At 40.3% G+C, this 72,089-nt stretch overlaps 1 long non-coding RNA gene and 1 pseudogene across 1 annotated transcript; both read left to right on the top strand.

The window, feature by feature from the left end:
• Positions 1–19,460: 19,460 nt before the first annotated feature.
• On the top strand, positions 19,461–21,203 carry LOC109156255. The gene is made up of 2 exons (XR_002049981.1): positions 19,461–19,618; positions 20,836–21,203. It is a non-coding gene; the product is annotated as an uncharacterized LOC109156255 (long non-coding RNA).
• Positions 21,204–38,436: 17,233 nt separating this feature from the next.
• On the top strand, positions 38,437–56,319 carry LOC109155690 (annotated as a pseudogene).
• The last annotated feature ends 15,770 nt before the right edge of the window (positions 56,320–72,089 follow it).

The raw sequence follows: 72,089 nt of genomic DNA, 5'->3' as shown, positions 1-72,089 counted from the left end.
TTTGAGAAGCCTCAGACTTTGATTTACTATTTGATGAGCTTCATATTATCTGATTGTTAATTAGAGAAGCATGAACATTAATTGTCAAGTTTAGCTAAGAAGAGCATGCCCAAATTGTCTTTTATGATTTATTAAGAATCTTGCCATTTCTAAGTATGAAAGTGTACAGAGCATGCCTATCTTGATTTTGAGTTTACAGTGAATGAGCTTGAGTTGAGTATTTTGAGTTCCAAGTGCATGTTAAATACTTCCTAAGTGTTTATTGAGAAGATTTTTCAAGTATGATTTACACGCATGATTTATTGAATTATTGAGAATCCACAGTGAATAGAAATGGAAGTATGTTTACAGTAAATTACAGTTGAGCATATCATGTTTTTAAAGTGCATAAGTGGCCAACGTGAGCCTAAGTATTATTTTCCAAAAACTCATATCCACTTTGGAGATTCATCATCTTGTCATATTGAGAATGTGTTGAGAAGTTATGTGCACAATTGCATAAGCAAAGTGTTGCATGTTTTGAGTTGCATGAGTTATATCTATATGTATCTATTGTGAGGAAAATCTTGTTTTGGAGGACCATTAGGACTATGTCCTTTTGGAAGAAAAGAGAAAGAAACGGACATTGCGATCCGATGTGAAGTAACTTGGTAGATATTCTCGAGTTACTAGGTTAGAAACTGTCCGCCAGGCTTGGAATCCTGGTCAGGGGGTGTGCACGCTGATAGTTCGATACCTGATTGCACAGAGTTTCAGATTTGGAACCACAAGATTGGTTCTATGGGCGGGGATGAGAGATTGGCCGGCTAGACGCCGAGCCCAATAGGTTCATTCACATCCTGGTGAAGTCCTGTCTCGCCCACGAGTATAAAGAAAGCGAGTCATTGCGACTCTAAGAAAGCGAGTCATTGAGACTCTAAGAGAGGAAGAAGCAAAGCGAGTCATTTTGGCTCTAAGAAACCTCCACAGAAAAAGTATTCTTTTTAAAAAAGAGTGTATATGTATATCTATCTATACTTATTCTATAGCATCATATTATATGGTTATATGCCTTCCACGAGATTGCATGATTAGTAGTTGATAGCATGAGATTGCTTATGAGTTATATGCCTTGCACGAGATTGCATGATTAGTAGTTGATAGCATGAGATTGCTTATAATTATATGTCTTGCACGAGATTGCATGATTAGTAGTTGATAGCATGAGATTGCTTATGAATTATATGCCTTGCACGAGATTGCTTATGAGTTATATGCCTTGCACGAGATTGCATGATTAGTAGTTGATAGCAAGAGATTGCTTATGATTATATGTCTTGCACGAGATTGCATGTTTAGTCGCATGAGATTGATTATGAGTTATTTGATAGTATGAAATTGCCTATGAGTTATTTGATAGCATGTGATTGCTTATTTGGTTATATGAGAAAGCATGAGATTGTTGAGTACTTGAGAAAGCTTTAGATTTGTTTACAAGTTTTGAGACTGTGATGAGTTGTTCGTTGTATAAGCATGCATATTCGTTAATTAGGTTGAGCATCTAGAAGTTATTGCCAAAGTATGGTTTAAGTGATTAAGTTGTTAATCTAAGAATGAGAATCTACTGTTTTCCAAAAGTATATGCTGTATTACTTTACAGGGTTGAGTGGCATTACACTTAGCTCCGTGCTAACGGGTTTGTTTGCTACTTGTTGTTTGTTAACCCCTTTCAGGTGGGCCCAGTGTTTGAGCGCGCACGAGTTAGTTTAGTGCGTAGATTTGGAGAAGTAGATTCTAGAGTAGAATCTTATGAACTTGATGTTTAGATGATACTTATCTTTTGTTGGTGTTGAACACCAGGGCTTTGTTCCCCAAGTTTGGTTGTAGTTCTTTTAAGCTTGACTCTTTTTAGATCCCTTTTGTAGCCTGTGCAGTCACCGTGGGCTGTGACACCTCTTATGTTTATTTAGTTGTTTTAATCCGCTACTTTAGTTTATCTTTAATAGTTTTAGTTTGTTAATTAAGCGTAAGAAAAGTGGGGGTGTTACAATCCTACTCTTTTCTTCGTGTCTTTGGGTGCCTATGTTATCCCTATTTGTGACCACATAATCGCCACAAGATATCCTACAGATCTTCTCCCTGTGTCTTTCTAGGTTATCTTGAGTCATTTCGGGGTTATAGGTGCATGAACTTACAGACTAATAAGATTTATGTGTGCAGACATGTGCGGTTTGATGAGGCTATCTTTCCCTTTGCTACTAAAAATATTTCGCAGACACCACAGACTCCTCAAACCACAGCATGGGCAGAATCGATCCTACGGGACACTGCTACTACTGTGATGACGGCTCCACAGGAGGAACCGGTGGGTGGGGATGTCCCGCCGGTCCCACTCGTGAGATACCCCGTGGGAGACCCTCACGGGTCCATGGACCCCGCGGTGCTTCTCACGGGCACACATAGCCCACGGAACACCCAGCGGGAGACCCTCACCGGTCCATGGACCCCGCGGTTACTTCTCACGGGCGCACACAGCCCGCCGAGCAGCAGGTTACTACGTCATCTTCTGTCGTCACTCGACCCAGGGGGCGGTCGCAAGGAAAATCAGTGAAATCTACCACTCAGACCCACACGATGGAGACTCGCAGTCGATCTCAGGCACCACCCACAGCTTTGAGTGTTCAGGTTTGCCTCCCAGATCGCACTTGTTACAATCAGGTAGTAAAACATCCAGAGCGGCTTGAGGTTATGGACCAGGAATTCAATGCTCTTCTACATAACCGAAGATGGTGTCTTGTACCCCCCTTGGGCAGATATGATTGTTATTGGATGTAAGTGGGTCTTTCGCACAAAACGAAATGCAGATGGTTCTATTGTGAGACACAAGGCGAGATTAGTAGCAAAGGGATTTAATCAAGTACCTGGACAGAATTTCTTTGATACATTCAGCCCAGTGGTAAAATCCACTACTGTTAGGTTGCTTCTTTCCTTGGCTTTATCTTCTGGTTAGGTTATCAGGCAACTTGATGTTCATAATGTTTTCCTAAATGGAAATCTGTCTAAAATTGTTTATATGAAGCAGCCACCTAGTTATATTGATGCTCAATATCCCAATCATGTTTGCTTGCTTAAACGTTCTTTGTATGGCTTAAAACAGGCTCCTAGAGTTTGGTTTAATCGTTACATATGTTTTTACTCTCTGTTGGGTTTCAAGCATAAAAAATGGATGTGTCTCTATTTTACTACTCACAGGACTCTGCTTATGTATATTTTTTTGGTCTATGTTGATGATATACTTGTGATGGGAAGTGATCAGGATCTTGTGACTCATTTGATAAGAGAATTATCTGTTGCATTTAAGATTAGGGATCTTGGTGAACCTAGTTTCTTTCTTGGGATTGAAACAATTAAATATGATGATGGTATTTTACTTTCGCAACAAAGATATATGAATGATGTTTTGAAACGTGCTGGAATTGCAGAATATAAAGCATTATCTACTCCTTTCTGTGTTTAGAAATCTATCCCCTTCAGTTCAGATTTATATGAGGATCCTACGCAGTACAGAAGTCTGGCAACAGCACTACAGTATCTAACTATCACACGCCCAGATCTATCATTCGCAATCAATTAATTCTGTCAACACATGCATGCTCCTACAGTATCACATTGGGAACACCTAAAACGAGTCTTGAGGTATGTTAAGGGAATAGTTAATTTTGGCTTGCGTATAAGAAAGTCAGCATCAATAGAACTCTATGCGTTCTCTTATTCTGACTGGGCTGGATGTCCTTAAGACCGTAAGTCTACGAGTGGTTTTGCTGTGTTTCTTGGGTCCAACCTTGTCTCTTGGGTCTGTAAGAAACAAAGAACTGTTGCTAGATCTTCTACTGAGACATAATACAAAGCTCTAGCAGATGTCTGTGGCGAAGTTACGTGGATAGTCTCCTTGCTACGAGAGATTAAGGGGGGTGTATCCAATCATGAGTTTTGTAGAGTTTAAAGACTTTTAAAATGATAGATTTTAATAAACTTTGATTTACATTCATAGAGTGGTTCAAAACTTTTTAAAACTTTATAAGACTCTATTAAAGTCTATATAAAAAACATTCATAGACTTTTATCAACTTTTTATTTTAAAAAATCTACAAAAGTCATTGAAATTCTAAATTGAACATATTCTTACAAACTTTCAATGATTTTGATTCTTATCAGTTATAACTAGTTTTTTACGCGCATTGCGCGTTTGAGATAATGTCCAATATTTTTTTAAATAAGTATTTTAAAGTATATCAATGCAAGATTATATTGGAATTGTTCATGCATAGATAATTGAATGTTAAATTTGTGTATTTAAATAGGCAATTCTAAGTTTACAAATGCAAGATAATATAGTCAAGATTGATTATAGTTGTCAATAAAATAATTGTATAGGTATGGTTGAAACCAAATACAGGACATAAGGGAGAGAAAATAAAAATTAGGGCATAAATTATTAAATACTCCGTATATACTAATATTGAAGAGCTAACTACTGATTGCCAAACAAGGACATTGCGAGATAGTTTCCCACTTCAATTTGTTGTGTGATTTGAATACTCTTTTTGTCAATACTATATCATACCCTTAGGGCATTTTACATGTTAATCTAAACAACTAATTTTTTCAAATATCTTTTTACCAACTATTGATATAATTCGCTGGTCAAATTCGCTAATATAATCCGCTAACGCTAACCGCTAACTGCTGATTGTCAAACAAGGATATTGCGAAGTTGTTCTCACTTCAATTTGTTGTGTGATTTGAATAGTCTCTTTGTCAACAAATCCTTCAAGTAATTAATATGATTAGCTTTATTAATTATATTTTTTAAATTTTTTTATGGTATTAATAAAATACTTGGTAAATAAATGTATAGTATTATTTTGTATTATAACTTTGATATTTAATTAAAAAAACAGTGCACAAAAAAAGGTAATAGACAATGTGTGAATATAATCAATTGATGAATTTGAATGTAAAGATTTTTTACATTGGAGAAATATAAAGACAATATAACTAATAAAATTATTTCTCTTAATTAATTTATTAATAATGAATTATTTTTTTAATAAAGACATTGTAGGGACAATGTAGCAAATATAATCAATTGATGAATTTGAATATAAATAATTTTTATATTAGAAAAAAATAAATACAATATAACTAATGAAATTATTTCTATTATTTAATTTATTGATAATGAATAATTTTTTTGAATAAAGGCATTGTAGACACATAATTCTAAATTAAAAAATGATATGTATTATTTTTTGTTGTAGCTACTAAATTATTATTTTTAATTAATTTAATAAGAGTAAAATAGAGTACTAATTATGCCAACTTTGATTGGGATGAGGTTCGAACCTAAGACCTTTAAATTCTTATTAAAATCAATGAGTAAGTTAACGGTGAACTAACAGAAATTAACGGAAAAGATAATATTTAACGGAAAAGTTAACGGAAAATCACATTCATTAAGGATAAATTAGGAAATCTTAAGGAAAAATTAAAATCTGATCAATCTGAGCCATTCATTTGATTAAAAAATTTAACCGCCATTTTTTCTACCCATTATAGGCCTAACTCTCTTGGGCTCTTATTAGTATAGTAGATTTTCTTACAAAGCATTTATAATATATCATAAAATTTTCTTATTATGTAGTTCTTCACCACATCAACATTCTCAACATTATTATTTTTATCCATAGTATGTTGAGACTTATATGCTAATTACTTATATATATTATTAATAAACATAAAAAAATCATTTCATTAGAAATTCATAACAATATTGAATAATAAAATTTATAATAAACGAATTGATCAAATAAAATATTTAAAAATATAATTACAAGTTGCATAAAAAAATCTAATATATATATATATATATATATATATATATATATATATATATATATATATATATAATTATACTTGATATATTGCTAAGCATCACGCAAAGATTGTAAAGTTTAGGAGAGAGAAGAATTGGTATTATACTTGATATATTGTTAAGCATCAAGCAATAATGAAGTAAAAATAATTTTATTTCAAATTTTTAGAGGAAGATTGTAAAGTTTAGGAGAGAGAAGAATGGGTAGAGCTTAGGTATGAGAAAAATAGAGGATAATGAAGAAAAAAATAATTTTATTAAATTTAGATAGGTTTATATAGTTTAAATTGGGAGAAAAAAATAGAGAAATTAAATAGAGAGAGAAAACATTCAAAGTTGTTAGAAAGAATATTTTGAAATATGGGGGTTGATGGTTGGATTTCAACTATTTATATTTGAGAAGAAAAAGTCTTAAAATTAACTCTTCAAAGAAAAGTCTTAAAATTAAAAAGTCTACAAAAGTTCATAACTTTTTGAATACCACGTGACTTTTAAAGAATCTCTAAAAGTCTTAATCGAATACCACACGACTTTTAAAGACTCTTTAAAATTCTTGATTGAATACTGTCTGACTTTTAAAGACTCTTTAAAAGTTTGAATTGAATACCCCCAAACTTTTAAAGTTCATAAAAGTCTTTAAAACTCTATGAAAATCATGATTGAATACACACCCCTAAAGTGTCAAGTATATCTATTCCAAAGTTATGGTGTGACAATCTTGGTGCTAGTTATATGTGTGCAAATCCCATCTTCCATGCTCGTAACAAGCACGTGGAAATTGATTATCATTTCATTCGAGATAAAGTTCCTTCTAGAGACATTCAAGTTAATTTTATCTCCACAAAAGATCAACTTGCAGACATATTTACTAAAGCTTTACCTAGTCCTAGATTTTCTTTTCTTAGAGACAAGCTACATGTTACTAGTATACCATGTGCTTGAGGGGAAGTATTGGAACTAGTATTAGGAATCTTTGTATTTGAGTCATATTATGACTCCCTATTCTAGTCATCCTATGATTCTCTCTTGTATATATTTCCTCAACCTGTACAATTATAATTATTGTTCATCTGCCCGCATGGGTAGCTCAACTGGTCATAGAGGTGAAACTTTGGAATAATGACCAGGGATCGAGTCTCACCAGCGGCAGTGTGGGGGGTTCCTTGTGCGCAGTGAGCACCAGTCTAGCCTCTTTAGCCTTTTGGAATAATAATTACTGTTCATCTAATACAGTTTATACAGTTCTCGTCCTGATCAAATACTATACCTACAAATTTTTAAAAACAAAAATTTTAATGGAATAACAATATACTTTTAAAGGGTTTTAAAAATCTAAATAAAATATTATCAGATTTTTAAAGTCTTTAAAAAAGTTTTTTAAAATTTATATAAATCTATATTAAATATGCCCCTTTAATGTTTTTATAATATTTAGGCTGCAACCGACAACCGTAGGCCATACAGCATATCTCATCGGAAGAAGCACACCCTTACGAATTAAGATTCTCAAAAAGATACAAAAACCTTTAAAGTCCCAATTTTGAACTGAAACGAAATTGAAATCAAATATTGTCCTTAACTTTGGATTCTGTCAATAACGATTCGAATTGGTTGACCCCTACATATATGAATTATTATTGAAAGTACTTTGATAAACATGGGGTTGGGGTTTGAGAATTGAGACGCCTCTGGTTTTCAGAGACCATAGCTTATCATGGACCACAATGTTAGCTGAGCATTTTAAGATATTTTTTTTATTTATTTAGAAAAGCAAAATCCATAATGTTTTGATGCTTTTTATATAATGTTTTTATAGTATTCAATACAAACTCAACTTTTCTCATTCACTTTTGAATTGTATCCGATACAGGAGACACCAATACTGATGCAAACATTCTAATTTATTTATAGATTTTTCTAATTTAGAAATCAGAAGATGATAAATGAAAATTTAAAATTGAATGAGGAATTCTATCTCAACTAAAAAATTAAATTGATAGTCGAACATCTAAATACAAATTTCTTCAACTAGGGTACACTATGACAGCAGACATCGAGATTAATTTTATTCGTTTTGAATAGGAGCTCAAATGTGACAAAACACGCCCTCATGAGTTTTAAGGTATAGTTGCATTCCTAGATCCACTCCATCTCATCCACACCCTATGGGTTTGGATTACACATTTATATTTATATACTAGTTTGACACGCGCATTGCGCGACTAATTATTTAATGTCTAATATTTGTATTTAAATAAATAATTCAAAGTATATTAATGCAAGATTATATATGAGAAGTTCATTATAGTTGGCATTAAAATTAATATTTAATTTTTACTTTTCTAAAAATAATTATCTAATCTAAATACATATTATAGTTGGTATGGTATTAGGTAGTAGGTACTACTTTTGGTTGGAATTATTCTAAGTTTTGTTAATTCGCTTTTGGATAGATTTGTCATTGTCTTTGCTTCTTTTTTATTGGTAATGTCTCATGTGCAATTGTATTACTAGTACTTGTTTGTCAGAAAAAAATAAAATAAAAATAAAAATAAAAACCAGATTTGATCTAATTAATTTTGTTACCTTGAGATTGAATAGCTATTTTTTTTTTTTTTAAATTAGCATTAATGGTGGGGGATAGACTTATCCCCGCCACTTACGATTCACGCGTCACGCAACACGCTATTAATGTTGTCTTTCTTTTTCGGAGATCGACTTGTCCCTGGAGAAAAATATTTCTTCCTTTCAATAACTTTCTTTCCCATTTTTCCCTCTCTTCCTCTATGGTTGGAGATGCCCTAATGACCAAATAATTTAGGAGTACCTCATCATACCATCAACAAAGAAAGGTGTCTCAATTCACTTCTTTTGCTTTTGTACATGGGCCTTTAATATGGATGGCATGGAATAAATAAAATATGGGGTGGGGCAGTGGGGCCATGCATGATACAATCCAATGGCTGGAGTCCACCTCCCTACATCATTTTGTGGATAATATTTAAAATAAACACCCATAATGCATTGAATTATGAACTAATTTAGAAGCATGTATGGTCCATTAAGATGTGTGCTCCTTGTTCATTTATTTAATTACTTTCATCCTAAAAGGCATCATATCCCTTATTCTCATATGCAAACCTTATATTTAATTAAAGTGTCAACAAGCAATAAAGTTATAAAGCTGATATCATATATGATAATATCAATTATTGAACACAATGTTTTACTATGATCCAGAGAATCCTAAGAACTGTTGTCACTGTCAGATGTATAGGTGTCAAAGGACTGCTTTATTTTTATTTGCACAGAACAGATTTAAGAAAAAATTTAATTTGAATGATTTTTTTTGACTCATGTAAATTTATAATTAGTTATATTGAATCAATAAACAATATAATAGGTTGAACTGTTGAAGTATACATTATTTAGATAGGTGAAGACATTCCAGCCTACTATACAAACTTAACAATTTATATCAGATTGTTTAAAAAAATGATAAATGTATGATTTTTTTGAGTGAAAGAGTTAAATGGGTTAAAATTTTACCGTGACATTTGGTTCATATAATAAAAATAGAAAGAATACAAATAAAATTTCAAAGTCAATGAAATAATAACAGGGCGTTTGGTTGAAAGAGGGGAATTACGTGAGAAATAAATTGTAATTTCACAGGACGTTTGGTTGAACGGAATTTAAATTCCCTTTCCACTTAATTCCCACCTAATTCCAAAGGTCACAAAATACCCTTGTTTGGTTGAAAGAAATTGCAATTCCATGGAATTGCAATTCCCCCATTTTCATGGATTTAAAATCCCTTGTCCCCCCCTAGGATTTTAATTCTTGGGATTTTAGGAAGAAAAATAGATAGTGATGAGTCAAAATTACCCCTTCCTTTTTTTAACCTAAAATTAATGCTTAACAACAACAATGGACATTTTTGACTTTATACTACTTATTCCCTTTCAATTCCCATGTATACCAAACATTTGAATTGAAATTTCCAGTAATTCTATTCCTGTAAACCAAACACTGGAATTTAAATTCCCACTTTATTCCAAGTAATTCATCTCCCATGGAATTGCAATTCATTTCCCACGTAATTCCCCCTCTCCAACCAAACGCCCTCATGGGAGATGAATTACTGAGAATAAAGTGGAAATTTAAATTTCAGTGTTTGATTTATAGGAATAGAATTACTGAGAATTTCAATTCCAATATTTGGTATACATGGGAATTGAAAGGAAATAAATAGTATAAAGTCCAAAATGTCCATTGTTGTTGTGGTATTAATTTTAGGTTAAAAAAAGCGAAGGGTAATTTTGTCTCATCACTAGCTTTTGTTCTTCCTAAAATCCTAGGAATTAAAATCCCAGGGGGTACATGGGATTTTAATTCCATAAAAATGGGGGAATTGCAATTTCTTCCAACCAAACTAAGGAATTTTATGGCCTTTGGAATTAGGTGGAAATTAAGTGGGAAGGGAATTTAAATTTCATCCAACCAAACACCCCGTAAAGGAATAGAATATGAATGTTATGTTAGACTAAAATATCACATGCATCATATAATATGTGATAACAGGATTGACTAACCTCCAGCCATGGTTCTTGGTACGGTTGAGCGATCCGGACTGCTGCAAAGATAACGAGTATTTTGTCTCTCACTTTACTCAGCTCTCTCTAGATGGTGTATAAGGTATGTATTGTGAGTAGTGAGAGGACTAGTGACCTTATATAACCACTGGTCATCATTGTGGTTGATTGTCTTTAGGTCTCCTAAACCCTAACTAGACTCCTAATCATAATGGTAGTCTAGCTATTAGGTTATTAGTGTTGCACCACATATCAAATACTGAATATTATCATAACTTATCCTAATGTTATAATAATAGTAACGGATAAACGTTACATTCTCCCACTTGGTGCAAGCACTACCACTCAATAACAGAAAAACATTAACCATAATGATATGTTCTCATTAGCACGAGTAGTATCCATTATGATCAAATGCAAACTGCCATTGAGCACTTAATTAGGAAACAAAACCCAACGAAATAAACCCTATGTTTATTCCAAGTCCCTGAAGTACATTTTCTCATCAATATAAAGCAAATGAAGGTGTACACACTTAATTGAGAAAACGTCTGAATGCCAAAGAATTTTATTAAAACTGAATGTATATATATACAAATTAAAAATTGGGCAAAAGTCCCATTTTCTGAATCAGATCCTTGAACTTAAATGGTGGCATGCCTTTAGTCAAGGGATCTGCTAACATCAACTCACTATGAATGTGTTCAATGAATACAACTTTATTTTTGACACGCTCCCTAATTGCTAAGAACTTAATGTCGATGTGCTTAGTTCGACTCCCACTTTTGTCGTTCATAGCTAGGAAGACTGCAGCTGAGTTGTCACAATAGACTTTCAACGGCTTAGATATAGAATCCATAACTCTAAGCCCAGAGATAAAATTCTTTAGCCAAACACCCTTTGAAGTAGCCTCGAAACAGGAAACGAACTCGGCTTCCATGGTAGAAGTAGCTATTAAGGACTGTTTAACACTTCTCCATGAGATAGCCCCACCGGCCATAATGAAGACGCACCCAGAAGTTGATTTTCAAGAATCAACACAGCCAGCGAAGTCCGCGTCTAAATAACCGACAAGATCTAAATTGTCTGTCTGCCTAAACCCAAGCTTGTAACCTTTGGTTCCTTTGAGATACCTTAGAACCTTCTTTACAGCTCCCCAATGGTCTAACCCCGGATTGTGTTGGTAACGCCCTAGCATTCCAACCGCAAAAGCAATATCCGGCCTCGTACAAACTTGAATATATCCAAGACATCCAACTGCTGCAGCATAAGGGATGTTCTCCATGGATTCCTTCTCCAAATCATTTTTCGGACATTGGTCCAAACTGAATCTATCCCCCTTAGATATGGGAGCAGCGTTTGGTGAACAATTTTGCATATGAAATCTCTCTAAAACTTTGTTTATATAGGTTTCTTGAGATAAACCCAGTATACCCCGGGAAACCCAGAAATCTTCAGGTTGTTTCATATAAACCTCCTCTTCTAGATCACGATTTGGAAAGCGGTTTTCACATCCATTTGTTGCAACTCAAGATTAAAATGTGCAACTAATGCCAGAATGACCCGAAGTGAATCTTTCTTTGATACAGGAGAAAAAGTCTCCTTGTAATCGATTCCTTCTTTTTGAGTAAATCCCTTGGCAACAAGTTGGACCTTGTATCTCTCAATGTTGCCTAATGAGTTTCTTTTAGTCTTAAAAACCCATTTACAGCCAATGGCCTTGGCCCCATTAGGCAACTCAACAAGATCCCAAACTCCATTGTCCTTCATGGAATTCATTTCATCTTTCATGGCTTCTAACCATAAGTCAGACTATGCACAATTTGTGGCTTGAGAGAATGTTTCAGGATCATCTTCAGCCCCTATGTCAGATTCTTGTAGATACGAAACATAATAACTAGGAACTGCTGATCGCCTTATCCGAGTAGACCGTCTTAAGGTTGGACCCTCACCACCTTGTACAGGCTGCAGGGCAACTACCTCTTCAGGAACTGGTAGCAGTTCTTGAATCGGTTCAATCTGTATCGGCTCAGAATCTTGCTGTATATCCTAAGTTGGTTCAACCATTGGTTCGAAATCTAGTTCAGGCGGTTGCTGTAAGTCTTGAACTTGTTCTTCCAAAGGCTGATCTTCAACAGTTTGTGGAACCTCAACGGTAGGTGGTATATCTGCAGGCAAAACTAAAGGAGCACTGCGGATAAGTACAACCCCATTAGATGACGTAGAAGGTCGAGAGTCAGTATGATCGAAGGAAGGAACTAAGTCCTTAAACCGATCACTCCCACTAATCGAGTCATCTTCAAGAAATTTAGCATTCCTTGATTCCACTATCCTAGTAGTATGAGATGGACAATAGAACCTATAACCCTTAGTGGACTGTGCATATCCAATAAAGAAAGCACTAATCGTCCTTGGGTCAAGTTTCTTCTCGTGCGGGTTTTATATCCTCACCTCAGAGGGACATCCCCAAACACGCATATGTTGCAAACTCGGTTTCCAACCTTTGAATAACTCAAACGGTGTTTTAGGGACAACCTTGGTTGGAACACGGTTTAATATATACGTTGCCATCTTAAGCGCTTCATCCCACAACGACTTCGGAAGCTTAGAGTTGCTAAGCATACTCCGCACCATATCCAGAAGGGTCCGGTTTCTTCTTTCAGCTACACCATTTTGGTCCGGAGAACCAGGCATAGTGTATTGGGCAACAATCCCATGCTCTTGAGTAAACTTAGCAAAGGGACCAGGTGCTTGTCCATTCTCAGTATATCTACCATAGTATTCACCACCCCTATCAGACCTAACTATGTGTATTTTCCTGTTACATTGGTTTTCAACTTCAGCTTTAAATGATTTAAAGGCATCCAATGCTTCATGTTTATGATGAAGTAAATACACATAGGAAAATCTTGAGAAGTCATCAATAAAGGTGATGAAATATTTCTGACCAGGTATTGTCATATCAGGACAACATATGTCAGTATGAATAATTTCCAACAACGTTGAACTTCTATTGGCACCTTTCTTTGACTTGTTTGTCTGCTTACCCTTAATGCAGTCAATGCAAGTCTCAAAGTCAGTATAGTCTAGAGTAAAAAGTACTCCATCCTTTACCAACCTTTTAATACGCTCAGGGGAGATATGACCTAATCTCCGATGCCACAACATTGAGGAATTGTCGTTAATACTACACCGTTTGGTGCCATTTTGAACATGTAAAGAATTGTAAACTGAATCGTTCTTTCATTTAAGACGGAAAAGACCATCAGACATTGTACCAGTACCAACACAAGTAGAATAATGAAATAACTTGAAATCATTGGCATTAAATTCAAAAGAATATCCGAAGGGTACAAGTTTAGATACTGAAACTAAGTTCCTAGAAAAACTAGGAACATAAAAAGTCTTTTCTAATGTCAATACAAAGCCATTGTCTAAAACTAAATTGCAATCTCCGACAGCTTCTACTGGTGACGCAATCTTGTTTCCAGAGAAGATGCTACACTCAGTTCCCTTTGGCTGTCTCAGTTTTGTCATATCCTGCAAAGAGTTTGCAATGTGGATTGTTGAACCAGAGTCAACCCACCAGGAATTAGTATTAACTTCTGACATGTTAGATTCGAAGCAAACGAAAGAAGATGAAATGTTACCTTTTTGGGACATCCATTTCTGAAACTTGATACAATCTTTCTTCATGTGTCCCTTCTTTTTGCAAAAGAAACACTTTTGTATCTTCTTAATGTTTGCTTTCGGGGTTAGTTTCCCCTTAGCAGCCATGGTAAGCCCCTTAGGCTTTCTAGACATTCTTTTAGGCCTTGTTGTGGCCATTAAAGCACTTTCCCCAAGCTCAGTTAAAAGCCGTGTTTCCTCTTGAGTACACATGGTAATCAATTGATTGATAGACCATTCATCCTTATGTGTATTATAGGAAATTTTAAATGCATTATAGTCCTGAGATAGTGTATTTAGTGCAAAGTGCACCACAAAGGCATCTGGAAGAATAATCTTCAACTTCTTCAATTGAGCCGCAATGTCCCTGAGCTGTAGGATGTGTTTTCGCGTTCCCTTGACAGTGGAAAGACGCATATTGATAAACTGCATTATCAGGGTACTTGCCAGAGATTTGTTCGCGTCAACAAATTGATCATCGATGGCCTTGAGTAATGGCTCATTGTCCGCAATATCATCGACGGGACCACGAATCTCTCTGGCAATTTTAGACTTAATGAGGAATACGCCTAAGCGATTGGCTGTTGCCCATCGCTCGTATAGCGTTTTTTGTTCTTCAGTGCTTTCCGCAGTAAGCTCAGCAGGCTTCTCAATGCGAAGAGCATAATCAAACCCTAATATTCCTAAATTCAATAGGACAGCGTCTTTCCACTCTTTGTGATTATCATAATTGAGGATAGGAATATCAATTGTTATTGATTGAGTGATTGGAAGAGTGACTGTAAAAAGAAAATTGAAAGCTTGGTTAGAATTTTTCGAGGCACAAAAAATAGAGAGAGATACTGAAGTACATAATATTACCAATGTAAAATTATGCAAAAGATAAATTCGGATGCCATAAAAATTGCCTGTGGGCTAAATTTTTACGCATAATGAATTTCCCAAAACTGAATGGTGGAAACGGAATGGGTGCGATTTTAATTTTTTCACCCTTAATGACAAAACTACCAAAACTATATGCCGATACATAATCCCTGTGGGAAAATTATGATCATAGCATGATATTTCATCCTAATTAACCCTACAAATATAACAAAATTGCCTGTGGGCTAAATTTTGCCATATCACGCAGAGTGAATTACAATATTCTTGCATTAACTTTATGTGAGTAAAACTTAATATGTAATTTTGGAAAAAATTAAAGATGCTGTGGCTACTCTTTAGTTAACCAAAGAACATAATCACATTAGCAAGAAAACCTAATAAACAAACAGATTAAACCAAAATATGATAGACAATCCTTAGGTATACTCCCAGGAAAGTTGGTCGAGACGAAACTCGGTTAAAAACCAACTCCTTAGACAGAGTAGCGTCGCAAGGGGACTAGTAGCAACAAGGCTTTTAAGCCAGGGCCATAGAACTAGTATTCCTCCCCAAGAAACTTCCCTAATTCATGTGTTCTCATTTTTGAAGTAAAATCGTTTGAGAGATCTAGAGAGTAGTTTCACCTATGGATAAGGCTTTGAATAGGGTAAACTACAAATTGTTTATGTACTTTATGTGCTTTAGGAACTTTATAAAACACGAGCGGAGTAATAACTGAAGATTGAGTAATAATATGCATAATCTAACCTGAAAGTCACTAATTCACCTAAAAGGCACTAAATCATGCATAGCATATAATTCAGACCTAAAAGGCTCTAAATTTTTCTTAATGAACATGTGTTTCTACAGCATAATTATAACAGTCAAATAATTATTGCAATAAAGAGATAAATAGCAATGCTCCGATTATGCATATTATTCACAAAATACTCCACAATTAAACTGCAACACTTAATACAATTTAATCTGAAACATTATTAAATTAAAATTCAACTGAAAAATTAAAACTGAATAATTATTCAAAGTTGAACAATAATTTAATAATAAACTTAATAAAAAAAATTTCAATTGGATAATTTAATTAGAAGAAGTCCAAATATGATGAAGATGTTAATCTGAATGAATTGATGTAGTCCAAATATCAATTCAGGTTTGACCCAAAACCATAACAGGCCAAATTTTTTTTTTTTTTTAATATGAGCCCAGGTTTGGCCCAATTGGGCCAAACCCGGCCCAATACCTTAATCTTCATCATCTTCCCTAATTCACTAACGTAGAAGCAGCGCAAACAGAAGCAGACCAGGAGACCTGCGGCGCTACATCATCGGCGAACAGCAACCATGGAGGACGAACAACAGCCAAAAGGTCGCCGGCGTCGCCAATCGGAAAGCAGAAAGCAGCCTCGTCGCTGGAAAACCCAGCCCGCCGCCACCGCCAACTGGCCTCCATGCAACGCCGATGTCCGCCGCATTCCGCCTGCCACAGTGCGAACCATCCACCACCGTCGCCGTTGATTCGTCTCCACCACCGGAACAGCTGCCGGCGAGACAAACTGGAGGTCAAGCTCCAAACACCACCGGCGAGCAAATTCCGGGCGAGAAAAAAAATGGCGAAGCAGTAGATAGCTTAATATCCAATTTTAATTTTTTTTTTCTTTCTTAATGCGGAATAAACCAAAATTTCCAGCAGTCCAGACAATTTAATTGCGAACCAAAGAATATTCACCATATGTAATTGAATTATACAAATTAAATATGTATACAACATATGCAAATATTATATGCAATTAAACGAACTAGGCAGAGATTATTTATGGCGACTGATATCAACTGTTAGACTAAAATATCACATGCATCATATAATATGTGATAACAGGATCGACTAACCTCCAGCCATGGTTCTTGGTACGGTTGAGCGATCCGGACTGCTGCAGAGATAACGAGTATTTTGTCTCTCACTTTACTCAGCTCTCTCTAGATGGTGTATGAGGTATGTATTGTGAGCAGTGAGAGGACTAGTGACCCTATATAACCACTGGCCATCATTGTGGTTGATTGTCTTTAGGTCTCCTAAACCCTAACTAGACTCCTAATCATAATGGTAGTCTAGATATTAGGTTATTAGTGTTGCACCACATATCAAATACTGAATATTATCATAACTTATCCTAATGTTATAATAATAGTAACGGATAAACGTTACATGTTATTATATTATTTGGTTGGATTTATAAAATTACGTGAGTAATTATATTTGCACAAAAAATCACATTTGTACTTTTATACATGTTATTATAGCGTATGTTATTTTGTAATCATTTATAATTTATTTAGTGTAAGGTTTTTATTGGTGTATTGAAATTATTATTATTATTATTATTATTAATTATTATTATTATTATTATTATTATTATTATTATTATTATTATTATTATTATTATTATTATTATTATTATTAGAATAGAAATGAAAAACTAGAAATAGGGAATGAAAATTAAAAAACTGGAGAACTAGAAAACTGAAGAAATGGAGAAATAGAAATAGAAAACTGGAGAAATGAAAAAATGGAAAAATGAAAATGGAAAAACGGAGAAATGAAGTAAACGACCCCTAAAGCTTCCTACACCATAATCTCATTCTGAATTGAATGATAAATCCCTCTATGCTACCACCAATAACCCAATTGCACATGACACACTACCAAAAAAAAAAAAAAGGACATGTACGGAAGATGAAGACAATGACAATGCTACCCAAAAAAGAATTAGAGAAATTTAAACCAAAAGTAGTATTTATTTAGACTATCGTTTTTAGACTAAATACTTAGACTAGCGTTAGTACAAAGTTGCAAATATTTATTTTTGTGACAATTATATATAATCAATCTCTCATATATTATATTGCATTTATATACTTTAAATTATCGATTTAAATAAACAAATTCAACATTTAGTTACCTATGCATTAACATCTTCTATATAATATTGCATTGATATATTTTGAAATACTTATTTAAAAATAACTATTGGGCATTATTTCATTCGCGCAAAGCGCAAAAAAAAAACTAGTTTAAAATAATATGAATAAAAGATGGAAAAAAGTTAGGAAGCTCGAACCCACAACCTCCAACATAGGAGAACAACTTAGTGTTAGTGGACCACAAAGTCCGTGGCAGTTGTATTAGAATTTAAATTACACATAAATATAAATTTATTTTTTATTTAAACTTAATTGAAAAAATATTAGATATTTAGCATTTCAGATTAAATTAAAAGGTTAAATTACTTATAATAATATAATAGTTGCATTATTGTCTATTTGTTTTCACATTAGTAATGTTGTATTTTTTAAAAGAAAAAACTATTTTTAATGATAAATAATATACCCATTTTTTTTTGAATGATACTGAGTCTAGTACATTGTAGTATTTGTTTAAACATACTTTCTCAATCTAATATGGGAGAGGTCAGTACATGCCATCTGAGCACAAGGTGCTTGGCAATATTATATCAATTACAATTAATTCATACTCCTCATTTTATAACTCCTATTCATATTTGATGCTCAGTCTAACTTTTCTTTCTTTATTTTCAAAAACATTATCCACAAATTTTTGCTATTTTTAATAAATATAACTGTTAATATGATTTTTATATGGATAAATTTATCTAATAACATAATGAAATATTACAAAATTAAATTGTAAATAATTTGAGTTATGTGTCATTATTCATGAAGAACATATAAAATGAAATGGATATACCAAGACTATGTGGTCTAATGGTACTCGGGTTAGATTTTTATTTGGAAGGTTGTAAGTTCGAGCCTCAGTGGATGCGTTATTAGCTCTTTGTGTTTCAGTAGGTTGGGAAAGTATATGAACAGATACTACAGTCTAATAGAGCTAGTAGCATTCAAAAAAAACAAAATGAAATGGATATAATACAAAAATAAATAATATGTCCTTTTACAAATGATTTGTATAAATATTTTGCATGATGATAATCACAATTTTGGTTTAAAAAGTTTACCTCCCCCACCACCCCACCCACTCGGCCACACCAACTCAAAAAATAATAATAATAATAAATAAACAAACAAACAAACAAACAAACAAACAAACAAACAAATAAATAAATAAATAAATAAATAAATAAATAAATATATATATATATATATATATATATATATATATATATATAGAATTACATTCAAGTAAAAACACCCCTTAAAATACAAATATGCGGATTAATTGGGACCGTTGAATTTTTAGTTTGGATGGCTATGATTTGCGCAATCTGTCCGTGCGCCTATAATGTTATTTTCTTAAGTTTTTATGTTTAGAGGGGTAATTGTGGTATTTGACTAGAGTAGTAACCTAGTCAGATTAGTCTTTCACTGACGCGCCTGGTGAATTATTCTCCATTCGTTCTATCGCTCCTCTCTGTTCGCAGGTGTGTAGACGGTATCTGCAAATCGCATCGGCTTGGCTGCTTTCCTCCTTCGTTCTTCACTTCCTAACAATGGTCGTCGGCCGGTTCGAAGTGTCGGCCGTAGTATGTTCTTCTTCTATTATCGACGGTTGTAATTTTTTTGGGGGTTCTTGTGTTTTGTGCTTTGTTTGTCGTCTTCATTGGGGGTTTGCTTGTTTGTTGGCATCTTAGTCGTTTTTTGGGGTGGTGGGTTCCGGATTTTGGCCGGAATTTCTTTGTAGGGTTTTTGTTTTTTTGTTTTTTTTTTTTTATTTTTTTTATTTTACTTTAAACCCAGGTTTTGTGTTGATTATTGTTATTTGGGTGTGATTTCTTGGTCCGACGACGGGGGTGGGCTAGTGGGATGACTGATTCCGATCAATGCTGCGTAGTGGTTATTGTTTTTATTTTTTATTTTGTAATTGTAAACCCGTTGAGGGATTGTGTTGTGTCATTTGCTTTGTTCATTCATCTTCAGTCGTTGCTGTCGGTATTCTGCTCAGAGATTCATTTTTTTTCATGGTACTGCCGTGGGGGGTTTTTGCTTGTGGTCATGAATTGTGGGCATACATGTGGGTATCTTCATCTTTATTCTTGTCATTTTGGGGGTCAGAGTTGGTGTCTTTACTTTTATTTTATCAGTTTTGTGTTTAATATACATTGTGTTCTATTTTTTATTAGTCAATCAATTTATGCTGTTCTGTTTTTGGTTACTTAATCAAAGTATGTTAGTCACAAGAGGTGTGTTCATTGTTTTCCATGGTTGTGTGCTTGGATTTTATACCTTTAATTTGGTTAATTTGGTTGTGTGCCTTTCGTTCTGACTTCATACTATTGTATTGTGCTATTGACTTCATATTATTGTTCTGACTTCATATTACTGATTTCATGTAATTAAAACTTAATTACGGGCTACTAGTTATGAGTGTGTGAAGAGGACTCTGGTGGTGAGGTGTCGTATGAAGAGGATTCTGAGTTGGCGTGTGCAATTTTTGTGTACTCTAAACGGGTAAATACAATAGGTGTGTGCGTGACTGTGATGGGGTGTTTGCACGACAGACTCGTGTATGCTTGGCGTAGTCAGAATAGATACTAAGAGTGTTTGGTTTGATGGGTTGCTGTGTGTAATGATTGTGTTATTTTTGTGAGTCAATATCTGTGTATCTCATATGTCTGTGCATGAATGTGTTGTAGTGTGAGCACCTCAGTATTTTAATGTACCATTATGTATTTGGGTGTTGTTCTGTTTTATTATTGGAGGGAAAGTTTGTGATTTCTTTTGTGTTATGTGGTTGTTGCAGGTAAGAGGTCAAAAGAGACACTATTAAGCTTCACAAACTAAGGCCTCAATACAAGAAGGATATTGGCCTTTGAATACAATGCGGATAGATCAACAAATTTAGCTCGGGTGTACCAACATATTTTGGACCTTCTGCCTTCCATTTAGGGGTGCACTTCCCACTGTTTAGGATATGATTAGACTTGCTACTGTTTAAACTATTAATCTTAAGTTTTTTGCCCCATGGGTCTTCTGTACGTTTTTTGTCCTTGTTGACACTTTGTATATACCTATCGTCTGTTACTTTGTCCCCTGGGAATATTTTGATCGCTACCCAGTGTGTATTATGGTTTTCGCTATCTCAAAGTTGGCACATTTAAAATTGGTTTATGTTTGTTTTTGAAGTTAATATTCAACATAGTTTGCACCTAGTTGTAACGGTACTTAGTTGTTGTCTGTAGTTCGGAGACCTGTGCACCAGCTTTGCTATTGTGTGGGGATTCTACGCCGCATGCATACAGGTTAATTTAACTGTGCAAATGTGTGCGTTCATGTGTTAGCTAGTGTGCACTCTGACACCCACAGTACGCGTAACTATTTTGCCATAGTTTAATTAACCTTCCAAGTTCCAAGACTTAGGCATGCACCCACATAAACCACGCATGCTCGTAACTATTTTGCCATAATTTAATTTCCCTTCCAAGTTCCAAGAGTTAGGCATGCACCCACGCATGCTCAAACCTATTTCCCCATTACCACTGCGTGCACACACAATGCTATTTGTGTGCACCAGTATACGTCTTCATACATGTCTGTACTCCATTAATTACCATTATTACTATGCACCCGGGGGAACTTGCTTCCTTTTTTTAATTTCTAAATTCACACATTCCACCTAATCATAATGTAATTAATATTCAAACATCTCAACTAGGTTCATTGTAAATACTTTTGAATGAAATGAATAAAAAAAAAAAAAAAGAAAAAAAAAAAAAAGAACATATCTTCCAAATCATGATAACAGAAATATACTAAACAAATACTAATTTGTCCGGACAATTGAGTGTGATGTTTGCTATATCAGTGTTGATGTTGTTTTCCTTCCTACTTGGCTTGTAACCTTCACGTGAGCCTACCATGCATGTATTTGATCCCTACTTCTCCGTCTCTAGTTTTCTGCATTGTGTTTTTTCTGACATCAAAGCCAACCATGGTAGCGTATGCCCGGTAGAATTCAATTCCTTGTTCTACTGTTTCAAATCGTTACCCAACATATGGTGTATTTTTCTCGGCAGGGCACCGGTATTTTGTTCCGTTGGGGGATATGTCCATTGCACATTCTTGTAGTTCTCCTCCAGATTGCTCCTCGTGTGTAACAGCAACATTAAATGTTTGGACGTAAGTCCACATACCACCCATTTCAATTACAAAAAAAAAAAAAAAAAAAAAAAAAAAGTGTATATCCCAATTGCGCAAACAAACTAACGTAGGCGCACAATGGTGCACAGACTACAACTTGTGTGTGCACGGATATTATTCTATGATTCTGTAAATTCCCTTAATCCACCACATGTTCCGATCAACCATGGCTTCCAAAGTTACCATATCCATACCTTTTCTACTCATAATAATGCATACAATATCAACTCCAAAGATTTCCCCCCACCATCAAAATATCAAAAGTGCTAAATAAATTTCCTACGAATTCACACCTACGTCGTCCCATAATGGTGATCAATTGGTTGTATTCATTACCTGAGTGAGGCATCTCCATGTCTGTAGAATTGGCTTCCTTGGCTTCCTTTTCTTCTCGCCGCTACACAATGTTCGGTTCACGTCTCTGCAAGCATTGCATATATTTCGTGTCAGATTGTACACTCTAAAATTTATTCACAAAAAGTGCAGATATGTTTATTCCGGGTATGTAACATACGCGAGAACTCGGTTTAAGTATGCGCAGTGGCACAACGATGTGTGCATGGTAATTAATATCATTCACACACCTTACACACTGCGTCGTAAATTCCATGAACTGTTTTGTTTTCCAGTTCATACAACTACGGTACCAGTTCCCATGCAATCAAATATGCACGAATTTTTAACCCAAAACCCAAATTTAAAGACATTCAAAAATCATGTCGTATTGTCTGGGTTCGCTTCCGATTATCTAAGGTTGCAGCCTCCGTCTGGCCAGGGATTACAGGTTCGGTGTGGTCTTGGTTCACATCCATCTCGTGGCGCCGGCTGGGTGTGTGCGAATGCGGAATTGGCGAGGCCATCGCGTTGTGATGAAGGTAGACAACTCCTACCATACTTAGGATGCCTTAAGTCAGCGGAATATTGATATGGGATTTGTTACTTAATTATATTATACTTGCATTGTCATAATTGCCCTTTTTTTACACAAAATCAGAATCTGTAATTAATTTCTTACCCCACATCTAATCCGTCCATCTATACACATCCTATGACTGGAATTTGTCCACATGTTTGTATTTTAAGGGTGTTTGCATGTGAATGCAATATATATATATATATATATATATATATATATATATATATATAGAAGAGCGCTCATATGCGGCGGGGTCTTACGGTGCGGTCAAATTCCAGAATACACCAACAGTGTTAACAATATGCACCAACAGTGTAATAAAAACACCCCAATGAAATGCAATAAAACATCACAAAATACACCACAGACTCAAAAAAACACACCATATAACTCACCACCCCCAATGGTGTATTTCCGAACAGTGTATGGTGTTTTTACTCAAACCTAATGGTGTGTGTTTGGTGATGCAGGGCTCTGTTTACTCTGTTTTGTGTGGTGTATTTCCTAACGTTGATGGTGCATATTTGTATCATGCACACAATTTAATACAAAATGGTACACAAGAATACATGTAAACATCAAGTTTCGAACTCAGGCTCTATTAATTAACAAACATATGCACACGATATATAAACTGTGGCACACAACTACATTAGGCTAAGCACACGACATACAGACTAATGGCACACGACTACACCAGTCCGCACAGTCCTCTATAATATAGTGGTTCACATTTGAACTCAACTATATATATATATATATATATATATATATATATATATATATATATATATATATATATATATATATATATATATATATATATATATATATATATATATATATATATATATATATATATATGGAAGGGTTCAGGTGCAGGTATAGCTCCCCGTGCGGTTGTGCGGTTAGATTTGAGCGGCTCAAATCAATGAAGATTTAAAAAAAAAAAACGCGCGCGTGTCTGGAATAAAGAAGCATAAGCTAAAAATGGCGCACCTTAAGTGATAGAAACACGCACCTTAAGTGTTAGATCTAAAGCACAAACTCACGCACATTAAGTACAAAACCCACACACATTAAACACAACCTCACGCACATTAAGCACAAAACCCACGCACTTTAAATATTAACTCACAGACTTTAAGTTTCAACAACTACTGACATTAAGAACAAACTCACGCACATTAAGTACAAAACCCACACACATTAAGCACAACCTCACGCACATTAAGCACAAACCCTACGCACTTTAAGTATTAACTCACAGACCTTAAGTTTCAACAACTACTGACATTAATCACTAACCTCACACACATTAAGCACAAACCCTACGCACATTAAACACAAACTACACTCACATTAAGAACAAATCTCACGCACCTTAAGCACAAAAGTCCACACTTTAAGTTTTAACAATTACTCACATTAAGTACAACCGCACGCACATTAAACACAAAACTCACGCACCTTACGCACAAACCTCACACATCTTATATACAAAACTCACGCACATTAATCACAGATCCGCTCACCTTAATTTTGACCTAGATGCAAAAATTACAAAATTGCCACCGCATTTTTTTTTAAAAATTTTGGCAATCCTGGACGTTGATTTAAGCGAGATGAATGGCCCAGATTAAACCCCACAACCGCACCTGGGCACCCTAACCGCACCAGAACCTAATTCTATATATATATATATATATATATATATATATATATATATATATATATATATGTATATATATATATATATATATATATATATATATATATATATATATATATATATATATATATATATATATATTGATGGATCTAATTAACACAGGCTAGCCCGAATTACTAAATCCGATAAATAAAGAATAAATAATAAAGTAGGAAAACACAAGAAATATATGTCGCGGTGACAATTCTTGTATTAATTAGGTATGTTAGTTTAGCCCGAACTCGATGAGCCGACTCGATAAAATTGAAACCAATAGGACTATGGCGCGAAGGAGCTAGCCCTATAAAAAGCATTAGCTCGATGAGCCCGAAATCGATAAGCCCGATGGCCAGATAGGGCTAGCCCGAAATTAAAAGGGCTAGCACGATAATTCGAACTATTGAAAACTATTCTTTATTATAGAAGTGATGTGATACCTTACATACATGGAATAATTATTATATATATATATATATATATATATATATATATATATATATATATATATATATATATATATATATATATATATATATATATAGGGTCCGGATCAGGTGAGGACCTAATCTTAGGTGAGGACGTGAGGACTAATCTAGACCATTAAATCAGAATGATGTATGATTGAGATTAAAAGAAACAAATCACACGGATTAAGAAAACAAATCCCTTTAAAATATTAAAATATATAAATTTAGGGTATATCAGTCTTATTAAAAGATGTGCATTCCTATACAAATGTTGTGCATTTCTATACTGAGTGTTGTGCATCAATAACTTCATTGTTGTGCATTCAAACCCCGCCAAAAAGTCACACAGTGAACATCCAATGTTCTACGATGCATTGAACTATGTGCTATAATGCACAACTCCCTAGCCTATAGTGCACAACTTACAACACTAGGTTGCACAATCAGCACACACGAATGCACAATCGTACTACCCAGGCATTTATACATATACACGACAATCCAAATATAGACAATATTATACTCAAAAGAACAAGCGAAAAAAAATAAAAAATACTGATTAGTTTGCATGGGCGAACACTCAATCAATGATGAAGAAATCGCGGCTCCAAATTGCAACGGTGATGATCCAAGAAAATAGGAAACCAATTTGGCCAAGCATTATACATGCGTTCACACTTAAAAAAATAGAAAAAGACACTATTATCCCACTTTAACAAAAAAGATCAATCCATGTCATCTCAAGAACTCAAATCTGGACCATCCAAATAAAAAACAAACGCACAAGATTAATCCTCACGTCCTCACCTAAGATTAGGTCCTCACCTGATCTGGATTCTATATATATATATATATATATATATATATATATATATATATATGTATGTATATGTGTGTGTGTGTGTAACGTAATGCTACTGTACACACACACACACACATATACATATACATATGGTAGGGAATACCCCGACCGACATAGCGTTACCCCGACCGGTGTGCCTTCGTCCTTTTCTTCTTGTCTTTGCAGGTAACAGGTCGGGTTTCTTGTGAAGAACCGGTAGGGGTCCGACCGGGTGTTACCCGAGCGACAGTGTCGACCACCGAGCGGTAGCCCTTTAGCGAGAGAGCTGACGAGGAACACGTGGCGGCTCCACGCATTGACAGGCAGGGCACCCGGGACGTTGACACGTGGTTGCTACGTGGGAAGCATGCCGAACGGCCAGATTTGTGTCTCCGGTCCCGCGGCTATAAATACCCGTGGTAGCGACAGTGTGAAGGACTTTTGGACGATCGATAGGTTGTTGTTAGAGAATCCCGACCGCAGTCAGTCGGTACTCAGAGCAACCAAGTAGATTGTACTTAGGGACTTCACTGTGATCAATAAGAGTTACTTACTTGCTTTAATTGGTCTCTTATTTACTTAATTACCGCACTACGTGGCAATTAACACAATCATTTTGGCGCCGTCTGTGGGGACCCGTGCAAGAAAGCTATCGTCTTGACGAGCACCCGGTCTCTCATCAATCATGTATCCGTGGGCACAAAACCTCTTCGCCGACGATCAGGCCGATGCAGCGAGCTCATCCGACCACCCGGCGACACAGCAGCAAGGTCAGAATATGGACCTCAACCTCAATCTCTCACCACCCCATCCATCCAATACATACCCGGCCGCTCAACAGCCGGTGAACTACATTCAACCGGGATATCAAACACCCGGTCCGCAGTACCAACAGCAGCAGATGCCGTATCCCGGCCAGTATCCATACCCGGTCCCACCTCAACCGTACGGGTATTGGCCCGGCCAACCAATGTATTACACACCCCCGGTTGGCTATCCACCTTTCACGCCTGCGTAAACGGCTCCAGCCGCCACCCCTCCAGTTTACCCGGCCGCACATGTAGAGCCGCAGCATCAGCCCACTTCTCGGGCTAGACGCTCGGCTCGTTCGCGGTTGGGGTCGGGGGGTGCTGATGCGATGGAGGCACCACGGCAGGCCCAGCAAGCACCGGAGGTCCCAGCCCGAGCGGAGGACCCCGAAGAAGTTACCCGAGCGGTAGCTTTTGATCGTCTTCGACCGGCGATGCGACAACGTTTGGGGCCCCAAGACCCAAACCGGCAACCGGAAGATGTACAGATGCAGGAAGCTAGCCAGGAGGCTTCATCCGGGCATAGCGGGTCGAGATCTCACCGTCGACGACGCGCTCGGGATGCAGCCCAAGCTGCCCAGGCGGCCGAGCTCAACGAAACCCGAGGATTGCTCTATAACCTCCAGGCGGAGTTTGCGCAATTCAGGAACGCGCACCCTGCAACACCCCCGGTCGACCAATCGTCCTTGCTCAGGACGCCTTTCACTGCCGACGTAATGACTCAGCCCTACCCGCTTGATTTGAAGGTCTCCGGGGGAGAAAAGCTATGATGGCCGTACGGAACCTGAGGTCCATGTTAACGATTTCTACGGCAACATGATGTTGAAGGGCGTATCAGACGCCGTGATGTGTAGGGCTTTTTACTCCACGCTCACCGGTCGGGCAGCGGAGTGGTTCCGAACTTTGCAGCCGGGGTCGATTGCAGATTTTAACGCCCTGACGATCAAGTTCATGAGGAAATTCATCACCTCCAAGGTGGTGAGGAAGTCCTACATGTACTTGGAGAAGGCCAAGCAGCTCGAAGGGGAGAGCTTGACCGATTTCCTCGTCAAGTGGAAGGCAGCGGTCGGGGAAGTTGAGCCCATGGACGATGCGACCGCCACCCACATGCTCCACATTTCCCTCCGGGCGGGTTATTTATACCAGGATTTCATCCTACACCCCCCGGCCACATACGAAGAGGCCCTTCGAAGGGTCACAGATTATGCCAACGCCGGTGAGGCGAATGCCGTAAAGCGCTCGCAAGAGGTCGGGTCTTCGTCCCGTAAACCGGCCGGCCGGGCGGAACACCGATCGGGTGATGACCATCCCCGATCCCGTACCAGGCCTGGTGAGTTTACAACCCTGAACCGATCCGCAGCGAAGGCCATGCAGTACGCTCAGTCCAGCAATCTCATCAAACTCCCCCATCCCGATCAAGACGGCCCTGACAAGAGTAAGCACTGTGCTTACCATCGATGTGCCGGGCATGACACTGAAGAGTGTACCCACTTGCGCCAACTGTTGGAGGATTTTCTCAATCTTGGGAAGTTGGACAAGTGTGTGGGGAAGAGAGAAGACACAAAGAAGAATACCGATCAGAGAGACCACCGGCGCTCTCACCACCGTTCCGATCATTCTGATCGTGAGGGATGCTCCGATCGGTCAGGTCAGGACCGAAGAGCCGATCGAAGGGACGATCGTGGTGATGACCGACGGGACCCTGACCCTCCATCTAGCAGGCGACCGACAGGAAAGCCGACCATCCACGTTATTTTTGGTGGACTGGAGGACGCTTCCCGACCGAGGGGTAATTGCCCGGTTGCCATAGTAGATTCCCGAGACACCGAGAAGAGGCAGAAGATGGAGCCCATAAGCTTCACCCTCGAAGATCAACCCAGCAGCGGTGACCATGGCATGGAGGCGCTCGCGGTCACGATTGATGTCAAAGGGACGGATGTCCAGAGGGTTATGGTGGACACTGGGAGCAGTGTCAACGTCCTTTATTTGGACGTGTTCGAAAAGCCTGGACTCGACAGGAAGGAGCTGACTCCGGTCGGTGTACCACTGTCGGGATTTACCGGGGCGCTTATCTACCCCGAAGGAAAAATAGTGCTCCCAGTTGAGATCGGCACATCTCCGAAGTCGATCAAGATTGAGTTGGAGTTCGTTGTGGTCAACCTCCATTGCATCTACAACATTATCTTGGGCCGACCCGCAATCATGAAGATTGGTGGGATAATTTCAATGCCTCACCTGTGCATGAAATTCCCCACCCCAAATGGGGTCGGTGTGGTCCGTGGCGATGTCCAATCCGCCCGAAAGTGTTACACCCGAGCGGTCAACAGACGTGACTCCGGTCCGTCTTCCCGGGTGAACACTATTGCCAAGGAGGAGTCTAAAGACCGGAAGGAACAACCCGAGCCTTCCGAAGAAATAGAAGAAGTTCCCCTGTCCGAAGACCGACCGGACAGGAAGATTAAGATAGGCCTGCCCCTCATCCCCGAGCTCTGAGCGGAAATCTTGGCCATACTCCGGGAGTATGCCGACATCTTTGCATGGGGGCCCGAAGACATGCCCGGGATCGACCGATCGGTGATCTGTCACAAGCTAGCCGTCGATCCCGCAGCGAAGCCGGTCGCGCAGAAGACCCGACATCTTTCATCCGATCGCCGTGAATTTGTCAGAGAGGAAGTCAAGAAGATGGCGGCGATCGAGCACATCCGACCGATAATTTATCCCGAGTGGGTGGCCAATATTGTTCTTGTTCTTAAGCCCCCAGCCTGGAGGATGTGTATTGACTTTACCGACCTCAATAAGGCCTGTCCGCTCGACCCGTATCCTCTACCGAGTATCCACCAGATGGTCGACGAGACGGCCGGGGCCGAGTTGATGAGCTTCATGGATGCATTCAAGGGATATCATCAAATAATGATGCACCATGAAGATGAGAGCAAGACAGCCTTCATGACCCCGGACGGGTTGCATTGCTACCGAGTGATGTCGTTCGGCCTCCACAATGCGGGAGCGACCTATTAGAGGATGGTCAATATGCTGTTCGCCGATCTGCTAGGTCGAACGATGGAATCTTACATTGACGACATGCTGGTCAAGAGTCGGGACCGGTCCGACCACACTCGGGATCTTCGAGAGTGCTTCCAGATCATGTGGAAGTACCAGTTGCGGCTGAACCCAACCAAGTGCACATTTGCGGTTCAGACCGGGAAATTCCTCGGCTACATGATGACCAAGAGGGGAATCGAGCCCAACCCGGCCAAGGTCAAGGCGATTCTGGACATGCAACCACCTTCAACCGTTCGAGAGGTCCAGTAATTGACCGGTCGGTTGGCAACTCTCAGCCGGTTCCTCTCTGAATTAGCCGAGCGTGCTTTGCCTTTCTTCAAGGTATTGTGTAAAGTGAATGGGTTCGTCTGGGACGAAGAATGCCAAGCGGCTTTTGATGAGCTAAAGGAGCACCTCATGTCACCAATCGTGCTCTCAAAGCCCAAGCTCGGAGAAGAGCTAGACGTGTACCTCGTCGTGTCCGATCGTGCAGTAAGCGCAGTATTGTGCCGAACCGATCCGGAAGGGGTCCAGCGACCGGTGTACTATGTAAGCCACGCGCTACATGGTCCCGAGCTCCGGTACTCCCGGTTAGAGAAGGTCGTCTACGCCTTGTACATGACCACGAAGAAGTTAGCTCCCTACTTCCATGGTCGAGCGATTCGCGTTTTGACCGATCAGCCGATTGGGCCAGTCCTCCGAACTGCTTCATCGTCCGGTCGCCTAGTCAAGTGGGCATTAATGCTGACCCAGTACGCGATCGAATACCGACCGAGACCGGCTATCAAAGGTCAAGCCCTTGCAGATTTCTTGGTCGAGTGCACCGCCCGGGATACCCGACCCCCCGAGGTTGCGGATCCCGAGGCCGAGTGGTGGTCGTTGGCTACTGATGGGTCGAGTAGCAAGAAAGGGGCAGGAGGAGGAGTGGTGGTCACGAGCCCGGAGGGATTCAAGGTATATTTTGCCCTTATGTATCTGTTCCATCCGACCAATAATGAAGCCGAGTACGAAGCCTTTGTTAATGGCTTACAGTGTGCTCGGGACTTGGGGGCTGAATACATTCGAGCTCAAACGGACTCCGCGCTCGTGGTCGGGCAGGTTCTCGGGAATTATGAAGTAAACGGAGAATGACTACAACTATACCGAGACCTGGCCATGGAGAAGCTTACCCAGTTCCGGGGGTACACCGTCCGGCACATACCCCGATTGGATAATGCCGATGCAGACATCTTGTCCAAATTGGCCCAAGACGCCCCGGAACATATGTCGAAGATAGCTCGGATTCTGATGATCCCGAGACACAACATCCAAAGTCTGCCGGTTAATCCAATCCAACCAGTAGAAGACAATTGGATCACCGATCTGAAGGAGTTCCTCGAGCACGGTCGGCTCCCAGACGACCCCCAACGTGCTCGGAAGGCCAGGCCTAGAGCCCCGCGGTTCCAAATCTTGGACGGTCGTCTTTACAGGCGATCGTATGGAGGCCCTCTTATGCGTTGCTTGACCGCATTTGAGGCCGATTTGGTCATGAAGGAATTGCACTCGGGCATTTGTTCTTCACATCAAGGAGGCCGATCGTTAGCTCGTCGTATCATGCTGATCGGGTACTATTGGCCGTCCCTCCAGCTAGACTGAGAAAAGTTAGCTCGGGAATGTGAGACGTGCCAGTTGTTTGCCCGGATGCCTGGACGACCGGCAACCTTCTATCAACCGGTCACGACTGCAATTCCCTTCGCTAGGTGGGGGGTAGACATTTTAGGACCCTTCCCTCAACTCTCCGGTCGGAGAAAGTTTGTAATCGTCGCCATTGATTATTTCTCCAAGTGGATTGAAGCCGAGCCGTTAGCCATGATCACCTCTCAGCAGTGTGCTCGGTTCCTATGACGCAACGTGATTTCCCGCTTTGGTGTGCCCGTGCATCTCATCAGCGACAACGGCCGCCAATTCGTAAGCCAGTACATCCAAAATTTCTTGGCCACGATCGAGACGACCCACGTCCGGTCGTCGGTGGCTTACCCGCAGGGAAATGGACAAGTGGAGAATGCCAATCGGATGATTCTGGAAGGTCTGAAGAAGAAGCTACACTCGGCTGGTCATAGTTGGGCCGATGAGTTGCCCTATGTTTTCTGGACTTATCGGACGACCCCAAGGGAGGCAACTTTGGAGACCCATTTCGCCCTTTTCTACGGAGCAGAAGCCCGACTCCCGATCGAGGCTTGGATCCCGACCGACTGAGAACGAACTTACAATGCAGAGGAGAATGAACACTCGATGGGGTCGAGGAGAAAAGAGAGCTAGCCGCTCGGCGTATGGCCGAGTATCAGAAGAGAGTCAAGAGTTCAAAGGACGTCCGGGTCATCCCTCCTTATTTTCAGGTGGGAGATTACGTTCTACGACGAAAAGAGGCCAGTCAACCTTTGGAAGGCAGGAAGCTAGCTCAGAACTGGGAAGGGCCGTACATCATCAAATGCAGGAAGCTAGCCCGATCGGTTATTTTCTTTACCTTCATTGCACGTAGGTCAAGTCAGCATCATGCTATCTCGACCGAACGAGTCTATGAACTGGTCAAATGCGCTCCTCTTCGGCGGACATTTGGGTCACGCCACCGATCGGGAAAGCCAGAGCTCCCAGCATAATTCCCCGATCCGTCCAACTTCTATCCACTATCGCACCCGCTCGGGCCTCGAGGGCACACCAGTGTGGGGGCTGGGATGGAGGAAGTGCTGTAGGTCCGTCGCTCGGGAAAACCCCCGATCGTGGAGGCTTACACTTAGGTCCGTCGCTCGGGAAAACCCCCGATCGTGGAGGCTTACCTATTTTCGAAATTTCGACAAGGCCAGGAGATCGGGTAAAACTGATCGGGCAGGCCAGCTTGACGTCGAAATCCAGGATGCACGACCAGGCCATAAGGCCACAAGGTCGGGTGTCGAAAAAGTCGAGTAATGCATGACCGGCCAAAAGGCCATGAGGTCGAGCGTTAAGGGTTCGGCGCATGTATGATTAAAATTGAAGTGCGAATAAGGAAAACGAGCAGAATAAGTTGAACAAAAAAACAAATTGCATTAATCAAAAGAGTGCCCGGTACACACTCGGGACCAGGCTCCCGATCAAGGTCGCTTACAAAAAGAAGAAGAACAACCTATTTCTACTTCTTCGCCTGCTCGGCTTCGCCTTTCTTTGAAGGCTCTTTCCCGCCCGAGGTGGCCGCCGCAGACCCGTTCGGCTCGGCCGCTCTCTCCTTCGGGTCAAACGGAGACGGACCGGGGTCAGAAAGATCCGGAGGAAGCGCAGACAGGACCAACTGGAGATCGTCTCCTTTGAGGGCCTGTTCCATTCGCTTCTGGGCCTTCTCGAGCATCTTTCTTTGGCCGGCTTTGAAAGCCCACCGACCAAACGACAGTATTAGGTCTTCCCTGATCTTTGTCCTTCGGGCCGCCTTGAGGAATGCCGCGCCCGATTCGCTGTCCTGAAAAATGAACCGGGCCAGCTCGTCCGGGTTGTCCAGCCGGGCCTCCAGCTCCGTGACTTCCCCGGTCGCCTTCTCGGCCGCCGTCTTCCATTCGGCGGCCTCCCCGATCGCCCGCTGTGCAACCTTCTCGGCCAGGACCCGATCCTCCCCGCTCTTCTTAAGGTCCTTCTGGACCTTCTCCAGCTCCGACTGGATATCCTTGACCTCCTGAAGGCGTCGGGCGGCGACCTTCTTGTGTCGGTCGACTTCGTCAGCCAGCATGGCCCGACCTTGAAGGAGTTGGGCTGCTCGGGAAATCTGCAAGGAACATTGTGATTAGCCCGACTGGGAATACTTGCATAAAAGGCTTAAGTGGAGAAAGTGCTTACCTCGGCCAAGTTGTGGCCGATCTTCTCGGGCACCTTGGTCACGCCCTTCTCCGGCACCTTCTCCTTCCCTCGGGCGACCTCCACCCGGGTGACCAAGACGTCCGGCGCGTCGACCACAAAGCCTTCGGCCGTGGTGATGGTCGAGGTCCCAATTGGTCGGGCAAGAGGGACCTCCTTCTGCTCGGCCGGTTTGGTCTTCGGTTTTTTCTTGCCGAGTGTAATCTTTGCAGGCGGGGGAAGAGGGGCTTCATCATCTCCAAAATCTGCCATCGCAGCAAACAAAGAAAATAAAGTCAGTTAGGTCGGGAAGTGAGGTATCTCTCGAGGAGTTAGGATCGGGAAGAATTAGTTGATGTTAGACCTTTCTTCTTCCGTTTGGACGCTTTCGCGACCGTCACGCCCATTGGCACGGGCAGGTACTTCTCCGACAGGTCGTACACGGGGGGCGGGAGCTTGGCCGCCTCGAGACTTTCGGCCATCTGGAAAATATGGTATTCATAGATCTCGCTCGAGATCCGAGCGACTGCGTCCTTGAGCGGCTGCGCCTCCGCCGGCAGAACTTGTTTTCGGTAGTGAGTGCTCCAAACTCGCTCAATCGGGAATGTCCAAGGATCATACTTGATCGAGAAAATCCGGTTCTTCCACCCCTTATTGTTCCCGGGCAGCCCTTCAATCGCACACATGTCCGCTCGGGACTGTAACATCAAGAAGCCACCTCCGTAGCTGGCCGGGAGAGTCTTGACCTGATAGATGAAGTTGAATAGCTCCATCGTGCAAGACACTTCGTGCCGAGCGCAGATCTGAGGAAAACAGGCGATAATCCTGTGCGAGTTGGGGCAGATCTGGGCCGGGACGACCTGGTAGTACCCCAAGAAGGCCGTTGGGAGAGGAGGAAAAGGAATGGCGATCGAGGCCATCAGGGAGTCATAATGCATCCCGATCCATTTCCCCCGATGCCGGTCGATGACATTCCCGAGCTTTCGACTTGTGTCAAACTCTACCCGACCCCCGAGCCTCTCGGCAATCCTAGCTGCTTCTCCCTTGGTCAGCCGGCTCATCTGCTGTTCGACGTTCTCGCTATTCAAAAACTCGAACCCGTTGTTCGCCGGTGCGGCGGGCTCAGCTTCCTCTCCCTCGATTGGCTCGGGAACATTTTCTTGATCGTTCCCTTGAGGGTCGGTTTCCGGGTGTTCCCCAATCACCCCGGTCGGTGTTTCCCTAACGCCCTCGGCCGGGGAGCCTCGTCCGCCCGTCGAGGTCTCCTCGCCTTCTCCATCCGAACTCCCCAACCCGCTTGAACTGGACCCCGATGTCCCGGATGAGCTCGATGATTCCCGTTGCTCAGGGGCCCGCTCGGGGGCTTGTTCTGGTCGTGGGACGACCTCGGGTGAGTAGGACATAATGTCCACTTCCTCGTCGCTGATGTGCTCGATTTCCTCGTCGTAATCCGCAACCGAGACGTTTTGACTATCGGAGTCTGTCATTTCTATCTACCTAAAGGTCGATCGGGGTTAGTAAGGGACTTGGGGCATTGGGGTCAGTTAGTTATAACCTACCAACTCTACGCACAAATGTAAACACTAAGTAAGAGCTAAGGACTGAGAGCTTACCGACTGAAGGTGCTTGGCTTTGAAAAACTTGGAAGTTCTTTGCTCGACTGCTCTGCTGAAGTGCTCCGCTCGGGGCTCTCTGAGGGTACCGATCGATGCAGTAGATTGGAGAAAGTTCAAATGAGGGCCTCAAGACCCTATTTATAGGAGAGCATTTAGGCGGGAAACAAGCCCACTTGCGTGACACGACCAGCACTGATTCCGAGGCGACCGTTGCAGTCGCAGAGGCTGGCAGTCGTCAACACGTGGCGAGAGAGGGAATGACAGCTGGCCGGTCAGTTTGGCGGCTGACGGTTGGGCTTCTTCATCCCGTCCCGTTTTTTCCCGGACGGTCAAAAAGGCCCGGGCTGGGGGGCTCTTGGTAGGGAATACCCCGACCGACATAGCGTTACCCCGACCGGTGTGCCTTCGTCCTTTTCTTCTTGTCTTTGCCGGTAACAGGTCGGGTTTCTTGTGAAGAACCGGTCGGGGTCCGACCGGGTGTTACCCGAGCGACAGTGTCGACCACCGAGCAGTAGCCCTTTAGCTAGAGAGCTGACGAGGAACATGTGGCGGCTCCACGCATTGACAGGCAGGGCACCCGGGACGTTGACACGTGGTTGCTACGTGGGAAGCATGCCGAACGGCCGGATTTGTGTCTCTGGTCCCGCGGCTATAAATACCCGCGATAGCGACAGTGTGAAGGACTTTTGGACGATCGATAGGTTGTTGTTAGAGAATCCCGACCGCAGTCAGTCGGTACTCAGAGCAACCAAGTAGATTGTACTTAGGGACTTCACTGTGATCAATAAGAGTTACTTACTTGCTTTAATTGGTCTCTTATTTACTTAATTACCGCACTATGTGGCAATTAACACTATCAACATATATATATATATATATATATATATATATATATATATATATATATATATATATATATATATATATATATATATATATATATATATATATATATATATATATATATATATATATATATATATATATATATAGAAAGGGGTTCATGTGCGGTTGAGGGTGTTAGGTGCGGTTGTGCGGTTAAATCTGAGCCATTGATCTTGTTTAAATCAACGTTTAGATTATCAAAATTAAATTAAAAAACGCGGTGGCATTTTTGTAATTTTTGCATCTAGGTAAATTTAAGGGTTTGGGTTTGGACTTAATGTGCGTGAGTTTTGTGGTTAATATGCATGTGGTTTGTGCTTATGGTGCGTGTGATTTGTGTTTAAGGTGTGTGAGGTTAGTGATTAATGTCAGTAGTTGTTGAAACTTAAGGTGCGTGAGGTTTGTGCTTAAGGTGCGTGGAGTTTGTGCTTAATGTGCGTGGGTTTTGTGCTTAAGGTGCGTGGGGTTAGTGATTAATGTCAGTAGTTGTTGAAACTTAAGGTGTGTGAGTTAATACTTAAAGTGCGTCAATTTAATACTTGATGTGCGTGAGGTTTGTGCTTAATGTGCGTGGGTTTTATGCTAAATGTGCGTGAGTTTGTACTTAATGTGAGCCATTTTAAAATTTTAAGTGTGTGGGTTTTGTGCTTTGTTCTGTGCTTAAGGTGCGTGGTAATTTGTATACTTAAGGTGCGCCATGTTAATGTTTAAGGTGCGTCCAACCGCACAACCGCACGGGAAGCATCACTCGCACCTGAACCCTTCTATATATATATATATATATATATATATATATATATATATATATATATTTTTTTTTTTTTCTTTTTTTTTTTAAAAACTGTACATTTATTTCATCAAAAATGAAACGTCTACAAGCATACGCCATAGCCCCGAAAGTGGACTATGGCTCACAAAAGTCTATGGCTTTTCGGCCAAGTAAACAACATATATAAATGTATATATACAATGGGATGGCCCGAAAGTGATCACCCCACATAAAAGGAAAGAGCTCCCAGCTCATCAGATAGTGCAAATCATAACTCAAAGGCCTCAAAGGCTAACTCATCAAAGGGATCACCGGGTAGATTCTAGCCTTAAGGACTCAGACCTCTCCAATCCTTCCCTCTCTTAATCTAAAATAGGCTCCCCGTTCCACACAAGTGATGGGAACGATGCCTAAGCTCTAGGATCCAATCTAAAGATAACCCGCTATCCTTAAGTCAAAGACCCATTCCCACCGGCACGGCGTACTGTGTTTTAGCCCGGGGGAACTTTGCGGGTCCCGGCCTAAGCGATAGCTCTCACCTCGTCCACCCTCATGCCCAAGACCAACCCCCCTCGGCATAGCGTACTATGTTTTGCCCGGGGGAGCTTTCGAGGTCCCGACATGAGCAATGGATCCCTCCCCACCACCCTTAGGCCCAAGGTCAACTCCCACGGCACGGCGTACCGTGTTTTAAGTCTGGGGAGTCTTTAAGACCCCAACCTAAGCGATGGTTCCTCCAACTCTCCCCATTCCCTTACCAAGTTCTTTTCTTTTTTCACCCCTTATCACTCCCTCATCCACCCACTCATTTACTTTTTCATCTTTTATTCACTGCTTTTCTTTCTTTTTTCTTCTTTTTTCTCTTTTTTCCTCAAGTCCTATGGATCCACCAAGCTAAAGACACTGCCATCTCCAGGTGTGTGCTATACTTGGAGCCTACCAAGACCCCCCATTCCAAAACTCATTCCAGAATGAGCCCTTAAGGCTAAAGTCTACCCAAAGATTCCTTCTAGGGTGGCCTTTTTGCCCGCCAAGCTAGATAACACCTACACGTCGAGTCGGGAGCTCTTTAAACTAATGCAATGGTCTTCATCTTCATCTTTAGCTCTCCACCTACCTGCAAAACATATATATAAGTGGCTTCGGCTCTACACTAGTGTAGATCCACCAATCAATATCTGCACAGTATAACTGCCAGTCCCCTCAACAAGCTGATGCCCTCAGAAGCTGCCCAGCTAGCAGCCCATCATTGGGCCAAAGGGAGCATAAATCTCAGCTAGCTAGCCTCATAGATTCATACTCCCAGACCTGATCATGGGGAGAAGGCCTCAGCAGCCCACACTGCATCATAAGCCAACTCCCCAAGCCAATCTTCCCCTCAGGATTCCTGGCCAAGCAAGTCCTTCATTGGGGTTTAGCTTTCCCAAAATTCTAGCCCACCAGCTTGTGCAGAACAAGACTCAACCATTGCTGGTATCATAGCCTTGTTCCCCAACCTGTGATCCCCTCAAGACTGCTTCTACAGCAAGTCCATCCTTGGGGTGGCCAAGAGACCCATAGAACAGACCCTATTGCATATCAGCTTCCCAGCTTCCTCCCTGCAACTTGATCTGCCCTGGGCCTCCCCCCTTTCTCTCTAATGCTACTAACCTCCAGAATGGGGTAGAACATCCTTCAGATGCAGTCCATCTTCATTAGGGTGTTCTCTTTAGTGCCATAAGGATTCAGCATACACCCCCATCCACTTTCAGCTTCATATAGGGGTTTAAACAGAACCAGCTGCACAGCCTCATAACTGCACTGTCATGCAGTATCATTGGCTTGATGCTATGCCCCCTTCCTTATTCCTCCTGGATACACCATACCATTATCTTCTTCTATTGTTTTTGTTTCTTTTTCTTTTAATACCTCCCTTATTACCCTTCCTTATGCCACCCTCACATCCTCAATTAAGGGCCATGAACTCTCATGGACTTAGAGCCACAAAACCAGCCTCACCAAGGACATGCCTGCCCAGGATCATCAGCCAATGCCACTTGATTTCACCCTGGATCCCACAAATAATCAGTGCAATGCTCTAGGAAGACCCCCCCACCTTCCTATAAACAATATTCTGACCCGCACAACATCTCACCAAGCCCCTCGCTACAGAATTGATTCTCTTATCACATTGTGATCGCACCAGTTTCAAGCCTCCAGGATGGTCATCCACAATCATCATACTCCATCACCACCTGCCCTAACTTCCTCCCTCTACACCAAGTCCATCCATCATTCAACATTGTGCTCACTGATGCCTCTAATTCAGATTCTTCAGACCAAGAATAAACCCCAGCAAGACAGAATTGTCCTCCAGAGTTTCTCATAAAGAATCCACAGCATGTCCTGCTATCATTCATGGCACAATTCACTTTTATCCATCCCTTGCAGGCCTACACCAACTCATTCTACTCACTATCTTTTGACATTTGAAGCCCTCAGCTCTTTTCAAAATGAAGTTCCAATTGGGAGGGAAAGGATCCCAGGCAGGCCACTTCTTTTGGACACAATCAGCTATGTCCCTTGCCACCCTAAATTTAACCTTGATCACCACTGCTGTTTCTCCACCATACCTGCAGGCCGTATACTGGACCCACAATTCCCATATAATGACCACTGGGAGCCTATCAGCTATATACCTCAGCATTCTGTTTGTGAGGGGGTAATTCCACCACTGAGTACACATGTATCTCAACCCCCCTCTATTTATCCTTAGACCCATTGACTTAGATATATATATATATATATATATATATATATATATATATATATATATATATATATATATATATATATATATATATATAAAATTTAAATTTAAATTTAATTTTTTAATTTTTTAAAATTTAAAATTATTTTTTACATTAATTTAATATTTTGGCTAAAAATTGACCAAGGACGGGGATTCTTCGTCTGTCAAATTCTCCGTGGGGATGAGGATGGAGACTATTTTCAACTTCCCGCCGAGGATGGAGACGAGGAGTATACTTCCAGTCCCCGCCTCACCCCGTCCCGTTCCCATCCCTACTCTAAATACGGGTACTCACTTTCAGTTTCTAATTTTAGTTCAGATGGTTCAACCCACCCGATTAGCCTGACAACCCAAACTTTAGGGTTAGGACCAAACCGAAACCGAGAATAAAATATTAATAAATCAATTACGTAAGAACCCAAAATTTTATTTTATAAATCCAATTTTAAAAAATTCCAAAAAATTTTTGTGATCAATTGGTGTTTGAATAAATTATTTTTTCCAGATTTTAAATTAATTCGACACCAAAGCTTATTTTATTCCAAAATACTAAATTTTCGGGAATTTCGCGTATCAGGTTTTAAATCGAAATCAATCGGAGTGAAACCGGGAGAATTTAAAAAGACTTTAAACAAGGGTTCATCTAGATAACTTTTTGAAAAAAATCATTTTCAACCCCAACGTATTTCAAATAGCATTTCTGGCCCTTGGTCCATGAACCATGGTGGACCACTAGACATCCAAAACCTTTCCTGCCTCATCTTTTGCCCATAGAAATTACACTTTTGCCCTCCACCAATCATTGTTGATTCTCCTAGGGTTTAGAGCCCTATAAAATGGAATGTTATCAGATGTAGCCTCTTTGATTCTCTTCCTTGTCTTCCCCAAGCCAACAATTTCAAGAAAACACAGTATGTTCATTTCTTCATTCTTCACCTAGCATTCTTTGAATTCCATCTTCCATCTCTGGGAACTTAGCTCTTAAGCTTGTTGTTTTGGTTAGTTGTCTTGTCTAGGGGGTGAAGGAGGGTGTAGCTAGTTGGGAAGAAGGAGAAATCCCAACAAATAGGAGGAATATACAAAGGTATAACCCCATGGACTCCCTCTTAAGTTTTGGCTTTGTGAAGCCTTTGTTATTGAGTAGAAGTGAGTAGAAATTATGAGATTTTGTTGTGTTTATGCTTGGAAGTGATCTAGTATTTGTCTTGGAGTGGTTGAGAATGTTTTGGACTTGATGGGATTAAATTTGCAGATGAAAATGTCATCTGGTGCACACACAGTGTGCACCAGACCAGACCAGCGGTCCTAGCCGCGGCCCATCAGGAGGGCCGCCGGCTAGAGCCTGAGTTACACGGGTCTAGAGCAGGGCCCTAGAAGAGGCCGCCGCCTAGGCCCGGTATTGTAACGGGGCACATTGTGACACCCCAAAAATCCACATTCCATCCATGGATTAATTGAGTAATTAATCCTATTTTATTTGAAGAATTAATTCCTAAAATCCTGATTTTTAATACTCAAGGACTAGTATTTGACTAGTCAACCTTAAAGTTGTGTTGTACCTTGAGCTTTGAGGGGAGTTCCATTGTTCCTTACACTTTCTAAAGGTTAGTAAGGGTATTCTTGACTTTTCATCAAGAGTTAGTATTGTAACCTAACCTAGAAGATTTCTTCATTTCATTCCTTACAATTCTTAGAAATTAGCTCTACCTTCTCTCTAGAAAAGAAGTGTAGCTTATTCTCCAAGCCAAGTTGAGACCGTTGTCAAGATTCCAAGATTTGCTTCCAAGATTCAACCTTTCACCTATTTGGGCATTAAGGAGGGTAAGATCTAAGTTCATCTTGTGTTTTTGGTTCCATCTTAGTTGTCTTTTTCTTAAAGGTAGGATCTTTATGATCTTTTGGTTTGATCTTGAAGTGGGTTTGGAAAGTAAGCCTTGTGGGGAGCTTGTTGTGGTGTAAAGTGAAGTCTTTTGGTCTACAAGAGGTAACCCATGCTCTACAAAAGCTATTTTGCTTACCTATATGTGATTTCTTGGATTCTACTTGTGTTTTGCTATGAAATGTGAGGGTTTATGCATTTGTCTTGTGATATTGCATATCTAGAGCTTGTGTTTAGGGTTCCTTTGTGCCATTGCTTGGCATTTTCCATGATTCAAGTCATTTTATTGTTTTGGGTGAGATTTGGCATGTTTTGGACTTGAATTTGTGTTTGGAGAAGAAAATCACCGAAGGGATTTGTTGTGGAACAGGAGTGTTCCCGCGGGCGGAACGGCGGGCGGGGCACCACCCGCCGGCTTACCCGCGGGTACACGGCCCTGTGGGAATATGCTCCCGCGGGCAGAACCACAGGTGGGGCACTACCCGTGGGTCCACCCGTGGGAAGATGGTGGTGTTTGTTCGGGATTTGTTCCCCGTGATTCTTTTGACTCGGTATTTGGTCTTTTGACTTCCCGATGTTCTTTTGTGGAACTATTTGAGTGTCTTCTTGATGTTTCGTATGTCTAGAACTATATGGTAGGTATCCGTGTAGGACTTTGGTGTCTTGAATCGTGCTAAGTGTTCAACATTGTGTTTCGTTGGACCAAGAGGTGTCTTGTGTGTTCCTCGGAACTATCTTGAGTTTCCCCGTTGATAAGCATGCTAGTTTGTTGTCTAAATGCTAGCGTGTGTGTTGTTAGTACCTTCCGTTTGGTTGATGATAACTTGTGTTATTCATCGTTGATGTTGTTGGGCTGTGACCCGTTCCTTGATTGAGTATGTTTCATACCTTCGTTGTGATCCGTTGTTTGACTCTTGTTGAGTTGTGGTGCGTGTGTGGCTTTACCTGGATTGCACGACTAGTGGTATGGGACGCTAGTCACCAAGGTATTGCAGCGGTCTTCGTGGTGACCGTGACGTGATTATGGAGTTGTGGCCTTTGTGTAAGGTTCACGTTTTTGGGGGATAACATGTGTTATCGGGGCATGTGTTGCTGTGTACGGTACCTTTTGTACTATGGATTAGTGGTCTCGTTGGTGGTCGTTGGTGGGGGACGACGGTCCCGGGGGAATAAGGTTGGACTAAGAAGTACAGGGGTCTTGGAGGTAATGGTTGGAAGAAGATATAAGGTTGGGGGTAGCCATAAGGTTGGAACAGGGCATAAGGAAGGCATAACAACTCGTGATGGGTGATGTTGTGAGGGCTTGTGTAGCCGGTGTTGTGTATTCTTCTCTCGTGGCGTGTGTAGTCACGGAGGCATGTGTTGCTTTTGCAAGTGTTGCCGTTGGGTGAGTCTTATTCCTTTGCATTGTGGTTAACCTTTGTGGTTTGGGATGTGTTCCCGTGTTATCCTTGTGAGTGATGAGTCTTGTGTTGACTGTTGATCTTGGCTTTTGACTTATATACTTATGTATTCCGTTTTGAAAATGGTTTTACAACTTATATCTATCTATGTATGATATTTCACATGTATTGGTGGGTTGCCAGCAATTATCGCTGACCGGGCGTCGTCCCAATGTTTATCTTTATATCTTTCAGGTGATGTTTAGACGAGCGCAATGTCTAGTGCCTGGTAGCTTAGTACCCTCATCATTGTTTTGTGGCCTGTGTGCCCATGTAGTTTTAGACTGTTGTTTTTGGGATATATGTATACACTTGCAGATTGTTTGCCGTAGCGTTTACCGTGTTTGGTAGACGTGGCGTGACACCCTGTTCGGATTTCTTTTATCCAGTTTTCGTTTTATCTTCCGTTGTGCTAGTTTTGTTGTTTAATCTGCATGTGTTAAGGCTTTTATATAGGTCTTGTTTGGGGGGTGTTACAGTTGGTATCAGAGCCTACACAGTGCATATTTGTTTAGTTCTCTGTGTATGAGAAATGCTTGGCTTTGTAAGCTGATGTTATTTTTATTGAGTAGAGAAGCATGATTATTTAAGAATATGATTTATTATGAAAGCATGACTAAGATGTGATATTTGATCAATGAGAATTGAAGCATATTTTGTTGATAGAAATGTATAGAATTTGCTATGTTGCAAACCGAGCATGATATCATATCCTTGAGTATTTTATGGTTTATATACTTGGTTAGAAACATGTTATATAGTATTTTTCATCTCGCATATGTCATATTTCAAAAATGCATAAGGGGTCAATGTGAGCCCAAGTATTATTTGAAAAAGCCATAAGCATGTGATATATCATTCTTTGATGCATTGAGAAGTAGTAGAATTGTTGCATGCATGAGATTGATGCATGAGAGATATATTTATGTATTATCTATATCGGTGAGGTTTTGGATGATCCCGTTTGGATTATGTCCTCTCGGATGATTTTATGGACATTGCGGTCCCAGTATATGTAACGCGGCGTATTCCCACGTTAAGAGGTTGGAAACTGCCCGCCAGGCTTGGAATCCTGGTCAGAGGGTGTGCACACTAAAAGTTCGATACCTGATTCCACAGAGCATGAGTATATAACCAAGAGAGTGGTTTGGTGGACGAGTAGAGTATTAGGTCGGCTAGACGCCGTGCCCAGATAGGTTCTTTCATACTATGATGAAGTTCCTACCTCGTCCGTTCAAGAGAAAGTATGAGTCATTGCGACTCCAAAGAGAAAGTATGAGTCATTGCGACTCCAAAGAGAAAGAAGTGAGTCATTGCGACTCTAAAGAAAGAAAGAAGAAACAAAGCAAGTCAAGTATGACTCAAAGAGACCTCCACAGAAAGTACTCTATTTTTAAAATGAATGTATGTGTCTATCTATAGTATTGCACGAGATTGCATATGAGTATAGCTTTGCACGAGATTGCACATGAGTATAGCTTTGCACGAGATTGCATATGAGTATATTTATAGCATTGCACGAGATTGCATATGAGCATGAGTGTAGTTTTGCACGAGATTGCATATGAGTATATTTATAGCATTGCACGAGATTGCATATGAGCAGGAGTATAGTATTGCACGAGATTGCATATTGTATATGTTTATAGTATTGCACAAGACTGCATATGACTATAATATTGCACAAGTTTGCGTTTGAGTAAAATATTATATGAGATTGTGTAAAGAGAATGTTGAGTTAAGACTGTTTATCAAGCATGATTGTTTAGCTACATTTGAAGCGTTGTATATCTAGTTTATGTGATGAGAATTTGAGAATACCTGTTGTATGGTTATTAGCGTGATACTACTTGTAAGCATGAGTTGCTTGTTGAGTTGCTGTGAAGTTTACATGTTGAAGTATCTAAGTCGTTAATTATCTATCGAAGCATGCCTGTTGATATTATAGGTTGTAAGCATCTAGAAAGTTGGTGATAGATCTAAAGCTGTCTATGAAATGAGTTTGTTGTATAATAATGAAATCAAATGTTTTCAAGGAATACTCTATAGTACTTTACAGGGTTGAGTGTGGTTATATTGAGCTTCGTGCTAACGGGTGTTTTCCTATTTGTCTATGTGTTGCTTGCAAAATCCCTTTCAGGTGGGCCCAACAGTGAGAAGTGATCGAGTTAGATTAGTCTCGTAGTTTAAGATGTCTAAACTCTTGTTTTGTTGATGATCTTTTTATTCATGTTTTAGACTTATGAAGATTTGTAGACTTCGATGATGTAGACTTTTGGGGTGACCTTTTCTCCCTTATGTTTTTTTTCAGTATTTATTATGGAAGTTAGATATTTATTTTGTTTCTAGTTCTACCCCTTAGCCTGTGCAATCACCACGGAGTGGTGGTTGTGGCGGTGACATTCCCACAAGTTATCTTTTTTGCTTTTATTTTCGCTGCTTAGTTCATGATAATTGTGGTTTAGAATTATGATTAAGAGTTAGAAAAGTGGGGTGTTACAAATTTGTATCAGAGCAGTACGAACCGCGGGAGACTTAGGATGTTTGACTCTTAAGATTAAGTATGAGAACTCTAAGTGGAAAGCCTAGGAAAGACCGGATAGGAAATGATCTCTAAGTTGAAATCCTAAGTAGGATGAGACGAGAAGATGAACTTGAGTGAAATCCTAGGAAGAATAAGATTAGGGAAAGAACCCTAAGTAATGAATTAAGAAGAGAAAGCCTTGAGTTCAGTGGTTAAGTGTGAGAATCGGTGATAAGAAAACTCTAAGTATCAAATAGGGGCGCGGTGAGGTCGTGAGTTTTCCTTGCCTTGTTGTTAATTGCTTATGTGATTTACCAATGTGCTTATTATGCATCTGTTATCTGTTGTGAGCAAATTAGAGAAGTAAAGTGAGAAGTTGAAAGAGAAAAACTAAAAGTTTGAAAGTTAAAGCATAGAAGAGAAGTTGCCTTTGTTAAGTTGCTAAAATAGATGAGAAGAGATGCCTTTGTTTGCTTTGTGTGCCTTGCTTGTTGCGAGTTTTGTCTTAAGAATAGAGCAGTTAAAATCAGCTAACCATTAGTCATGCTAACAAGAATGATCTGTTCTGGTCGTGTTCAAAGGATATCGCGATGCCACCGCGAAGAGATAGAGAGGAATCTCCTCGCTCCTCAGGACCTAGAGCGTCATCATCTACAGACTTGACCGAGAGTCTGCGCCAGCTCACCTAGTTGACTCAGACCATAGGAGTTGTCGTACTCAATGGGAATAACGGTGGCGGTGATGTGCCTAGGAAGATCACGGGACGCAATCCACCGTGTTTGTAACACCCCGAAATATTGAAACTTTTAAAACTTATATAACAAAGGTGAATTCTCATTAAATCCTAAAATCAAACATAAGAGTACGGGGTGCTATGCAACATCTGAGCTGGAGAACTCAGATGCATAGGCTAACTAACTAAATATCCTCAAAGCAATGTCAATACATAATCATGGCACGCAGGCCGAAAGAGAAACTAACTATTCTACGTTCAGATCTCTAGCGCGCTCCAGTGTCTACTCATCTGTGCCTGAAAGCCAAATATATCTGTTCAGCGAATGATGTTGGTAACCCACTCCAACGCGTTGAAATACAATATAGATATATATATATATATATATATATATATATATATATATATATATATATATATATATATATATATATATATAGATATATGAAAACTATTTTGAAGCAGGAAGATATATACTTAAGAGACACTAGCTTTAAAACCAGGAATAGACTCACCAAATAGGGACAAGCACATTAATCAACGATAACAGTTAAGTAGAGTTAACATCATAAGGAATATGCATTTAAGGTCACAAATCACTTTTCAATTCAATCACATCATCATCATTCATATCACATAAGCATTGGTGGCGCCACGGGACCAATCGCTTGCCCCGAACATGAGGGTTAATGCATATAGCATTAACACGGCCCCGCAGCACCCTACCTCATACCGCAGCATGAAGGGAGTTGATCGCAACCAACCCTTTAAAGACCGCTGACGAACTCAACGTCGGACCACAATCCTACACACCGCTGACGCACCCAGTCGGTGGACTGTGATCCCCTTTACAAGGGGGGACATACGACCCTACACACTGTTGACGGGCATAGTCGGTGGACCGTAGCGGATCAAGCCCTACACACCGCTGAGGGACTAAGTCAGTGGGCGAAGATCCTCGGAGACTACGACCCTACACACCGCTGGCCCATCACTCGGTGGATCGCAGCCAGCTGTAGCCCTACACACCGCCTGATTACTCAGGTCGGTGGACTACAGCCTTCCTCGGGTTTATTGGCCCTACACACCGCCTGGCGCGTCCATGTGGACCCGAGGCCCATGTGGACCGCAGCCTAAGAAGTGAATCACTAATCGCAGCCAGGAGGATGAACCGCAGCTCATAGTCAATCAATTTGGCCTTTAGCCAACTTCTGAACCTCAGCTCAGGAACCATCAATTCGGCCTTCAGCCAACTTTCGAACCGCAGCTCAGGAACAATCAATTCGGCCTTCATCCAACTTCCGAACCGCAGCTCGGGAACGCCCAATTTGATCGCAACCAAATTGGGGGATCATGCATCACATAACACATAGTAGCACGTAGTAGCACATTGGGAGGGAAGACATATAAATAAACTTACGTGTGATCATTCACATACTAAGAATAGTCCTAAGGGGTTCATACCACTTCCACCTAGGTCAACGGGTTACCGATTCAACTAGCATGCAATTACTAAGACTCTTTCATCCTAGGAGCGGTACCCAAAATATCAAACTAGACTCAAGCACGACAAACAGGGTCCGTTGGGACACCACGGGGGAGTAGGGAACATCAAATGGGGAAGCCGAAGACCCGGGGTGGGTACGGACCAGCGGGTAGCCGGTGGGAGGGGGTCACCCGCCGGCTGCCCGCCGGAGATCATCACCCGGGCAGCGGGTTGTCGGCGGGCAGGCGTCTGCCCGCTGCCTGGCGGTGATCTTCGGGCAGCGGGATGGTGGCGGGTTCCGCTACCCCCACCTATCCCCCACTGACTCTTTTATCACAAATTCGTCCCGGGATCCCTTGTGGAACCCGAAACCATGCTTAGACACTTTTAAACGCAATTAACGACACCACGTAGGCAATTAATGGATCAAAAGCAAGAATCACGTAGAACTCATCCTATTACGACTTCTAAACATAAACAACACCCGAACATGCGAATTCCTACCCAAATATATATCAAGAACATTACAACACAAATTCCCAATCCAACCTAGGGCTCTAATCCCACCCAAATCATATTTTATCTTTAACATCAGGAAATATCAAGATTTGTCAAGAATCATCACGTCAATATCAAGAACCTCTTTTCAACATCAAGATCATCAAGAACACACATAAATCATCTTTATCAATCATTAAGATTATATCACAAATAACATAGAGGAATTCATCAAGACACAAGTACATAGAGGGAGCCAAAGAAGGGGATCATAGCAAAGAAAATAGGTTTTGTTGAGACATGGGTTACCTCTTAGCGTTAATTAATTTCCTTGGCTATGAAGGGTCTTTCTTTAAGATTTCTTCTTTCTTGATTTCTCCTATGGGAATTCTTGGGGAATTCTTGTGTGGTGAAAGTTATTGTGGTGTGAGTTCTAGGTGCCTCTTAAGTCCCTATATATATATATATATGTGTGTGTGTGTGTGTATATATATATATATATATATATATATATATATATATATATATATATATATATATATATATATATATATATATATATATATATATATATCTAAGAGTCCCAATTAGGGTCTAAGTGGTATGTCTTTGCTAATTCTATTTCCTATATGACTAAGGGATTGGCTTTAGGGATACGGGCCCATGGACTATGGTGGACCCCCTTTTAGCTAATTAATGGGTTTTAACTCCCTTTTTGGGTTGAGCAATTAATTAATTAATTTGGGTTTAGGGGTCGTAAGATGGGGTGTTACACTCTCCCTCCCTTACAAGAGGTTTCGTCCCCGAAGCCGGTGCGTGGATCCATTCTTTCACCCCTGGACGTCGCGTATTTTGGCCTCCCGATTAGGAAATGTGGCCCCGCACGTTGTCGTTGCTGGGGTAGACTGGATTTCTGGTGAAGTGGTGATTGGAAAGTTCGGGTCTACCTTGGTTTCCTGCTCCCGAGATGGATGCTCCGCGGGTGCCCAGTATGGTATCGATTGCTGCCACCCTATGATCTAAAGCGCGCGTTGCGTGGATTAGGGACTAGAACCCTTCGTCCATAATTTGGTTCTGCCGGGTGAGCTGTGCGAGGATGCGCTCGTTGGTGGATTCTTCATTTTGGCTCCTTGGGTTTCCCCTTGCTTGTGTGGGTGCCGGTGGGTCAGGCTCGCTAGCCTCCTCTTGTTCCTCATTTCCCCCTGTTTCCCCACATTCTTGCATTGCCCGTTTAAACTTTTTGTTGGAGATATCCAGTTGATCAACCAACTCCCTTCGTTCCTCTTCAGGTTTAAGGCAATCCTCCTCGTGGGTGATGTATTGTCCCCCTTCGGTGTAGTAGATGTCATTGCGGCGGAGGTTTTGGGCACTGAAAACCATGCCTCTTACGAGTTTGATTTCTGCGTGGCTCAGGTCCACTCCCTTTTTCTCCATGATCCAACTTAGGATCATCCCGTAAGGTAGACTAAGCCGGTTGCTAGTCTTGCAAAACTCCATATGTTTCAACATAAGGGTCGGTTTAAACTTGATCTTGTGCTTTAGGAAATAAGAAAAAGTGCACTCCAAACTTCCTACGTCCTTGCTTTTGTTGTTTGTGAGCAACAAGCTGTCAGTTACAATCATGACTAGTATCTTTTGTTCAGCGGTTAGCCACTTCCGGTTTGGCCGGGTGGCCGAGGTGAAGCCTTCTTCCTTCCCGAGTAGGTACCCGAGGTAGTCCTTGTACCCCGTGTCTTGGGTACCAATCCACCCCTTCCGGTCGTAGTCCGACACACCCGTGGTGGTCAGTTTTAAGAGCTTGGCCAAGCGGCCCTCGGAAAGTATGATTTCCTTGCCTCGGACCTTAGCGGTGATTTCCAGTTTATCACCTCGCTTGACGGCCACCAAGTGATGATAGAACTCTTTCACCAATTCGGGGTATGTATCCCCTTTAATGGTGAGATATATATCCAAGAGCCCTTGGAAGTTAAGCATGTCGACCAACCCCGGAGAGAATTGGTCGGGTTCAAGGGCTTTACCTTCGATCACGGTGTAGTCGGCGTTGCTCCATTCCGGGGTGCGGGTTCCGAGGGTCTTTTTCGGCATTTTTTCGAGTTTCCTTCTGTGTGGCGTTTTTCGGCGGACTTCCGGCGAGGGTTCCGGTGAGGGTTTCGGCGGCGCAGCTTCTCCGATGGCGACGGTTTCCGGCGTGACGTGGCCTTGGCGAGGTGGCGGTGGACAAGGATGGAACTCGGGTCGTGTGGCAGTGGCGACGTGTGGCAGCGGGCGACGTCTGGGTGGCCGACGGGGGACCGTGCGCTGCGGGCTGCCTCCGGGGCGGCGACGGTGGGCGCTGCCTGGGCGGTCGCCGGTGGCTCGGCTGGTGGGGAGGCTTGGTTTGGTGATGGGGTGGTGCTGTGTGGCGGCGGAATGAGTTGGAGAAGAAGAGAGAGAGAGAGAGAGAGTGTGTGGAAGATGAAGAAGGGTTTTTGATTTGGGGGTTTCGGGGATTTTTAGGGATTTGTAGGGGTTTAAGAAGGGAGTGTTCCCTTAAGATTTCAAGAAATATTTATAGCTTAGTGGTTAAGGATTTGGTTTTATAAGTGGGAGGTCAAGGGTTTAATTCTCATTAGTAACATTAGTTTTCTTTATTGTGTCTTGTCTTTTTCCTTCTTTTCACTACAAGAAAAATGCACATAGACAACACTTGAAAGACAACAGTTTTTAAGAAAAGTGTTGTCTTTTGTATAAAAGACAACAGTTTGGTCCAAAACCGTTGTCTTTGATTCAACACTTTTGTCAAAGACAACGGTTTTTACTTAACCGTTGTTATAAGTGTGTTGTCTTTGTGCATTTTGTGAAAAGACAACACCACAACGACAACGGTTTTTAAAAACCGTTGTCTATGTGCGTTTTTTTTTTTTAAATAAGACAACGGTTTTTTTAACTGTTGTCGTTGGTGTGTTGTCTTTAAGCGCACTGGAATACACAACACTAGAAAGACAACGGTTGTTTAAAACCGTTGTCTTTGTGCGCTCTTTTTTTTAAAAAAGACAACGGTTTTATTTAACCGTTGTCGTTGGTGTGTTGTCGTTAAACGCAATCGAATACACAACACTAAAACGACAACGGTTTTATAAAACCGTTGTCTTTGCATGTTCGTTATTTGTTTAAGACAACGGTTTTATTTAACCGTTGTCTTTGGTATGTTGTCTTTAAGTGTATTTGAATACACAACACTATAAAGACAACGGTTTTAAACAACCGTTGTCGTTGCGCATCATTATTTAACAGGTATATAAAATAAAAACAAAGATGTTAACTAGAAGAGTCGAACCTATAACCTCATGCTTAACAAGTACACAATTTTACCAACTACACAACACAACCTCTTATGTCTAAAGGTGCAACATCTGGTATATAACTGGGTTACTTCTGTGTTGTTTGTGAAAACCAAGACAACAATTTTAGAAAATAGTTAAAGAATTCCCCCCAAGAAGAATAGAACCTAGGACCACTAACATAATAAACTAAGCTAAACCCATCAAGCCACAACAACACTTATGTACTTAAGCGCAACATCTAGTATATTACCAAAATAGTTCTATTTTCGTTCATATTTAAATATAAAATTATTCACCAAAAATTAAAATTAAATTCATTAAAGTTTTATTTTCAATTATATTACAATAAAGACCAATCTATGAATTCAAAATAATAATAATAATAATATATTATCAAGTATAAAAAACAATATGGGGTGGTGTTCATAATGGTGCGGTATGATGTGTAGGGGTTTAGGGTGGTATATATATGATATGGGCCGGGGTTGGTAATCGACTATTCCGGCTAGCGCATAACTAACAAGGTTAGCTATATGTTGGTAATTGACCCTTACGGCTAGCGCATGACTAACAAGCTAAGGTTAGCTATATGTTGGTAATCGACCCTTCCGGCTAGCGCATGACTAACAAGGTTGAAACTGTTGGTAATCGACCCCTCCGGCATGCGTGAGACACGTTGAGAATGGATATGAAAGAGTAGTTGATCGATGTCGTACAGTTTTCTATATCCCATTTCTTTTGCCGTCGCGATCTTAATTAGCTCTATGTCATAATTACCAAACTATATATTCATAATTTTTGAATTGAAATGCATATTCATAATGATTGAATAACTCTGATCTATATTCACAATTACAGAACGTTGTGTTTATAATTTGCGATGTTCATATTCCCAAGTGTTTATAACTATACATTTTAGAAATTGTGAATCAACAATACAGAAATTATGAATCTGCAGTATAGAAATTATGAATTTACTATATATAAATTATTAATCTATACAACTGTATTTAAATTAGAAATTATGAATCTATATTATAGAAATCTATGAATCTCGTGTTCTGTACCTATATACCCGATTCTATTTTAATTGACCGGATGTAGCGACTCGAGTAATTAAATTAATATTTTGTTACGAAATTTCCCTCTAAGCTAAGACAAATTAAAATTTCCCTCTAAGACAAACTTGGGAAATTTTTGTCTTCCCTCCCAGACAAAAGAGCGCAAAAATAGGGTTAGTCCAAAATTTTCTCCTTCACTCTCTGCCAGTCTTCGCCAGTCTCCGGTAACTGCTCGGTCGTGTGTGCTCTCCGCCGACCGCGTACCGCCCTCGCCGACCGCCGACCGTCAAAGCTTCGACGCCGTCGCCAAAGCCCAACCTCTTTCGCCATCGCCGCCGCCATCCTGTGTCGCCGTCGGTCCAGCTGCTGCCGCCGTGAGGTTTAGTTTTAAGGTTAGTTTTTCTATTTTAATGTAATAATCTGTCAAATTTATCCAAGCTAGGTCTGATTGTATCAATGTGTGCAAAATTTTGGATATTTTGGAATGCCGTACAATATTTGTTTTGTTGTGCAAAATTTTGGAATGCCATTTGGACCTTACTTTGCCTTCCTAGAACACTAGATGGTATATTCTTTCAGCCCAAAAACGTGATCCAATTCCACTTTTGGTCCTATGCTCTGTGTTCAAACTTTGATAAAGCCCTTTGGTAGGATTCTTCTTAGTTTAGCATTTATGTATTCAGGTTGTTCCAAACCGTATAACAATTAAGATTTATTGTAATATTACCAATTAATGAGTTCAGTTAAGAAATCAAAAAAGATGAAGTGTTCCCCCTTTTCCTCATTTCTGTTTTTATCATGTCTGTTTTCACTTTTCAAGCATGAAGCATCATCTTTGTCTTAGAAATATAATGTCAAGTTTTGATCATGTTTGTCTTAGAAACTAAGCGAGCAACAAAAGGTACGAAGAAAGCAAAACCTTTATCCACATAGGCTTGCTCGTAAAGGATATGCGCGTCTTGCTAGTGAAATTGTAAGTATTTATCTCTATTCACTTTCACTAATAACTTAAACTCATTTTCACCCTTAGTTTGACATTGATAAATCTTCTTGGCTGTAGTCAACAGAATTGTGTGATGATGACGAAGTGAATAGAGCTATACTTTGGAAGAAAGGGAGAACTAGTAAGCAAGGAGAAATAGAAGGAGATGTTTTGAAGACAAAATTTACAATGATTGTAAGCAAAACCTTTAATTTACTGGTATTATCTTCTTTATGTATTTCGAAAGATTGTGGTTATCATGGTCATTTGTCATGAATTACAGGATGAATATATTCAGCAAAAGCAAGATGGTTTGTTGCAACTTCAAGGACCAAATGAGGACATCCTGACACAGGCTCTTGAATCTAAGGAGCATGGAGGTCGGGTGAGGGCTATAGGTGGACATGTCAATCCCTCAACATATTTCAGATTGGGTAAAGGGATGCTTCCTAACCATTAGAAAAATGTCCTTCTAAGACGACAAGCAACAGTAGAAGACAGAGTTGCAAAGTTAGAAAATTTGGTCCTTCAAAATGTTGCCTTTAAATCATCTCCAATTGAAGAAAAAGGGAGTTGTACTGCAAAGGATGCAAAGGGTGCGATGAAGCTGAGTGAAGAAGAAATTGGTTTTATGAAACAAAAATTGGATTTCGAAGATGATGATGATGAGCTGCAGTTTATTGACAAAGAAGATGTCTTGGAGGTAAATATTCCCTCTTTACTGAAGTTTACATTTTACTTAGTTTCTTAGGCAAAAATTACTATCTACGTATTGGTGCCTCTGTCAAATGTTTTGCAGATTTGCTTCATCCTCTCAATTTTCAAATGTTTTGCATTTTTCATATAAACTGTAGGAGATGTTAATTTGTGCATGTATATAATTCACATGCCTTTGTTAGTATATTTATTTATTTACCTAATATGTGTATATTTTGCAAATTAGAAACAATGTAAGAAGAAACCGAGCAAGGAAGTCAAAAAGCTTGAGTTGAACTCCTCAAGTATGCCTAAGTCATTATGACTACTATACTGTTATTACAAGCGTGCACTTGGGAATGGAGAGAGTTTAAAAATAGTGCTAGATGAAAATGTCTTCGGGGAAGAATGTACTCTATATGTGCACGACGAAGATGTGACTCCGTTTTGTCAATTGATGCCAATATCGTACACATGTATTGCTGTGTACATATGGTATGATTTAATATATATTTCGAGTCAATTATATATACTTATCACTTCTATGCTTTGTTATTCTAATTCAGTTTCCATTCCAATGTTAGGTATTTGTATAAAAAGATGATGGAAGACAACAAGCTTGAAAAATTCAGATTTATGCAGCCATGTCATGTAGGTCATGTGCCAACGACAAGAACAAATAAAACATTCCTAGACAAACAGTTGGAAAGTATGGCACGAGCTTTAGCAGACAGACTAATTGACAATCCAAGTAGTGCATCACTTTTGGTGCCATGTAATGTAGGGTAAGAATGATTACAATTATACTTTCCATTGCATATTATTTTCTATTGATTTAATATAATTTTGTGTTTCTATATAGTTTCCATTGGATTCTGACAGTTATCAACGTCAGTAAGGATATTGTTTATTTGCGGGACCCTCTTAGTCATCGTATTCGCGATGATGATTGGAAACATGTTGTAGAAATGTAAGTTTTTCTTGTTATTTCTTTCGATTTATATCAGTATGATTATTACATAATCTGAATAATCAACAATATATTTGAAGGGCTATTAAAATGGTTCATGCGGCCTCTGGGAATGGAAAGAAAGGACGAAGTAAAACTGCTTGGGAAATTGTCAAGGTAATTTAATATTTGTAACTAATTAGATATAAGTGTTTGTATATGTTAAATTGTAATGCACATGCAAATCTTATTTAACATTTGTAGGCTCCTCATCAGCCGGATAGTAACCAATGCAGTTTCTATGTCATGGCTTACCTGAAGACTTTAATTGAGAACATGCCGGACATTGATGATAAAGATTCTGTTCAAGCACTGGTAATAATTAAATTTCTAATTCGTGTTTAAAATTATTTTGATTTCAATGTTTCAAAGTGAAAATATGATGCATTTGAGATTCTTGTTGCCAGTATAATTTTGAGTACTCCATTTATTGTTGATGTCTATTGAATGAATGCTTTTTAGTTTTTAATTTGATCATTTTATTCACAAAGTTTAAAGTGGAGAGATTAGAGAAAATACAAAAGCTCTTGCCTTTAGAACTGCTAAAACTCTATTACCATATAGTGGTTCTTGAAAATTACTCCTAACTTATTTTGAATTTCATTGCAATTACTAATTTATTTACTCACTTTTTACATGTAGTTCCAACAAGTTGAATATGACAAAGCGGTTATTGATCTGGTGCGTTCTGAATGGGCCGATATTATATCAAGTTATATACAGTAGGTATGATTTGATCATTAGAACGTTGTGATCTTTTAGACTTCGTGGAATTGTTTGTTGTAGTATTATGATAACTTCGTCGAATTGTTTTTTGTATTATTATGACTTGGATGATATTTGATTCGATGAGAATTGGTCATGGAAGTATTTACACTTGTTATTTTGAACCTTAGCTTGTGCAAAATTATGTAACTACACTTGGCCATGGTGAATGGATAAATTGTTTTTTGGTATATGACTAAAATTTAAGCAGGTTAAAAACCGTTGAGACAACGGTTAAAAATCGTTGTCTATTTTACAATAGACAACAATTTGAAACTGTTGTCTTTTCTACAAAAGACAACAGTTTATCGGCGTGACTTTTAACAACAGCGATTTCAACAACACACAATAGACAACAATTTATAACTGTTGTCTTTTAAAGAAAAGACAACAGTTAAAAAACCGTTGTCTATGTGCATCACTTTTAACAACACCGGTTTCAACAACATTGAATAGACAACGGGTCAAAAACCGTTGTCTATGTGTGTGACTTTTAACAACACCGGTTTCAACAACACTTAATACACAACGGTTAAAAAACCGTTGTCGTTTATAGAAAAGACAACGGTTAAAAACCGTTGTCTATGTGTGTGACTTTTAACAACACCGATTTCAACAACACTTAATAGACAACGGTTTGAAAACCATTGTCGTTTCAAGAAAAGACAACGGTTAAAAACCGTTGTCTATGTGTATGACTTTTAACAACACTGGTTTCAACAACACTTAATAGACAACGGTTCGAAAACCGTTGTCGTTTCAAGAAAAGACAACGGTTTTTAACCGTTTTCTATGTGCGTGACTTTTAACAACACTGGTTTCAACAACACTTAATAGACAACAGTTAGAAAACCATTGTCGTTTCAAGAAAAGACAATGGTTTTTAACCGTTGTCTATGTGCGTGACTTTTAACAACACCGGTTTCAACAACACTTAATAGACAACGGTTAGAAAACCGTTGTCGTTTCTAGAAAAGACAACGGTTTAAAACCGTTGTCTATGTGCGTGACTTTTAACAACACCGGTTTCAACAACACTTAATAGACAACGGTTGAAAAACCGTTGTCGTTTCTAGAAAAGACAACGGTTAAAAACCGTTGTCTATGCGCGTGACCTACAACAACACCGGCTTCAACAACAGAAGTTTTACCCCTACGACAACGGTTATTAACCGTTGTCTATGTGCATTTTTCTTGTAGTGTTTGTCTTCTAGTGGTAGAAGATTTGGTTTGGTCCCTCTTGTTGTTGATGTGGATAGTCAGTTCCTTTCCTTTATGCTAAGATTATTTTGACTTAGCTCTTTATTTATAATAATTCCGAAGTAATTAATCTAAACAAGAAATTCTACTACGAGGGTGGTTACACGGGGTTGTTAGTTATCCTAAACAGAACTCATCTTCTTGGTTTTCTTCTGTCGGGTTTGTGTGATCCTCGTCTCCTGGGACCATGTTTTCTTCGTCGAGGTTGCCCTGGTCCTCAAGTTCAGCTTGCGTGCGGCTAATGATGAACACTTTTCCGGGGGCACCGTAATTTCCTTGATTGTTCGTGCCTCCGCGTTGGCCTATGACCATAGGGCGTGAGCTCGAGGGTAGAGTGCAGTGGAAGGACTTGTGCCCTTCCTTTCCACAGTTGAAGCATCGTAAGGGGTTTCCCATGCAGTCCTTGCCTCTATGGTTTTTGCTGCATTTTGGGCAAGGGTAGCTCCCTGTATTAGCTTCGTTGTTTCCTGGGGATGGCCTTTGTCCAGCTGGATGGTTCGGCCTTGCGTTAGTGTCGTTTCTTGTTCTTTTCATAGGTGGTGCCCCACCTCCTGTGTTTCTTTTTCGAATATGTTCCTGAACCCCACGCTGTAGCAGTTGGATTCGATAGAGATTGGCGGCACTGGAGTAGGCCTCGTTGAGGGTCCGGGGTCCGCTTACTATTAGTGCTTTTCGGGCTTCGAACTTGAGGCCTGATACAAATTTCTCTATTATGGTTGTCTCTGTGGGGACTAGTTCTGGCGCGAAGCGCGCCAGTTCGAGGAATCGTTTATGGTATTCCATGACGGTAGCCGCTCCTTGTTTTAGGTGAAGGAACTCTTCGTGCATAGATGCTCTTATGTGGGCTGGGTATAATCGTTCTCGGAGTCGTGTTTTCAGGCCTTCCCAGTTGAATCCCGGTTCTTGCCTGTAAGTGGGTCCCTTGTGGATCCACCAAAGGTCTGCCTCGTGTTCGAAGTAGAATGAGGCTACCTCTACATGATGTTCTTCTGGGCATTCTTGTAACACCCCCTCAAAACACGCTATATAAAAGCCTTAACGCATGCAGATACCATAACAATACACTAGCATAGCGGAAGATAAAAGGGTAACTGGATAACATAAAATCCGTAACAGGGGTGTTATGCCACGCTTATCAACACAATAAACGCTACGACCAAATCTGCATGGTATATAACTATCCAAAAACTCATAGTCTAAAGCTAAATCGGCTCACAGGCCGTAGACAAACGAAAGGAGCTACACTATCGGGCACTAGACATCGCGCTCGTCTAGACATCACCTGAAAGATTACAAAGATAAGCATGGGACAACGCCCGGTCAGCGAATAATGCTGGTAACCCACCAATACATGTGAAATAACATACATAGGTAAGATATAAGTTGTAAAACCATTTTCGAAACGGAATACATAAGTATATAAGTCAAAAACCAAGATCAATAGTCAACACAAGACTCAACACTCTCAACAAGGATACGGGAACACATCCCAAACCACAAAGCTTAACCACAACACAAAAGGTAACGACAAGACCATTGGCAACACATGCCTTTGTGACTACACACGTCACAAGAAGAGAACACACAACCACGGCTACACAAGCCCTCGTGACATCACTCATCACGAGTTGATATGCCTTACTTATGCCCGGTTCCAACCTTATGGCTACCCCCAACCTTATATCTAGTTCCAACCTTTACCTCCAGGACCCCTGTACAGCAAGTCCAACCTTATTCCCCCGGGAACCGTCGTTCCCCCTCCAACTGTCCCTCCAACAAGACCACCGATTTCATAGTACACGAGGTACCGTTCACACATGGCAACACATGCCCCGGATAACACAAGTTATCCCCCGTAAACACGTGAACCTTACACAAAGGCCACAACTCCATAATCACGTCACGGCCACCACGAGGACCGCTGCAATACCTTGGTGACTAGTGTCCCATACCACTAATCGTGCAATCCAGGTAAAGCCACACACGCATCACACCACAACAGGAATCAATCAACGGACCACAACGAAGATATGAAACCATACTCAATCAAGGAATGGGTCACAGCCCAACAACACAACGATGAATAACACAAGTTATCATCAACCAAACGGAAGGTACAAACAACATACACGCTAGCATTCAAACACCGAACTAGTATGCTTATCAAACGGGTAAACCAAAGGTAGTTCCGAAGAACACACAAGACCTATCACGGTTCAACGAAACACAATGTTGAACACTTAGCACGATTCAAGACACCAAAACCTACATGAATTCCTACCATATAGTTCTAGACATACGAAACATCAAGAAAACGCTCAAATAGTTCCACAAAAGAACAACGGGAAGTCAAAAGACCAAATACCGAGTCAAAAGAATCAAGGGGAACAAATCCCGATCCAACACCAAAGTGTTCCCCACGGGTGGACCCACGGGTAGGCCCCTACCCGTGGTTCCGCCCGCGGGTACACTACCCACGAGGCCATGTACCTGCGGGTGGGCGGCGGGTAGGGCTCTGCCCATCGTTCCGCCCGCGGGTACATCCCTGTGTCCAAAAATAATCCCTTCGGGGATTTTCAACTCCAAGCTCACATTCAAGTCCAAAACATGCCAAATCTCACCCAATACAACAAAATGACTTGAATCAAAGGAAATTGTAACACCCCGTGTTACAACCCCTAAAACCAATTAATCATTTAACCAATTATCCAAAGAAAGAATTAAATTACAATAATTAATTTGGAAATGGCCCACCTTAGTCCGTGGGCCCGCACCTCTAAAACCCAACCCCTAGCCCTAAAAGGAATAGAATTAGCGAGCCTATAGTATTTAGATCCTAATTAGGACTCCTAGGTATATAAATAGGGGACATAAGAGGCACCTAGAACCCCCACCACAATAATCCCTCACCACACAAGAAGTTCCAAGAATTCCCTTAGGAGAAATCAAGAAAGAAGAAAGCTTAAAGAAAGACCCTTCATAGCCAAGGAATTAATTAAGGCTAAGAGGTAACTCATGTCTCAACAAAACCTATTTTCTTAGCTATGATCTCCCTCTAGGCATCCCTCTACATTCTTGTGTATTGGTGATTCGTTTATGATATTGATGACGTGATCTTGATAATTGATGTTATGATTTCTTGGGTAATCTTGATAGTCTTGATGATGGGAAGAGTTTCTTGATGGTTGTGTGATATTCTTGATAAACTTAGATTCCTAATAATTGTGTGATATTCTTGATAAATCGTATTGTTCCTTAATGATGAATTACGTTCGTAGTAACTTGGATATGATTAGAGCCCTGGGATGTGTCGTGAACTCGTATAGTGTTATTCTTGATATATATTGGGTGGGAATTCGTATGTTTGGGTGTTAATTATGTTTAGAAAGCATGATAGGATATGTGCCGTATGTTTCTTACGTTTGATCCGTTAATTGTCTACGTGTTATCATCAATTACGTTTAAAGGTGTCTAAGCATGGTTTCGGGTTACACAAAGGTTCCCGGGGTGTTATTTGTGAAAAAGAGTCAATGGGGGGGTAGGTGGAGGTAGGGGACCCGCCACCTACCCGCGGCCAAGTTCGGACATCGCCGGCAGCGGGCAGCCGGCGGGCAGGCGACTGCCCGCCGGGCACCCGCTGCCCGGAATCACGTCGCCTGCCGGCGGGTGACCCTTCACCCACCGGCTACCCGCTGGAAATTCTCCCAGTTTGGGATCCCGGCTTCCCCGTTTGATGTTCAAACCGACTCCGTCTATCGTGCCTATGTCTAGTTTGATATTCGGGTACCATTCGTAGGTTGAATAAGTCTTATATATTACATGCTAGTTGAATTGGTATCCCGTTGGCCTAGGTGTAAGAAGTATGAACCCCTTAGGATTATTCTTAGTATGTGGATAATCACGCATAGGTTTCGTTATACGATTTCTCCCCCTTCCCAATGTGTCAATGTGGGTTGCATGTGTTTGCTATGTGTTATGTGTGCATGATACCCCAATTTGGTTGCGATCAAATTGGTTATTCCTGAGCTGCGGTTCAAAAGCTGGCTGCGGTCAGATTTACTCTCTCGGGCTGCGGTCCACCGTTTGGTTGCGATCAAACGTTTTACATGAGCTGCGGTTCATATTCCAGGCTGCGGTCAGATGACTACTCTTGGGCTGCGGTCCACTGTTTGGTTGCGATCAAACATTATGATGAGCTGCGGTTCATCGGTCGGTTGCGATCGACCCCTCCGTGTTGCGATACGGGGCCGTGTCAGAGCTATATGCGCTGACCCTCATGTATGGGCATGCGATTGGTCCTGTGGCGCCAACAAAGTGTGCTATGTGATGAGATATGGATGGTTTGATGATTACGAATGTTATGGAAGTGTGACCATATGATATATGCTAGAAAACCGTATATGCTTGGTTATGACTATTGGTTGTGCTTATCTCTATCTGTCGAGTCCGTTCCCTGTGCTTGTGAATTATGTGACAATTGACTGTGCTTATCCCTATCTGTCGAGTCTATTCCCCATTTTAAAAGCTAGAGTCTCTTATGATATATCTTCATGCTTCGAAATGGTTTTTCTTATACCTATATATATTGTATTTCAACGCGTTGGAGTGGGTTACCAGCATCTCTCGCTGAACAAATATATTTGGCTTTCAGGCACAGAGGAGTAGACACTGGAGCGCGCTAGAGTCTTGGAGCGTAGAAGTAGATAGTTTCCTCTTCGGCCTGCGTGCCACACTTATGCATTTACATTATTAAGGATATTAGTTAGTTAGCCTGTGTACCTGAGTTCTCTAGCTCAGGTGTGGCATAGCACCCCGTACTTTTTATATCATGTTTTGGGATTTAATGAGATTCTACCTTTATTATATTTTTTGAATGTTACTAGCTCTATTACATTGTAGTATCTGTTCATATACTTTCTCAACCTACTGAAACACAAAGAGCTAATAACGCCTCCACTGAGGCTTGAACTCACAACCTTCCAAACGGAAGTCCAACCCGGGTACCATTAGACCACATAGTCCTGGTACCTTTATTATATAAGTTTTAAAAGTTTTAAAATTTCGGGGTGTTACAGAAATGCCAAGCAATGGCACAAAAGAACCCTAAACACAAGCTCTAGATATGCATTTTCACAAGACAATGCATAAACACTCACATTTCATAGCAAAACACAAGTAGAATCCAAGAAATATTCATATAAGTAAGCAAAATAGATTTTGTAGAGCATGGGTTACCTCTTGTAGACTAAAAGACTTCACTTTACACCTCAACAAGCTCTCCACAAGGCTCACTTTCCAAACCCACTTCAAGAACAAACCAAATGATCATAAAAGATCCTATTTTTAAGAAAAAGACATCTAAGATGGAACCAAAAACACAAGATGGATTTAGATCTTACCCTCCTAGATGCCCAAATAGGTGAAAGGTTGAATCTTGGAAGCAAATCTTGAAGTCTTGGCAAGGTCTCAACTTAGCTTGGAGGAAAAACTACTCACCTTTCTAGAGAGAAGGTAGAGCTAATGTTTTAGAAAGTGTAAGGGGTGAAATGAAGATGTCTTCTAGGTTAGGTTACAATACTAACACTTGGTGAAAGGTCAAGAATACCCTTACTAACTTTAAAAAGTGTAAGGAACAAGGGAACTCCCTTCAAAGCTCAAGGTACAACTTGACTTTGGAGTTGACTAGTCAAATACTAGTCCCCAACTATTAAAAATCAGGATTTTAGGAATTAATTCCTCAATTGAAATAAGATTAATTACTCAATTAATCCATGAATTGAATTTGGATTTTTGGGGTGTCACATCCTCTCCCCCTTCAAAGAAGCTTTGTCCCCGAAGCTTGGGTACGACGGATTAGAAACAAATGGTGGTAGGAAACAACATTGTGACAAGAGGTTCAAGAATAAGCTCTTTTGGTCAAAACTCAAAAGGTTTCACAAGAATTCCAAACAAAAAGGAAGGCTTATATCAAATCAAGAATTGGCAAGTGTTTAACAAAGGGTTGGATTGAGCATCACGAACTCTAAATTTAACACCAACACCGACTTCTAGACAACAACCAAGAACTAGACCGCTAACTCCAATCACCAACTACTAAGCTAGCTAACAACAAGGTAACAAGCAAAGCAAGCAAACACACAAGGCAAGCAACAAACTACCACCAAACTAACAACGGCTAAAAGGAAACAACAAGGAAAAAGGTAAACGGGATTACCACAACACTAGCTAGAACTCCTCACTCTCCGACTCCTCGGCCTCTTCAAACTCCTCGACCTCCTCAGACTCCTCCTCATCTTCGTCTCTGCGGCTCGAACTGGCCTCAACCTGGTCTAGCCTCTGATGAACGGCAATGAACTATGTCTTCATGAATGCAAAGCTACTAAACCAACTACCCAAACTACCAGCTAACAACCACGACAAACAAGAGAGGACAACTAAGCACAGCCGAAAAGCGACAACAGCAGAGTGGCAACAGCAAACAAAAGAAGAAACGAGCTACTACAACAGAACGGTCGGCTTGCGGAACGGGGGACAAAGTTTAAGAGATGAGTTGCAAACGAGGTTTTAAGCAATAAAGGTGTTTGCCACTAACCAGAGTTAGAGGAAACAAGGGTTCGAATTAAGGTAGTAAGAATGATAGGCTTGGACACAACGAATTTCGACACCAAAACCATCGGTTAACAAAACGAGAGACAAGACTTAGAGATAGGTTGAGGGTTCACAAAGGTAAGACAAGAAAGAAAGATAAGGTGATAGATAAAAGATTCACCGGAAAGGAAAGCTAACCTCACACCAAGCCTAACTCTTGCTCAAAACTAGCCAGCGATCTACTCAAAACGAGACGGCTTAGCTAAGGTGTTAGGAATAAAGTGTAATGGGTTTGATATGCCAAATATGTATTTGTAGATCCCCCAAATTTTATTATATAGGTCTAGTAGAGTCTAAGACCATGATCGGGAAATTATTTAAATTGGAAAAGAGAAAAACAGAGGAAGATGCATGAAAATAGAAGAAGAAGAAATAAAGCCTAAAATCAAGAATATGTCTGGAGAAAATGACAAATTGAAGAAGAAGGTGAATGATATGAAATCACGTAAATGCTACTCAAAGAAATATCCCAGAAGAATTTTCGTGAAGAAAATTAAGATTGGAAGATTGCATGAATTTGACTTGAAGATCAAGCATCTATGGAAAGAAAGGAGTACATCAAAGATGATAGGAGATTTAACCAATAAGCTGTATGGAAGAAGTGGAAAATGCTTGATATGTTATGTAAAATGGCTCAAGTTTGAATCTCACCATCAATAATTTTATAAGGTAAAATTGGAGCAAGTTTCACATCGAATCAATTCATGGGAGCAAGTTTCACATGGAATCAAGCCAATGTAAAATTGAAATTGGGACCAATTAAAAGAAGACATTGAGTCGCAATAGCGACATTGAGGAGCAATAGCCAATTTCGAAGTCAATTCAAGTTGGGAGCCAATGTAAAGAAGACATAGCCAATTTCGAAGTCAATTCAAGTTGGGAGCCAATGTAAAGAAGTCATTGAGGAGCAATTCAATTGAGATGAAATTCAATACCAGGAGAAGTCTGGGAGCCAATTTCGAAGTCAAGGTCAACATAATTCAAAAGTGGATGTAATTGAAGAAACAGGAGAAGTTTGGGAGCCAATTGCAAGTCAAAGTCAATTGGGAGCCAATTACAATGGAGAAATTCAAATTGGGTGCCGATTACAAGTCAATTGAAATTGGGTGTCAATTACAAAGGAGATATTCAAATTGGGAGGAAGTTCGTGAAAATATTCTCACAAGGAAAAATACTAGTTTAATTAGTATGGGATTAAATTGAATAATATTTTTAAATCCCAAAGATACAAGGACCACTTCAGAGCTGATCAGAGAAGCCGTTCTATACCCAGATATTCCCACTCAACGTAAAACCAGAGGAATATCAGATGACGTTTGGGAAACCATTCGCATGAAGTTCAAGCTCTCAAACGGCTAGCTTATCCTTTCTGACAACTTTGCAGAAGATAAGATAAGATCTCTAACAAAAGATACAATATTTCAAAAATGAGATCGTCTCTTTCCAACGGACAGATCCTCATTACCAGCTATAAAATGATGAAGATATGAAGACTTGATGATGCAGGGGAACACACGAGCATAGAGCAAAGAGCAAAAATACAAAGAGCAAAAATCTCATTTGGTACAGAGCATACCAAAAATCTTCAAGTGAGAAGTGAGAAAAGAAAAAGAACTCAGAGAGCTTCAAGAGAAAAATATTCTGAGAGTTCTTAAACCGAGCAAAACAGAGGCATAAAAATCAAGTGCTTTACTTGATACACTCAAAGAGAGAAAACACTCAGAGCGTTCAAGAGAAATCATTCAAGAGTGTTAATCTTCATCAAAGAAACCTGCGCATCATTGAAGATCAACTACAGAGTCTCAGAAGTTGGAAGCAAGACAACACCTGTTTTGGAGCAAAACAAGAGAAGGGAGGAAAGTAGCACGGAGCTGTGAAATCCTGGATTATCACACGGAGCTGTGAGATCCGAAGCAGCAGTGTCGGAGACACTGGGCGTGATTAGTGCGGGCTTTGTGATCAAAGCACTAGATCACGGAGTGTGGAAGACGGGGGGAAAGTAACGCGGAGTCGTGAAATCCTGGGATAGTAGCGCGGCGACGTGAAACCCGAAGCAGCAGTGTGGTGTCACTGGGCGTGATTAGTGCGGGCTTTGTGATCAAAGCACTAGATCACGGAAATTCATTGTATCTTGGAACCAAGGAGTGGTAGATATAGTGAATTGCTCTTGGAGAGAAGAGCAAGTGGAGTAGGAGGATTACACCACCTCGCGAACCACTATAATTGTCTTGTGTTCTTTACTGCTTTCTTTACTTACTGATCTTTACTTAATTGCTCTACACGAGATATACTGCTCACACAATCTCACACACACTTTATCTTTATTTAATTCCGCTGTGCACCATACTCTAACAATCTAGTTAAGAGTTTTGGTTTATCTCTGGCTTACCAATTGTTGTGCTGTGCGAAAAAGTCTGAAAGTCTATTCACCACCCCCCCCCCCCTCTAGACTTTCACCTTACCTCTTTTGGGACCAACAATTGGTATCAGAGCCTTTAGCTTATTTGAGTCAGTCTATACCAACCTTTGGTATTAAAACACGTTGCCTAACTGGGTTAACTGTTTTTGACTGCTAGGCTGATCCATTCTACAAAGTGTGTGATTGGATTAATCTTTCATATCTCTCGTGATGATGATGAAGAAAGATTTAGCTCAAAATCTATTATTCTCACTTGACAAATTTGATGATTGGAAAGTTCGTATGCATGTACACTTATCGGCTATACACGATGAAATGTGGGAAATTATTTCCACTGGCCCTATAGAAATATTAAAAATCAATACGGCATTTGTTATATCCCCGGATGCTCCACAGTACGTACAAAAGCCTAAACCGGAATGGACATCGGATGATAGGACGCGGAATAATCTTGACAATATTGCCAATGATATTCTATTCAAAGCCGTTGATGATACAATATTTCAGAAGATCTGAAAGTGTGCTACTGCTAAAGAAATATGGGAAACTCTCATCAAGATTGGCGAAGAAGATGAACAAGAAAAAGACAATAAGCTTACAATCGCCATGAAGAAGTTCGAAGATTTCAAAATGCTCTCAAATGAAAGTGTTGCAGACATGGAAGCTCGAATGATCAAAGTTCTTGGAGAGATTAGTGATCTTGGCAAAAATATTAGCCAAAAAGAAATTAATCTCAAAATCCTACGAGGCTTACCATCTGCATGGGATATGAAGGTTACGGCTATGCGCGATCACCGAGATCTAAGAATGTTGTCTACAGACAAATTATTTAGTGATCTAAAAGCATATGAGTTCGAAATGAAGGCCAAAGATGATGATGTTCATGAAGCTCGAAATTCTGCTCTAATGGCCGAACAACCGTCAACCTCCAGGTCAGTAGAAAATAACGTTGATTTTATGACTGACGAACAATTTGCTCTTTTTGTCAAAAAGTTTAGAAGGTTTATGCAAAAAGGAGACAACAAAAATTCTGCTCGTGGAAAATTCGTCTCTCGCACCCCACAAGAAGAAAAAGTCGAAGAAAACAACAATTTGTGCTACAATTGCCGCAAACCCGGACATTTTAAAATAAATTGTCTGTATCCGATCGTTAGCAAGTATCAAGGCAAAAATGTTGAATCTACGCCGAACAAATCCGAAAGCAAAAGGTTCAAGCGCGACAAAAGAAAAGCTCTCGTTAGCAACGAACCAAACGAAAATGATGATTCGGAGGATTCATCATCAAGCGATGAAAGTTCATGTTCGGATGATGATACGACGCTAATATGCAAGTCAATTGAGTTGAGTACAAGTGAAGATTGTCTTATGGCTCTTGAAGCAGAGGAAGAAGAGGTAACATCTAATTCTTTCAATTCTGTTAATTCTTCTTTTTCACGTGAATCTATTGACAATCTAATGCGAGAATGTCAAGAGATTATGCTCACTCGTCCTCAACTCAAGGAGCGCAATAATATTCTAATTTTTGAAAAAGAAGAAATGAATAAAAAATTGCAAGATGCTTTACTTGAAGTGAGTAAATTGAAGAATGAAAATATTCATCTTCAAGAAGAGTGTAAAGCAAGAGAGGTTAGAGAACATAACCTTCGGGCAACTATTGCTACGTTCGTCTAAAATTATAGATAAAATGGTGAGCATGCAAAAGCCATCAGGAGATAGAACCGGAATCGATTATGACTCCACATGTTCTCAAACCCCTCAAAATTTGACTAATTCTACTACTACTTTAAATAATAAAGTTCAAGTGGTAAAATTTGTTAAAATTCAGAATAGCACGATGAGGCAAGGACTTGGCTATCATGAAAAAGCAAAGTTGAATGTTGATAGGCCGAAACAATTCTATATTACGGCAAAGCAAAAAAAAAAATTCATCAAGCAAAGATATGCCAAAGAGTCAAGTGCAAAAAGATTTCATAGAAAAGAGGGAAGCTTTTCTAGAAATAAAGTTGAGAGATTTTATCCCACTCAAAAGGATTGGTTGTGTAATAGATGTAATGCTTTTTATAGACCAAAGCAACAATCCTCTTCCCAGGTGCCAAAATATAAAAATATTTTTCAAAACCCGGCGCCAAAAATATTTTCTAATGTGAGTTATGATTATCGTGTCTCTAATGGTTACAAATCGCCTCATCTTAATTCAATAAGATCTAGGTGGGTTTGGTTACCTAAAATAACTAACAGTAAAGGACCCAAGCAAGTATGGGTGCCTAAAGTTAATTAATATTTTTTGCATGATGTTTGGTACATCGATAGTGGTTGCTCACGCCACATGACTAGAGATAAATCATATCTAGTGAATTTCAAAGAAATCGATGGACCGAAAGTTATATTCGGAGGAAATCAAAATTATGGAATCACAAAAGGAGTTGGCACGATCAAGAAAAATGGATTGAAGATTGAAGATGTTTCTTTCGTTGAAGGATTGAAATTTAATTTGTTGAGCACTAGTCAATTTTGTGATAAAGGCTATCTTGTAGAATTTTCTAAAGATAATTGCCTAATAAAAAATGAGCTCACAAATGATGTGGTACTCTCTGGAAAAAGGCGAAAGGACATGTATGTTGTTGATTGGAGTAAAAGCAAAGATTCAGTGTGCTTAATGGCCAGAAATTCGAATGAAGCTAATTGGGAATGGCACAGAAAGCTCAACCACTTAAACTTCAAGACTATCAACCAGCTTGCGAAGAAGAATCTAGTAGAAGGCTTGCCAGATATTATTTTCAAGAAGGACCAAGTGTGTGATGCATGCCAAGAGTCAACGTCAAGACCGCTAAGCTTACTACACATGGACTTATTTGAACCGGTTGATCCAATAAGTGTAAGTGGTAAGAAATATTCTCTCGTTGTTGTTGATGATTTTTCTAGGTACACTTGGACCGTATTTCTCAAGAAGAAAAATGAAGTTGAGCAAGTTCTACCAAAGCTGTTGAAGCAACTACAAAATGAGAAAGAATTACAAATATAAAAAATACGAACGGATCGCGGAACCGAGTTCGTGAATGGAGTTATACAAGCTTTTTGCAATTCACATGGAATTTCTCATCAATTATCTGTCGCAAGAACACCGCAACAAAACGGTGTTGCCGAAAGAAGAAATCGGACGCTCAAAGAAGCCGCACGAGTGATGATTAGTGTTGCCGGTCTCCCGAAACGATAGGTCTAGTAGAGTCTAAGACCATGATCGGGAAATTATTTAAATTGGAAAAGAGAAAAACAGAGGAAGATGCATGAAAATCGAAGAAGAAGAAATAAAGCCTAAAATCAAGAATATGTCTGGAGAAAATGACAAATTGAAGAAGAAGGTGAATGATATGAAATCACGTAAATGCTACTCAAAGAAATATCCCAGAAGAATTTTCGTGAAGAAAATTAAGATTGGAAGATTGCATGAATTTGACTTGAAAATCAAGCATGTATGGAAAGAAAGGAGTACATCAAAGATGATTGGAGATTTAACCAATAAGTTGTACAGATGAAGTGGAAGATGCTTGATATGTTATGTAAAATGGCTCAAGTTCAAATCTCACCATTAACAATTTTACAAGGTAAAATTTGAGATGCCAAAATTGATTAAATCTGATGGAGTTGGGTGCTAGTTTGGCTTTGGGCGTCAATCCCAAGTGGAAATTGGGAAACAATTGCACTTGGGAGCCAATTCAAAGGAATTGGGAGCTAGTTTCAGAGAAATTGAAATTGGGAGCAAGTTTCACATGGAATCAATTCAAGTTGGGAGCCAATGTAAAATTGAAATTGGGTATGGGATGCAATTTCAATTTCAAAATGGGGACCATTTCGAAGTCAAGGTCAACATAATTCAAAAGTGGATGTAATTGTAGTATGGGATGCAATTTCAAAATGAGGACCAATTAAAAGAAGATTCAAAAGTGGATGTAATTGTAGTATGGGGACCAATTAAAAGAAGATGAAATTCAATACCAGGAGAAGTCTGGGAGCCAATTTCGAAGTCAAGGTCAACATAATTCAAACGTGGATGTAATTGCAAGTCAAAGTCTGGGAGCTAATTTCGAAGTCAAGGTCAACATAATTCAAAAGTGGATATAATTGAAGAACCTGGAGAAGTTTGAGAGCCAATTGCAAGTCAAAGTCAATTGGGAGCCAATTACAATGGAGAAATTCAAATTGGGTGCCATTTACAAGTCAATTGAAATTGGGTGTCAATTACAAAGGAGATATTCAAATTGGGAGGAAGTTCGTGAAAATATTCTCACAAGGAAAAATACTAGTTTAACTAGTATGAGATTAAATTGAATAATATTTTTAAATCCCAAAGATACAAGGACCACTTCAGAGTTGATCAGAGAAGCCGTTCTACACACAGATATTCCCACTCAACGTAAAACCAGAGGAATATCAGATGAAGTTTGGGAAACCATTCGCATGAAGTTCAAGCTCTCAAACGGCTAGCTTATCCTTTCTGACATCTTTGTAGAAGATAAGATAAGATAAGATCTCTGACAAAAGATACAATATTTCAAAAATGAGATCGTCTCTTTCCAACGGACAAATCCTCATTACCAGCTATAAAATGATGAAGATATGAAGACTTGATGATGCAGGGGAACACACGAGCATAGAGCAAAGAGCAAAAATACAAAGAGCAAAAATCTCATTTGGTACAGAGCATACCAAAAATCTTCAAGTGAGAAGTGAGAAAAGAAAAAGAACTCAGAGAGCTTCAAGAGAAACAAATTCTGAGAGTTCTTAAACAGAGCAAAACAGAGCATAAAAATCAACTGCTTTACTTGATACACTCAAAGAGAGAAAACACTCAAGAATGAAAGATAAGCTGATAGATAAAAGATTCACCGGAAAGGAAACCTAACCTCACACCGAGCCTAACTCTTGCTCAAAACTAGCCAGCGATCTACTCAAAACGAGACGGCTTAGCTAAGGAACAAGCCACAAACAGAAACTGACACCACAAGAACCCTAAACTAGATCACTCGGGACCTCAGAACCAGGGTTGCATCTTCAACTGATCTCTGCTGACTTCTTCAACCAAAGGAAACAAGGTACCCCCACTACTTAACTTGGGCTCGGCATCTGCGTGAACTTGATCCGACACTTCCGACAAAGGCTTCAACTGCTAGTTCCAAAACACGAGTTGGATGTCCTTCTCCCCGGCTCTAGGGTGAGCTCGATGCAGGCTACCGACTTAACACTTGCATTAGCACACAACCACAACTCACAGCAAGGCAACACTTGAAAACTTCAAGGCTTTGGTTCGGTCGAAATGTCCAAAACAAGAACGGTAACAAAGGAGAAGGGAAACTCCGGGAAAACAAGGCTTATAAGAAGAGGTTCGGTTCAATGGAAAAGATTAGAGTGAAGGGGTTTTTAAGGTTCAGAAACTCAAGGATCACATTACTCAGG

Source organism: Ipomoea nil, unplaced genomic scaffold (genome assembly GCF_001879475.1).
Source record: "Ipomoea nil cultivar Tokyo-kokei standard unplaced genomic scaffold, Asagao_1.1 scaffold0276, whole genome shotgun sequence".
NCBI classification, from domain to species: domain Eukaryota; kingdom Viridiplantae; phylum Streptophyta; class Magnoliopsida; order Solanales; family Convolvulaceae; genus Ipomoea; species Ipomoea nil.
Note: the sequence above shows the minus strand (reverse complement) of the source record. Positions and strands in the feature narration are given on the sequence as shown.